The sequence below is a fragment of the Euphorbia lathyris genome, chromosome 3, assembly GCF_963576675.1.
Source record: "Euphorbia lathyris chromosome 3, ddEupLath1.1, whole genome shotgun sequence".
Classification (NCBI taxonomy): domain Eukaryota; kingdom Viridiplantae; phylum Streptophyta; class Magnoliopsida; order Malpighiales; family Euphorbiaceae; genus Euphorbia; species Euphorbia lathyris.
Window position 1 is genome coordinate 31,517,871 of NC_088912.1, and position 72,089 is coordinate 31,589,959.

A 72,089-nucleotide genomic window follows, 5' to 3' on the forward strand; every position below is an offset into this window, starting at 1 on the left:
CGACTAACGAAGTAGATCGTCACTTTCCAGGCTCGTTCTCTTCGCAAAGCTTAGCGAAACCATCGATTGCGAAGTGAATTCATGAAAAAAACGCAGAAAAAAAACAGATACTTACATTTTTCGCCCCTTTCAGCCCCAAAAGCGACAATAACAATATGATAACATGGGAAGAACGAAGGAAATAACGTAGAAAAACCATTTCTTTGATGGTAACAAGAAGAAAGAAACTAAGCAACGAACAGGAAGATGAAAAACCATGGCTTCGTTTTCTAGGGTTGGGAAGTTGCAGAATCAAGAGATGAAGAGAGGAAAAAGAGAAATTCATTGTGATTTTGACTAAATGATGCAGATTTCGTGCAATTTAAAGGAAGAAATGAAGATCAAAAGTCTTGAAATCATTAATGCAGGAGCAACTTTTCGCATAACCAATGAGATAGTGGGAGGGGCGATTCGCGAGTGGTGGAAGTGGAAAGGTTAGGGGTATTATGGGAAAGTCACACAAAATCAGTCTAGATATGTAGTAGGATTAGTAAATGGGTTAAATATGTAAATGGGCCTCCCATTTGACCCAGTTTTATAATTTTCCCTAAAATTAATTATAAAATTTTATTTACATAATTAAAATCAATGAAAAACATGAAAAATGTGAAAAGCACGAAAAATGTGAAAATCGAATCGAAATCATAAAATTAGATTAACCAAAATCAATAAATTAACATATAGTTTTTCGCTTTTTCATTTTTTTTTACATTTTTCTCGATTCTTTTATTTCCATTTTCAATATTTTTCAACGTTTTTCTATTTTCTCCTTTTTCTGGTTTTTCGTTTTTTTCCGGTTTTTCATTTTTTTTATCTTTTTTCTCGTTTTCAATTTTCATGTTTTTCTACTTTTTGCGTTTTTGACAAGAATGAGAGGTATGATTGAGATGTGAGATTTGAGCAATGAGATGTTAGACGACAATATAATGAAAATTCAAGTCATTTTTCTATGTAATGGGGATTACAATTTGTTCAACAAAATTTAACTTAATGTTTTTTCATTGCATTACAATATAATTATAACATGCAACCAAATATGGTAATGAACCTTCACTGTAACGATCATTCCATTACGAATGTTATTACATCTTACCAAATGGGATCTAAGTACAAGAAAGAAATAAATAATTAAGAATTGCAAACACGCTTGGATTGGAACCGTAGTAAATACTAAAAATAATGTCATTCTACGTAAATTTTCCAATAAATATTTAAATTTTAAAATTAGTAGGTGGGGTTAAATTACTAAATCACTCAATTACTTTGGTGTGAATCGTAATTTTGAAGAAAATTATTATGGAGCGGTGGTCTATCTCGCAACAGTAGAGCCCATTAATGGCCCAGCGTAAGAAAAGATTAATCCAATAATTTCTGTTATCTTCATCTTAATAATTTCTCTCTATCTTTACAATAAAGTGATACCATAAGTCAAGACAATGAAAGGAAAATTTCACCTTCTGTTTTACTTTTAAACAACAAGATTAAGGTTATTAGTACTTCGGGTATCATGTAATTATCGAGTTATATGATCTATATAATTATATAAGATATAAATGAAAAAGAAGAATTGATGTCAATCGTGTTATGTCAGTATAAGTAACAGAAATTATGACCTACTGTTTCTACCCGGACCAATTCTACAATGCCAAATATCAACAAAAACGAGAAGAAAAATCATTCCATAACCATGTTTTTGCCTCATCCCAAGCATTACACTTCATATTCATCATAATTCCCAATGTGAACCACGTTAATGTTTGGTTAAAGTTCATTTAAGACACAACACTTCGCATCTTCTTAACCCGAAATAGCTGGGGAGAGAAAAAGATTTTTTTTAGGATATTTCTGGGAACAGATCCAATGAAGACAGGATAGAGTTATCAAAACCTGGTCGATCAAAACACCGGATAAAATAAAAAAATCAAGGATTCAAAATTCAACCAGAATTTAACAAATAATATATAAAAAAAATGATAGTTTTATTTTCATTTATCCTCCTAACATAGTAAAATATTTACAACGTCCGTATAATTTGTACTACTAATAATATTGTTTAATACCAATTTATAATATCCCAAAATATCAAATTAACCAATTCAACATGATGAATTGAAATGTCTATAATTATAAGTTCATAATATAAAAACATCACATCCAAAAATTAGTAGTATAATTATCATATTACTAACAGTAATGTCCTTTAATATCAATTTATAATTTTTTCTAAAAATAATAATGATTTAGGCTTAAAAATCAAACCCCTGTCCAGGTTTACTGGTCACCGGTTGAACCACCCGGGTGGACGAGTTTTTAACTGGTTCTGGACAACGTAATCTTTTATGATTTTTCAGACCGGTGTATGTAGCGGGTTCAGTTGAACCAGTTGGCTGTGCCGGGTCTAACAACATTGCATACTACACATTCAGTATGTCCAAAATTTCTTCAAAAATTAATAAACAAATAGCATGCAAATGAAATCTACTTTCTTCCCCTATTGAGCCTCTGCAGGTGATAATTAATGCTTCCCCAAGGCTTTCTGTTCTTGCCACTCTGCACAGCAGTGATCAAAATCTTTAGCAAATGTTTTAAATTGCATCCATTGTTAGGGAATTAGATAATGCTCAACCAAACATTACCTGAGCATCCATACAGGTATTCAGAAGGTCCTTATACCGAACACATTTCTCATCGTTTTGCTGGCTCAGAGACAGGCAATTCAGAAACGATATCATTTCCTTCATGCAAGGTTTTGAGAGAGACCCGAATTTCTTCGGGTTGATGTACAGAGTGCCAGCTTTTCGGCCCATTCTGTGGCAAATTAAACAACACATATCCAACCAAGAAAGTCATATTCAAAACACCTTTGAAGTATAAGTTGTTTAATTAATCACTTCTGATTATGAGAAATTGATAAAACAATAATACTTAAACTAGATTTTACAAAGTAGATTTGTAATTACATATTTATAGTATTTAATTCAAATTTGAGTTCAAAGAAAGTGATAGTGCAGAGTCAGAAATCCGATCAAAATCAGTTGACATATTATATATATATATGAAACTCATGGATAAATTGCAAATCATTCAACCGGAGTGACTGAAAAATTCAAACCAGTTAAGAGAGCCTAATACCACTGCTTAAGTTTTTCTTCAAACATTTAAACAGAATAGGTGGTAGAATCAATCGTCTTTGAGAACTACACTAAGGACCTGTTGGTTCAGCTACTCATTTTCCTCCCGAAATAGCATTGAGCAGTTGTTTCTCAATTCTAACTTAATTCTTCTATTCTATTGTTTGGAGTGAAGAAACAAAAAGAAAGTACAAAAAAGAGAACTCAACATGCACTAAAACTCAAAGACATTCAATCTGCAAAAACAGTTGAACTTCTAAAGCGACTCTCTCGAGTCTCTTGGCCTTTTCTGCTATGATTTACTCAGTTGAACTTCTAAAGCAACTCTCTCGAGGAGTCTCTTGGCCTTATCTGCTATCATTTACTCAACTAAGAAAATGAAAAACATGTAAGGGAAAAACTATTGCTCGGTTTGGGAATGAGAACTCCCAATAGACAATGACATCAAGAGCAGTAGGCCCTTATACTACATCAGAAAGGGTGAAGAATGTGTTAATTTCAAGTTGCTGTCTCTCTACCTCATATTTGTATTACAATCATACAAAAATAAAGTATAAACATCTCAATAACTAGGGATTAGAACTATAAATATGTATATAATTTAACCAGAAAACTCGAACACTGAATTGATAGCACAAACACATAAATCTCCATTTTTCATACGATTCGCACTTTCTAGCTTTGAGTTAATTCGTGAATCCAGTGACGGAACCAGGACCCTAGATGACCAGGGGTTCAAACATATCAGCAAAAAAAATTCAAAACGTCAAAAGAAATTCGAAATTAAATAACTATTATTACATGTCTATTTTTTATAACTGAATCCTAAGTCTGTACAATTTTTGATAACGTTATGAAAATGGGATTAGACAGGAATGTGCTGAAACTAAGATTGGAAATTGGCATTCAACTCAAGAGGAATAAGTGGTGGTCAAAAGAGGAGACTTAGTATTGGCATTGAAATGTTAACAGAACCTCATTAAGCTTTTATCAAACATTGAAATCATGAAACAACATTCTTATCCGGCATTTCATCGAAAACCATCCTAGCATTCAATCCCAATTCATAAGTAGACATACAATGATACAACCAGACCCTTCAATCAACATACAACCAGACCTTTCACAAGCAGTCATCAAACTAGAAATTGCAAATCCACTAATCCCCAAATTCATCATCTCATTAAGGAACACAATTGATTCCTTATATAAACCTGCACGCGCACGAACAAATGTGATTCCAACTTTCCAAGAAGACTCATTTCTTTCAGACATTTTATCAAACACAAAATGAGCAAGCAAGACCCAAACTTTTGAGTACATATTATCAACCCCCAAAAACACTAAACCCCCAAAATTTATGAACCCCAACATTCAAAAAAACAAATTTATGAACACAATTTATGTTAACAGAACCTCATTGAGCTTTTATCAAAAAAACAAAACAACAATTAGGGGGTGGCGGCGACTGACCGGTGGTGAAAACTGGCTTCTCCTCTCGTGCGTTTGCGCCGGCGGTGGAGAATGATTCTGCCTCTGCTGCGTGCGAACTGATGCTCGACGTCGACAATGTGAATTAGGGATTAGTTTAGTTGTTAGGTGCTGTGCTGTCAAACGAACACTAATACAAATCTTCCGCCCTGCTTATCATTAATTCTGATTTTCATTTATATCAAAACGACCTCGTTTTGCTCATTAAGCAAAACGACCTCGTTTTGATATAAAAAAAATTTTCCCCCGGCTGCTGGGGCTCGAGCCCACCCAACCCCAACGCCCACTGGTTCCGCCCCTGCGTGAATCAATACGCTACCAAAACAAAACTCTCCTACAGTAAAGCGAAGCACCCCTATTTCCGACTTAATCCAATAGCAAATCCATCAAAACCTGGATGCAAAATTCAATTCGAACTAATAACCAAAACCCAAACAGTAAATTTCGAAAAACAAAATTGGAGGAAAACTTACTGAATCGACGACTTCAATCGCAGAAAAATGGACTTTTTATGGCTGGAAAATCAAAAACTTCAATGGCAGAGATATTGACGAATTATGGCTGGAAACTGAGAAATTAAATCTTATTGATCTTCCCTGTGATTTTGTTCCTTCTAGAGCTTCATTTCTACTCATATTAATAATGAAAAAGCCCATCAATCTACTACTTAATAAGATCTAGTGCTTCTATTAAAGCTAGGCCCATGGACCTAATAAAGTTAGGAAATTTACAGAAAAAATTAATTTTAAAATAATAATTTGAATTATGTAAAATATATAGTTTACCTATAAATTGGAATGTAAAAGTATATTTTATTTGTGATAGGTAGAAAATATATTTACCGACATATTGAAAATTAGATTTTGTAGTATGGGAAATAAACAGTGGCGGTCAAAGGGGCATTTGCCCCCCCACCCCCACACACTCATTCCTAAAAATAAAAAAAATAAAAAAAATTAGTCCAAAAGTAAAGGTTAAGGTGCAAAAATACCCCTAACGTTTTGAGTCATGAGCAATTTTATCTCTAACGTCTAAAATGGTATAATTTTATCTCTAATGTTGGAAGCCAAAAGCAGTTTTACCCCTAATGTTGATAAATTGGGTCAATTTGAGAAATAATTCATCAAACTGTCTTCTCGGTCATGAATCTTTTGATCTACACTTCACAAATGCGTTATTTTATCAGTAACAAAACACAAACATATGTTGGGATGTGAAAAAATATTAAAAATGGCTTAATACATCATTTGCTCCCTGAACTTGTCCAAAATGGTTGATTGGCCCCCTAAACTTTCAAAGTGTCTCGATAGCTCCCTGAACTTACATAAAATGTTCAGTTAGCTCCCTGAACTTGCGTAAAATGTAATCAATTGATCACTCAATTGCAAAAAAGTAAGTTAAATACGGAAAATGTATTGCACGCGTCTTAAAAAAAGTAAAACAATTAAGATCGGGGTATTGTGGTTGTAATATTAGAGAATACAAGGTTTGTAGCTGAGCAAGTAATAACTTCATTTTTACTCTATTTTTAAATTATGTAATAACATTCTAAGACACGTGGAATACATCTTCCTCATTTAACTTACTTTTTTGCAACCGAGTGATCAATTGATTACGTTTTACGCAAGTTCAGAGGGCTAACTAAACATTTTATGCAAGTTCAGGGAGCTATCGAGACACTTTGAAAGTTCAGGGGGCCAATCAACTATTTCGGACAAGTTTAGGGAGCAAATGATGTATTAAGCCATTAAAAATATACTGTCTTTTGTACGAATGAGACAAAAAGAAATTCAAAAAATTCACTGAATTTATAAATATTAATCTCCAATTTTATTATTAAATTACAAAAAACATTATATCATTTTTTTAGAACAAATTGATATGCAATTGGTGCAAAATAAAGAAAAAAAATGGTTGTATTTTATAATAATGTCTGAAATTGATCCAATTTATCAACGTTGTGTGTAAAATTGCTTTTGGCTACAAACATTAGAGGTAAAATTGCACCACTTTAGACGTTAGAGGTATTTTTGCTCTTAGCTACAAACATTAGTCTAAAAAAAGTTTACATAGAGTTTTTGCCCACACAACCCCCGTCCCCCTCCCTCAAATCCTGGATCCGCCACTGGAAATAAAGTAGAATTCTAGTCATGCATGTTTTCTTTTCAATTTTTTTTTATCTACAGAGTTTAACTAGATTCATCATACATGTATATAATAAAGATAAAAGATCTCTTTATTAAATCCACATGAATTTAAAAGATATATATATATATATATATATATATATATATATATATATATATATATCCAAACTCTAAAAATAGTAGTTGCTACAAGTGGTCGGAGAAGACAAACCCGTAGATCGATGATGGCCTTGTTGACGGTGACTAGCCCAAACCCATACCGGTCATTAAGTGTTTTTTATTAGCCTTGTGAGAATTGATTAGTTGAGAGTTGAAGTCGATGACGATTTACTAATTTTCTTTCTTTGTTCATGGTCATTAATTATTTTATTTTGAATTAAAAAATTAATGAAATATATATACTAATTAAAAATAATCGAGCTTTGTAGGCTTTTTTAGTTGAATTTATGAAAGTTTAGGCTTCGCTTGTTAATGTATCATGTCGATCCCAAGCTCGAGTCGAGCACCATCAAATTGAATTTTGCCCGAGCTTTGCCCGGACTGAGCTCAAATAGTTTGTGAGCTACTCTGTCTCATTAACATCCTATTGTGGTCTATTAGTTTATCTCTATATTTTTTTTATGGTTTTTTTTTGTGTGTGTTTTCATTTTGTTTGGAATAATAAAAAATCTTATTGGAATTTTTTAGTTTGATTTATATTTATTATCCATATTTTTTCATCTGTACATTTCCCAATTCAGCACGAGTAGAAGTGATGTATCTACTCATGGTTAGTGCAACATAGATTATTAGATTTACGTGATTTCAATAGGAACAATTTAGATATATTTTTCTGAAATGATTTCAATAATGAAATTTGGATTAAAGATGTTTGTCTGCTGTTTTGAATTTATATGAAGTATTGGAATTCCATTCAATATGTGATTCATAATTATTTGGTTTTAGTTTTTTTATCGTTTTTATTGCTCTTTGTATACCGTTTTCTTCTCTTTATGGATTTTATATCCCTTAATCTAGATTTGTCTAAGATTTTATTTTATTTTATTATTTTTATCGTTATTCTACTATATATTTTTTCCTTTAATAGAATGATATATGTTTTTCTTAAAAAAAATATCGAGAAAAATTACTTTGATAAAATGATATTTACTTTTATTAAAAAAAATGTCAGACAGAACAATTGGATTCAATCAATTCATTTAATTGAATTTTTTCATTAATTCAGGATCAATCGTTCTTGGATCACTTAAAAGATGACACGTCAATGATAATACTAACATGTCACTATCTGAATGGCCCAATATTAGTTTTATCATATACTATTATATAAATTAATAGGTAACATTTCTTCCTAACTCTTCAAGAAAAAGAAAAAAAAATGTGAGCTCTCCTTAAATTGTAGTGTATATAAGAAGAGTTGCTTGCCCAAATGGAATAGGTAAAGTTTGCATCTTTCCTTTTCATATAGTAGAAAACAGCTAATTAATTAGATTAGACTAATTAAGTATATATTAACCTAATTCCAGCTGTTAGGGTGACAAATTAATCAGCCATTTGACATCTATAATTAATAGTCCTGGTGAGATTCCATTGTCAGTCATTCAATTAACAATCTGGCTTCTTCTTTCTTTCTCTTATTAATTAGTGTCACCTTATACTCATTTTTTACATTGATTCTCTCTGCAATTTTATTATTATTATTGTTCTTCATTAAATAAACTGACCCATGTTAAATGTAACTGTGAATTTCCTTGTGTTTTTCATAATATCTTATACAAACCTCTACCCCTTTTTTTTTTTACGCTGTTACAGTCCATTTGTTTCTATTTTTCGGAACTGCTTTTTACCTTTCAAGTTTAAACAGGAGACAAAAAGCGTTTGATGAAATAAACTAATATTTGCTGCCTATCCGTAACAGCAAATAGCAAACAGCTAACCGCAACAGCAAACAAGAGCAACTGAAACAAAAGGGTCCTTAGATCCATTTGGTTACATGTTTATTGTTGGAAAAACTGCTTTTCCAAAAAGTATGTATTTCCTACTTTTGTAAAACGCTATTTTTTTGATATAAAAGCAAACATTAGTTGTCTAACCAAACACATAATACAGTGAAAAAACAAACAGAAAGTGAAAAGTAGTAGGTACCACACATCCCTTTATATATATATATATATATATAGGCAAAACATTTAGGTGATGAGTCTCGTCATCCAACAATTGACTCCTTAATTATTCATTAATCCAAGGATTTCCTCCTTACATTGATTGCATTCCCTCTTCTACAACATCCCTAGTTATTTAAGAATTGTATAATGATAAAAATAAAAAAAGGATAAAGTATAAAAAATTAAAAATATCAAAAACAATTTTAATGCTAATGGTATAATTTAGGTTCTAAAGTTGATAATCTAGACTAATTTTGGACATTATTAGAAAAAGACAAATATAAAACGTGAAAATTGTATAAAAGTTGTCAGGAATATTGATATGGATGTCAATAATCAAATGAATTTGGTCATTTATCGCCAGATATAGATTTATTAAATCTAAACCATAAAATGTTTTGAATCTCCACCTTAGGATTCTAAAAAGCTTAGATCTAATAGTGAATGACCAAATACTACGCGGTCATTGATGTCCATGTGATCAAAACCGATTGTGTTGTACACCATGTATATAATTTATATCCAAAGAATTACGAAATTCTATCTCACCCATTAGAATTAGAAGTAGTTTTATACGTAAAAACAAAATTCAAAAGTAATCATCGCTTAGATAACAACCCGAAACCGAGTAATTTGATATTTGTGGTATAAATTAAAGGAATTCTAGCACCCGATTAAAAGACAGAAAACAATTTAATCAAACAAAATCCTCTTGCCAAGATCAAACACATGGATAAAGTTAGGAATTAAAATTCACCTTTCACCGCAGAAGGAGAGTCATTCCCTCTGTACGAGATTAAGAATCATAATTGTTGATTCCTCTACACCACACATCAGAGACGTATACTAGAACAACCTCGTGTGCTAGTACTCCAAATCGAGAACACGGACAAATGATGAATGGAACCCGATGGAGAAAGGGAGGCTCGGTTAGAGAGGGTAGGCGGTGAGAAAATCTTTTGTCAGGTTTGGAAAATCAATAATGAATCAACTAATCTTTAAGTTCCTTTAACCTGTTAGGTTTAGGTTAAAGGAAATATATATGAAGTTAAAAAATACGTCACCTTCGTAGAGCTTTCGATAGCCCCTAGTGTCCTAATAGATTATCTTCCCCTTCCTATTACGAATGGGTGAAGGGACATTAATTCAAATCAGATCCAACATCACATTACAATTCTACTAGTGGAATACTAGAATAAAAGCATACAATCAGCTTCCTCTTCTTCGGTCAGTTCCGGCTCAGGCCTCCATGTGTCCGGATTATAAGGATCTTCATTCTAGATAGTTTGAAAGGAGAACTGTTGAGTATAAATTCCATTTCGAATTACGTGGCTACCTTTCAGTCAAAATCACTTTGGCATAAAATCTTTGACATTTACATCATGCCTGTCAAAAATGCCCTTCAGTAGGTGTTCATCTGCCAATAACTCATGTCATATGTAGCTTTTTTTGTTGGTTTCCAGCACGACCAAAACAAAACGTCGATCAAATTAATTTCCAGATCTTCGAAGATCCTTACAAATCTTAACAACGATAAGAAATTCTACCCAAACGTTCGGAGAAATCTAGAAGGGACAAAGATAACACATTGATAATCCCGCCTGAGAAGGGAAACCTTAGCCCATATTTCAGCAGTTGGGTAAATAACCATAGATACCTTGGACGACCATCAAATGCCTTGTAGCCTTGTCAGTGGGGCGGGTTGGGGATGGGGCAAGCTATTCCATCCATCCCCATCCTCATTTATAATGGGGATGCCCCATCTCCGACCCATTAAGATAAATAAGGAACATTTTTATCCATTCCCGCCTTAATATGTAATAGATATCCCTATAAAGGTACCCGCCCCATTTTATTATTTTTCAAAATTGATACTTAGGATATTCGATTTGCTAATTATAATAGCTAGACATCAATTATAAAGAAAACTCAAAAAATAAAAATAAAAATATATATTTTATATAAATATTCATATTTTTTCTATCATTTCATATAAAATTTAAAGAGAAAATTACTTATATTTAAAGTTTAGTTTATAGTAAATGCTATAAAATATGTTATATAATGTTAATATTATATATTCATGAGTAATGTCTATAGATATCCCAAACAGTAATGGGTTAGGGCTCTTTATAGGGGTGTGGATAGATATTAACGTCTCTGATCCATCCCCGAGAATGGGAATCATTTTCTTCCCTTTCACCGACCCTGTGAAAATGGGTATTGAGGATTCTCCGATTCTAATAGGGTGGGATCCAATAGATATGGATATTACACACCCCATTGACAAGCCTAACGTTATTTGTTCCTCAGTCGGGTTACTAGCTTCCATCTTATCTAGCTCCGAATTTGAAGCCACAATGCTTATCAGCTCTTTTGCGGTTAAGGTCGAAGGTTGGTTATAAACCTGCATATTTTTCTACTTGAAAAAGTAGTCTTCCCGTGTCTTTCGATTTTTCAGCATCCCTGGTAGACTTTGATTTTCCGAAGAGTCATAATTGTGTTTTGAATATTCACAAAAAGGGTTGAATCTTCGAGGTTTTCAAGGGAAGGAGATTTCTTAGCGTTCTTCCATACAACAAAGAAAATAAAGGGAGAGAAAAGAGAAAAGCAAAAAATTATTGAGTTCTAAAGAAACTTGCAGAAAGCTTGAAGGATGCGAAAAAAAACAGGAAAATCCTCAGAAAGTTAGTCTCCTCTTTTAATAGAGTTCTGAAAGAAGATGATGAGGTCGACACAATAAAAATGAGGTTTTATACATTATTTCAAAATAACCCAAAGATCGAAACGACAGTAGAAATGCACTCATTAATGACACTGATTAAAGAGAAATAACACGTTGAAAGGAAATCTTATCAAGAATTCAGAACGCTAGCCACAAATGCAGAAAGAATGATGTCGTGTTTCAGCTTGACACGATCTTTTAGCAATTAATACCATTATCTCATGTCTCCATCTACTTCTCTCCTAAGACAAGAGGAATAAAGACATGTTAGCACAAACTTTTAGTCACAAGGAAATTCTCGACATATAGTTCACCTGTAGGATAACTTCAGTTTGGCAAAGGTCGAAGTCCCAACTAAGGAATTCAACATTCGGTCATCCGTTACAACGAAGCTCTAAAGCACTTCAGTCTGGAACTTTAAGTGAAAGGATATTTGGTATCACACAATTAATCATATAATATGTGGCCCATTAAAATACCCTCCTCCTCAACAGTAATTGTTGAAGCCACGTGGACCAGTCAAAACAAACCTCAAGGTCATATATATTCATATCAGAGTCCGGTGTCTTGATTTGCGGAATTACAGTTGCATCTGTTACAACTGTTTTAGATTCACACCAGACTCTCAACATTGACTGACCGCCACGTGGATCTCAGCTCTTATTTAGAGCCCACAACATAATTATTCTATAAATAAAAAGTACACGGTACATTAAAAAATAATCAATTCAATTCTCTTGCTCACCTAAGCTACGTATTATTCAATATCATTTTCTTTGTTGTCTTAAGAATCAGAATGGGTCGTCGGTTCCTAATCTCTTCTTAATCTTTATTCAATCTTATTTTAAGCATTCGAAGCATCCAAGTGAACTCAACACGGATTACATTTCCTTATTATGGGTAAATTACAAAACTAGGTTAAATGGGAGGCTCATTTACATATTTAACCCATTTACTCAACATACTACATATCTAGACTGTTTTTGTATGACTTTCCCATAATACCCTCAATATTTACGTGCGTCTGTCTCCATCCCGTCTGACTTCGCAGATTTGACCATATGCGAAGCTAATGTTTGGTTTACTTGATGAATTTAATTAGCATATGCGAAGCCTGTATGTGTTTTGAAGCTAATTCGCGAAGTGGTATATAACAAAAAATGCCAAACAACAACGGATTCTAACATTAAAATCATAACATTATCAAAATTTACAACAAGATTGCCACAATAACAACATTAAAATCATAACGTTATCAAAATTTACAACAAGAATGCCACAATAAACTCATAACAAATCATTTCAAAGTCAACGTGACGAATCTGGATGGAAGTTTCTCTCTCTACAGGAAGTTCATACCTTTTGGGATGATAAATGGAAGTCTAGACTTTTTGGGATGGACGTGTCCCATGGTGCACACCAAGATTGACACAATCTTTCCTAAACAATCATTTCAAAGTGAATGTGCCAATCTTGAGGGAAATTTCTCCCTATACATGAAGGAAAGTCATCTCCCCTGCAGCCCAATACTCCGCCTTCCAAAAAGGGATGTTATGTAATCAACCACCATCAGGAAAAATTAATCGTGTTAGGCAGGGAAAAAGACGATTTTGGCTTCGCGAAATGAGGACTAGTGAAGCATGCGAATGTAAATGTGCAAGGAAAATGATGATTTTACTTCGCGAATCGATGTTTTCTTGAAGTTTGCGAGGTCTGAAACGTGACGATCTACGTCGCATATCGATGCTTTCGCGAAGTCTGCGAGTGAAATCATGAACTTTTCTACTCGCCGACTTCGGGAACTAATCGATTCGCGAAGTAGATCCACACGTTTTAGGCTCTTTCTCTTCGCAGATCTTCGCGAAATCATCGACTACGCGAAGTGATTTCATGGAAAAACGCAGAAGAAACATCAGATACTTACATTTTTCGCGTCTTTCACCCTTAAAAGCGACAATAACAATATGATAAACTGGGAAAACGATGGAAATAACGCAGAATAACCATTTCTTTGATGGTAACAAGAAGAAAGAAACCAAGTAACGAGAAGGAACATGAAGATGAAGAACCATGGCTTCGTTTTCTAGGATTAGGAAGTTGCAAAATCAAGAGATGAAGAGAGGAAAACGAGAAATACATTTTGATTTGGAGAAATGATGCAGATTTCGTGCAATTTAAAGGAAGATAGGAAGATCAAAAGTCTTGGAATCATTAATGGAGGAGCCAACAACCGTTTCGCGCACCCAATGAGAAGAGGGGAGAGAACGTTTGCGTAAGGGGGAAGTGGAAAGGTTATGAGTATTATGGGAAAGTCACACAAAATGAGTTTAGATATATAGTAGGTTGAGTAAATGAGTTAAATATGTAAATGAGCCTCTGATTCACTTTTGTATTTACCCTTTTCTTTTCTTTTATGTTTCTTAATCAAGTTTGGGCCTAGTTGCTTGAAGTTATGCTTCCATAATGCCAACCTAGTTAAATGCTTGGTCGGTTCTCTTTCTTCTAGCTTCCCCATCTTTCATTAATATATATAAAACTAAACAATTTATAATAACCTTAATAATAAAATTGTGGAAGAAAATAGAGTAATTAATCTTTGTTTCCCTTTTATTAGAGAATGCTTTTGATTATATATGGAATAAAATAAATTATACAGCAATGTAATAATTAACATGCTAATGTGGTTATCTTATATAGCAGTGCCAGTCTACCATCATATATTTTGTTTCTTCTTATTTTTTTTTTTCAAAATGAATGTATTTAATAAGTCTCTACCGGGCAATCAATGTTAAGTACAGATTGCAAAAAAAACGAAACAACATCAAAAAAATATGGGACAAGAATAAGAACGAGAGGACTTTGCTAAAGAGTGAGCCACCATGTTCGCTTGTCGCCTTGCAAAACAAACAGAATAATTGTTGTTAAGAAGAAGAGAATGACAACATGACACCAACGAACCAAACTCCGATACATCGTTAGTTTTGAAATTAATAGCATCGACCACAGATTTCGCACCGGACTCAAAAATCACCTGGCTAAATCCCTCCTTCCTTTTTTTTTTTTTTTGAAATGACCTTCCTATTTCTAAAAACAAAAGAATTAACAATTATATGTTTTTTTTTTCTAATTTCCAATATACTTTTTTCATGGATCGATATATTTGCATATCCAAATGAAGGAATATGGACAAGAACTAAAGGAATAATTGTTCCAAGAATAATTGCTGCCTTGAAGATATTTCCAATTGCAAGATGTTCCTTTCTTTTTTTTCTTGCATTACTTATTCTTATCCTTATAGTTTTCATTCAATTATTTGAAAAAATTAAAAAAAAAAAAGTTACTTAAATTTATTTCAGATCATAACACAAATTCATACAAAGGGTCTTTCAAATTCCAACTAATTATAAAATAAATAAATAAATAGTTGGCCTCTAATTAATTATGTTCCACATATTATATCATGGACAAATCCCAAATCAATAAGATTTGGTATCATTTTCCACTCTAGTGGTTAAGGATTACTTCTAAAATTACACAAATTAAAAAATAAATTAAAATTTCAAATGCCTACCATTTAAAGAAAAATATACAATCTGAAATAAATAGAATTCATCCAACGGTGCAAAAATATCTCTAACGTTTACATTTAGAAGCAATCTTATCCCCTAATGTTTAAAATGGTACGATTTTACCCCTAACGTTGGCAGCCAAGAGCAATTTAACCTCTAAAGTTGGCAAGTTTGGTCAATTTCAGACATTATTATACATCACACACATTTTTTTCGTTATTCTACACTAATTGCATATCCGTTGTTTCCAATAAAAATTCATATTTTTTTCAGATTTAATAATTGAATTAGAGATTAATATTTTTAAATTCGGTGAAATATTTGAATTTTTTTGTCCAACTTGTACAAAATACAACTTTTTTTTGAAATTTGTTCCACGTCCAATCATATATTTATGATATGTTAGTAATTAGTATAAAAAAGAACACATATATGAAGTGTAGATGACAAGATTCATGATCGAGAAGACAGTTTGATAAATTATTTTTAAATTGACCCAACTTATCAACATTAAGGATAAAATTATACTATCTTAAATTTTAGGGATAAAATTGCTCCTGACGGTAAACGTGAGAAGTATTTTTCAGCTTAGAAAATAATGAAGAAAATTTGAACCGAACCTAGAAGTAATATAGGGTGGGTTCAAATGGAATTGGGACCCAGAGAGGACCACAAATGCCAAAATGGGTTTTGTTTCACATGGAGGCATGTTAAGGAGTAGGCATATAATACCAATATATCTACAACCAAACTATAACATTTCTTTACCAATTACCAATTCAATTTTCTAAATGTTGGACCATCACTATCTTTCCTTTTTTATTTTTTTCCTAACAAAATTCAAACTTTTAAAATATATATTAAGGACTAGAAGAGATTATTTATTTATTTATTTTGCCTTAATATATACTTGATCTAAAAATACCGTGTGGCTCACTAAACCTACAAAGTGTCTCATTAGTTCATTGAACTTATTTAAATTAGCATAATTAATATCATAAGTGTACATGATAAAGATAACAAAAAGATTTTCATAAATTAAAACGTATATTTTTTCAAGCAAGTCCAGGGAGACAATAGAATTATAAATAAGTTCAAATGAGGCTGTTGGGCTTGGTCCATTTATAATTTATGAAATTGGCCCATTCATGTGTCTTTAAGTTTTTTCAAGTGAAAAACATCCCACATTGCTTTCAAAGCACTTGGTGGAGATGTTTATAAGGAAGGTCCTCACATGCTTGGGGTGTGCCCCAAGGGGTACCCACTTTTGTGAAAGGGTGAGGACATATCTCTTTGGTTGACCACCACACACGCGCGCCGTCCGTCCGGCCGGGCCGGGTGTGGTGTAAAATGATTAATTTTTTATTAAATTATTTACATTTTGATTCAGTCTTTGTGAACGTTATTCACAACGTCTACTTTGCTCTGAACGTGTCTTCACCAACCCAGTCTTCCTGATTTTCCTCCTCCACCTTCTCCATGAAATCAGAGCTCTCAACAACTCTTTTTTCTTGTATAAATAGGTGATCAGAGACTGCCTTCAAAGACAATTCACTTTTCATTCATTCTTTATTTTTTCGAAAACTGAGCAAGTTAAACAGAGAGTGTATACAGAACGATTTACGGTGCAATACGAAAATCGTATTTAAGAGGGCTGTTTTATCCTGGAGGCGACCGGAGTTCATACTGTTTGCTAAATTCCGGCAGTTCCGCGAACGTCTTAAAGAAAGCGACATTGTCCGCGACTCTGCCCATTTAATTTTGTTCGGTCTGTTCCTATTTTCTGAGCTCGAGCAACAAAATTTTTAAGACGATTCAATTACTGTTGATGGCTACCGAACAATCAAATGGGATTGCTGAGATTAACAAACCATTCCGGTTTGAAGGAGCTCATTTCCGAAGATGGAGACAGAAGATGTTGTTCTACCTCACAACAAAGAAGGTAGCTTCTGTTCTGACTTCAGAAAAACCAATTGTTCCTGAAGATGGTGACGAGGCAGATGTTCGTGTTGTTGTTCGTGCTGCTGAGAGATGGACAGAAAATGATTTTCTGTGCAAAAATTATATACTCAATGGACTGACTGACGATCTGTATGATTACTACACTGCTAAAGAAAAATCAGCAAAAGAAATTTGGGAAGCTCTGCAGAGGAAGTATGACACTGAGGAGGCCGGATCGAAAAAATACGCTGTAAGTCGCTACCTCAAATTCCAGATGACTGATGACAAGTCAGTGGAAATTCAATCTCATGAATTACAGAAGATAGCACATGAAATTATTTCAGAAGGTATGCCTTTAAACGATCAATTTCAAGTTGCTGTCATAATTGACAAATTGCCTCCTTCGTGGAAAGATTTTAAAAATATTTTGAGGCACAAAACAAAAGAATTTTTGATGGAAAGTTTGATTACTCGCCTCCGAATTGAGGAGGAAGCTCGAAAACAAGATTTAAAAGAGGAAGTGCTTATTGTTTCTAATAGCACTAAAAGGTCCACTGCGGTTCTGAAACCCACTCAAAAGAATTTTACGAATCAGAACCGCAAACCAATCCAAAATCGCAACACCCGAGTTAATTTGAATTGGAACCTTCAAAGGAACCAAAATAGGCCACATCAACTACCACCTAGAAATGATGCTGCTTTCCTATGCTTTAATTGTGGGAAACCAGGTCATATGGCACGTAAGTGCAGGAACAGGCCAAACACTACTCCTAGTGTTAACCTGACTGAAGAGCAACATAACTTTGTTGCTATGATTTCTGAGATCAACCTCATAGGTGGATCAGATGGGTGGTGGGTAGACACTGGTGCTTCTCGCCATGTTTGCTATGATAGAAGTATGTTCAAAACATACAGTGCTGTGACCGAAGATAAGAAAGTGTTATTGGGTGATTCCCATACCACTATTGTTGCTGGAATTGGTAGTGTGGAATTGAACTTCACATCTGGAAAAACCTTAACTTTGAAGGATGTGATGCATACTCCAGAAATGAGAAAAAATTTGGTTTCGGGCTATCTACTCAATAAGGCTGGTTTTACTCAGACTATAGGAGCAGATTTATTTACTTTAACTAAGAACAATGTATTTGTAGGAAAAGATTATGCTACTGAAGGCATGTTTAAGTTGAATGTTGAGATTAATAAAGTGAATGCTTCTGTTTACTCCTTGTGTACTTTTAATGTTTGGCATGCTCGTTTTTGTCATGTTAATAAGCGAATCATTAAAAATATGAGTAACTTAGGATTAATTCCAAAATTGAATCTGAATGAATTTCTTAAATGTGATTATTGTAGTCAGGCAAAAATCACAAAAACACCTCATAAATCTGTTGTTAGGGATTCTGAACCTCTAGATTTAATTCATTCAGATATATGTGAATTAGATGGGAAGTTGACTAGAAATGACAAACGGTACTTTATAACCTTTATAGATGATTGTTCTGGCTTTACTTTTGTTTATCTTATGAAAAATAAAAGTGAAGCGTTTGACATGTTTAAGTTGTTCATAGTTGAAATAGAAAATCAATACAATAGGAAAGTCAAGAGACTTCGTAGCGATAGAGGCACAGAATATGGTTCTAGCCTGTTTATTGATTTCTATAAAACACATGGTATTATACATGAAACCACAGCACCTTATTCACCAGAAATGAACGGAAAGGCCGAAAGGAAAAATAGGACACTTACCGAATCTGTAGTAGCTATTATGCTTAGTTCAGGTGCCGCCTCACATTGGTGGGGAGAAATCCTTTTGATTGTTTGCTATGTGCTAAATAGGGTCCCTAAATCCAGAAGCAAAATCTCTCCTTATGAGATCTTGAAAAATAAAACGCCTAGTCTATCATATTTTAGAACTTGGGGTTGTTTGGCTTATGTTAGGATTCCTGACCCTAAGAGAGTCAAACTTGCTAGTAGGGCTTATGAATGTGTGTTTATTGGATATGCTGTGAATAGCAAAGCATATAGGTTCTATGATTTAAATGCAAAAGTCATATTGGAGTCGAACGATGCTGACTTTTATGAAGATAGATTTCCTTTTAAGTTGAGAAATAGTGGGGGTGCATCATCTAGTAGCATACCTGCTACTAGACCTATAGTACAAAAAGAGATTGAGGAATCTGAACCTAGGAGAAGTAAGAGACCTAGAGTATCTAAAGACTTTGGTTCTGACTTTTACGCTTTCACAGTAGAAGAGGATCCACTTACTATACAAGAAGCCTTAACCTCATTAGATGCTGATTATGGCAAGAAGCCATTAATGATGAAATGGACTCACTTGAGTCAAACCAAACTTGGCACTTAGTAGACTTACCACCAGGTTGTAAACCAATAGGTTGTAAATGGATCCTTAAGAAGAAACTGAAACCTGATGGTTCAGTAGATAAGTTTAAGGCTCGCCTTGTAGCTAAAGGCTTTAGACAAAGAGAAAATGTTGATTTCTTTGATACTTATTCACCTGTCACTAGGATTACGTCCATACATGTTTTGATTGCTATTGCTTCTGTGCACAATCTAGTAGTGCACCAAATGGATGTTAAAACTGCGTTTTTGAATGGTGAACTAGAAGAAGAGGTTTATATGGATCAACCTGAGGGCTTTGTAGTCTTTGGTCAAGCCCATAAGGTATGTAAGTTAGATAAGTCTTTATATGGGCTAAAACAAGCACCTAAGCAATGGCATGCAAAATTTGACAACTTGATTATTTCAAATGGCTATAAGGTGAATGAAAGTGATAAGTGTATCTACTATAAATATGAAAATGGTCTTTGCACCATTATATGCCTATATGTCGATGACTTGCTTATTTTTGGATCTAATATTCATGTTGTAAATGCTGTTAAGTCAATGTTGTGTGAGAACTTTGACATGAAAGATCTAGGAGAAGCGAACGTCATTCTTGGCATAAAGATAACTAGGTCTGAAACTAGAATTTCTTTAGATCAATCTCACTATGTTGAGAAGATACTAAAGAAATATAACTACTTTGACTGTAAACCTGCATGTACACCTTATGACCCTAGTATAAAACTTTTTAAGAACACTGGAGACAGTGTAAGACAATCAGAGTATGCTAGCATAATTGGCAGTCTTCGTTATGCCACTGATTGTACTAGACCCGACATCGCGTATGTCGTAGGATTGCTATGCAGATTTACTAGTAGACCTAGTGTGGAGCATTGGAATGCTATAGAAAGGGTCATGAGATACCTTAAAAGAACCATGAAACTTGGATTACATTATCAAAGGTTTCCAGCAGTCTTTGAAGGATATAGTGATGCTGACTGGAATGCCTTATCAGATGATTCCAATGCTACTAGTGGCTATATTTTCAATATAGCTGGTGGTGCTGTTTCATGGAAGTCTAAGAAACAGACTATTCTAGCTCAATCAACCATGGAATCAGAACTGATTGCACTAGCTGTGGCTAGTGAAGAAGCAGGTTGATTGAGAAGTCTGTTAGCTGAGATTCCCCTATGGGAAAAACCGATTCCAACTGTATTGATCCACTGCGATAGTACCGCGGCTATTGCTAAGATTCAGAATCGTTATTACAACGATAAGAAACGACAGATACGTTGTAAGCACAGCACTATGAGAGAGCTACTCACTAAAGGAGCTGTTAGAGTGGATCAAATACGCTCAGAAGAGAATTTAGCCGATCCTTTGACGAAAGGATTAGCTAGAGAGAAAGTCCATAATACGGCAAAGAGTATGGGACTTATGCCCCTACAGTGATGAGTTACACACAATGGTAACCCAACCTATAGACTGGAGATCCCAAGAAATAGGTTCAAAGGGTAATAACAAGTTGTGTTGTAATATGAGTCAGATCATGCAATTAGAAGCATGAATATCCTGAAGCGATTTGAGGTTGAGATAATAGAAACTCTTAATGAAGTCTATACTCCATTTGGAGTGAAGTACATAGCTACAGGAGTACTTTTGATAGACTCACCTATATGAATGTGGAAGTGAGGCCGCTTCCTATGAGTTTAGGGCAAAACTCTAGAGCATTCATTAAACCGGGATAGACGTGCAAGGCCATAAACGCACGGGCTACTAGAACTACACTCTGAAAAGGTTATGGCGTGATATACGTCAGAGATAGAGTTCAAGACTACGAGTCACTCTAGTAAAATCTGAACTATACTCACTACGCAAAGGTTCAAATTGAAAGATACATCTGCTTATGTCTGACCTTATGTAACTGCTCAGTAAAACGATTTCAAAAATTCTAGTGGGGGATTGTTGGGCTTGGCCCATTTATAATTTATGAAATTGGTCCATGCATGTGTCTTTAAGTTTTTTCAAGTGAAAAACATCCCACATTGCTTTCAAAGCACTTGGTGGAGATGTTTATAAGGAAGGTCCTCACATGCTTGGGGTGTGCCCCAAGGGGTACCCACTTTTGTGAAAGGGTGAGGACCTATCTCTTTGGTTGACCACCACACACGCGCGCACCGTCCGTCCGACCGAACCGGGCCGGGTTGGTGTGGTGTAAAATGATTAATTTTTTATTAAAAAATTATTATTATTAATAATATTATTTATTATTATTTTTAATTTCGGAAATAATTTTTTATTTAATTATTTACATTTTGATTCAGTCTTTGTGAACGTTATTCACAACATCTACTTTGCTCTGAACGTGTCTTCACCAACCCAGTCTTCCTGATTTTCCTCCTCCACCTTCTCCATGAAATCAGAGCTCTCAACAACTCTTTTTTCTTGTATAAATAGGTGATCAGAGACTGCCTTCAAAGACAATTCACTTTTCATTCATTCTTTATCTTTTCGAAAACTGAGCAAGTTAAACAGAGAGTGTATACAGAACGATTTTCGTATGGTGCAATACGAAAATCGTATTTAAGAGGGCTGTTTTATCCTGGAGGCGACCGGAGTTCATACTGTTTGCTAAATTTCGGCAGTTCCGCGAATGTCTTAAAGAAAGCGACATTGTCCGCGACTCTGCCCATTTAATTTTGTTCGGTCTGTTCCTATTTTCTGGGCTCGAGCAACAACAGAGGCACATAAGTCACTTTAAATAGATTTAAGTAGTCAATAAATTATTCTAAACAAATTTAATGGATTAACGAGACGCTCTATAAATTTAAAAGACTAACTGATTTTTTAGCCAAATATAAGCTATGGGGGGGGGGGGGGGGGGGGGGGGAATAAGAATTGGTATGTTTTGGAATGATGTCCAAATTTTTTAGATAAAATAATATAATTTCACATTTTCAGAGAAGTTCAGATTTAACGCTAACGTATAAAATAATATAATTTCACATTTTCAAATAAGATCAAGTTTATCCTTCCCTAATAGAAAATTGAACATACTTGACTGTTATTTGTTTCTCCCACAGAACATTCTAAACAAATTTGTCAACAAACTAAACCAGTTTCTTTCATTTTAGTAGGTTCTTTATAACTATGTTATTACATAATAAACATTTTAGACAACTTTTGGTGTGATTAATTTGTATTTGACAGATTTAATTGACATTGTGTCAAGTTATTTGTAATTGTATTAGTAATAAAATAAATATTTCAGATGTAATTGATATTTAAAAATATCCAATATAACGGTTAAATAACGAGTCAAATAATAATAAATTAGTATGTTCAATTTTTTTTGTTAGGTACCCTTAAGGTGTTGTTTGAAAATTCTACTAATAAAATTGTATTATTTCACAGTAGGGATAAATTTGCACTTTCTTAAAAATAATGGGACAAATTTGAAATTAAGCCCTACAAATTTTGAATTGTATCGTGGGGGCAACTTTCTGTGGAATTACGTGAAATAACAATGACATATGTTGTTGTTTAGGTAAAAGGTTGAAAGGGGCACTTAAAAACCGCTTCACCCTCTTCTCTACTCTCTCATTTTTCTTCTCTAAATTAATTAATTCGTATAAAATGGGTTACGTTCCATTTTTCATATAATTAAAGGTTAAGGTACAAAAATATCCTTAATGTTTTGGATCAAGAGCAATTTTATCCTTAACGTCTAAAATGGTGCAATTTTACTCCTAACGTTAAAATCCAAGAGCAATTTTACCTTTAACGTTGATAAATTGGATCAATTTCAGACACTATTATAAAATATAGATATTTTTGTTCCTTATTCTGCACCAATTGCATATCAATTCGTTTTTTAGAAAAAAAGATTTCATGTTTTTTATAATTTAATAATAGAATTTGAGATTAATATTTATAAGTTCGGTGATTTTTCAATTTTTTTTGTCTAATTTGTACAAAAAAAAAACAGTATGTTTTTTTTGTTTTTTTTATATTTTTCTTACATCCCAACATATGTTTGTGATTTGTTACTGATAAAATGACGTACGTATGAAGTGTATATGACAATATTCATGACCGAGAAGACAGTTTGATGAATTATTTCTCAAATTGACCCAATTTATCAACGTTAGGGTAAAATTGCTCTGGCTTCCAACGTTAGGGGTAAAATTGCACCATTTTAGACGTTAGGGGTAAAATTACTCCTGGCCCAAAACGTTAGGTGTATTTTTGCACCTTCCTATAATTAATTTGTTGATAAACTTAAATTGATTATATTCGAATTAATTTGTTAAGATTTATCAACTTGGTAAATTGATATATGAATTGATACCTTTGAATTAAGAGTCTGTTTGTTTTATTTACTGTCTGCTGTTACGGTTTGCTGTTTGATATTGGAAAAAGCTGCATTTCCAAAAAACAGAGATTCTCTACTTTTATAAAAGATTACTTTTCAGGTGTAACATGATGTTTGATGTAAAATAAAAACAGGAGGTCACTTACCAAACACCTAAAACTCTACCTTTTGAAGTGAAAAGACAAACATGATCATGAAAATGAACAACCAAACTCCTCCTAAATTAATATTAGAAATACTAGAAATCAGTTTGACTCTTATTATTATTAGGGATAAGATACTTAGGTCTATGGTTGTTGGAAAGTATCAATTTAGGCTCAATGTATAAAATAGCACTAATATAGATTTAAACGTTCAAAAAAGAGTACCAATTTAGACATCGATAACGGAACGAGACACATTATTAATATTACTTCGTTAAGTTCTATCAATTGTACATGGAATGAGAAACCAGAACTTAACGGTGTAATAGGAATAACGTCTCCAATCCGTTACCAATACCTAAATTGATACTTTTTTTTAAATGTTAAGTCTATATTGGTGCTATTCTGTACGTAAAGCCTAAATTGATACTTTCCCAAAAACTATAGATTTATTTTGGTACCTTATCCCTTATTATTATTAAGCAAGTTTGCTATACTCACACAAAAATTTCTATAGTGAATCAGATGCAATGAATATGTGTTAGAGATTGTGCGCACGGCCAATAAAAAGGAGAATGATACCATTTTATTAGAAAATGATTTGTAACGACCTGTTCCGAATAGGTGGCACCAAGGTAAAAGACTTAAGAAATGAGCGGCCCTAAAGGATTATCGCTTGCGGCATGAACAAACTGAATCTCACATAAAAAAAATGGACAGAAAGTGACTAAGATTTATTAGTAAGGGATGTATTCGATATATGCAAACGCGTTTTAAAGCTTGAGGCCCGATATGTTGGATTTGAGCCAAAATTGACAATGTCTCCATGATATCGGGCCAGGTTATTACAATTAGTACTAGAACCGACTCTCCACATACGATGTGCGGTTACTAAGCTGGTAGACCTGTAACATTCCAGTTCGAAAGGGATAGTGCCGGGATAGAAAGCATAAGCAAGAACCGACCTTAAAAATAACAATATAGGCAGGGATAGGATAGGAAAAGGAGAGAATGAAAGTTATCCAAATTTACATGTTCAATTTCATAAAGTAAAAGCAAAAGACTCAAACAAAAGCTTCTGCTACCCTCCTATTTTCAACCCCCTTATTTTTCAATTTATATATAATCTCCCCGAGATTTATGCAATTTAGTATTTTCAAAAAAGCATTAGCTGGACACCATTTTATTCATTTTTACACCTCCCAACATTCAATATTTCACATTAGACAGACATCATCATATTCTTCTTGTCTTCTCTGCTTCTATTAATAATCTTCTATTACTAGTACTCCATTTTTACAAAAGATATTACTCAATTAAGTAATTTCACTCAAACCACATGAAATAATAAAAATTATAAAAATGGAGTTAGATTAAATGGCTAGAAATAAACATATTAATAATATCCCCCCACAAGTTCCCCACTTGACATAACTAAACATTTTCACATTAATTATGGCAGAGAAAATTCAAAAAAAAAAATGTCAGTTTGCTTTGGAATTCTCAAACAGATATGTCTATCTTTCACCATGAAATAAATTACATTTCTAATTTTGGAATTAAAAATTAAAAAATTAAAAATTAGGCTTCTTCTCAAATGGTCTGAAAGTTGTTGGAGAAGAAGCTAATGGAAGTACCTGAGAAGAAGTTGCAGGTGCAGGGACTTGATTGAAAATACTATTTTCTTTACTTTTACCTACAATAAACCCCAAAAATGACCCTTCTGTTTCTGCTGTTACCATTCTTCTCTTACTTTCACTAACTTTCACTGAATTTTCATCAATGCAATTTCTTAACTCCCTTCTCTCAGATTCTTCCATCAATTTTCTAAAAAGCTTCTCCTCTGCATCCCTTAAGAACTTGAATTTTGGGGGTGGGGAAGATCTGATCCTGTTCATCTCAGATTCCATTACTGCTGTTGTTGATGATGATGATGATGATGATTCAAAGAGAGGATTGTTGAATCCATGGTGATGATGATAAGAACCCAATGGAGAATCAACAGCTAACATAAGATCACTTAAACTTGTAGTTCTAGACCCTTTTCTAGTAGATTTCCCATCTTCAGATTCCAAATCTTCCTTTGTTTCTTCTTTGATTGTGAAGAGAAATCTTGGAGGACCTGAAAGATTGTGAAGCCTCATGAGCTCTGATTCAATACTTTCATCTCCATTAAAAGCTTTTATAAGCAAATCTTTGCTTCCCCCTAATTCTAAATCTTGTTCTTCAAATTGGGTTTCTTGACTATTGGGTTTTTTCCAGCAAATAAGATGAAACAATTCCTTGGCATACTTGGTGCTAAACTCTTCTTCTTGTTGTTGTTGTTGAAGTTGTACTCTTTTTTTCTTCCACCAAAGCAAGTAGTAAAGCTCAGCAACAAGTGCTAGAACAAGACAACCAAAAACTAAACTCAACCCAATTCCTAATCCACTAAAAGATGACATCTTTACATGAAAAATGACATACCCAGTTGAGAAAATCAGCAAAATAAGAAAACCCAGTTGAGGAATCTTACATTCTGGAAGTAAGGGCCACAGATAATATTTGTGCCTAAAATGCACGCTAGGCTAGGAGATAGATAGGAAAGAGTGAAGGGAAAGCACACAGAGAGAGGGAGAGAGAAACTTGGGATGAAAATGAAAGCGTGAAAAATGAGAGAGAGAGAAGAAGAAGATGTAGTAGAGGTTTTAATTTGGTTTGTTATTACAAAATAACAAGACATAATACATATGCAGTCCTCGGATTGTCTAAAAGCTGCAATTGATCTCCTAAATTTTAGAATGTTAAGGCTCTGTCTGGCAAATAACTGTTAACGGATAGCTAATTATATTAATTGTTAGTTTATTACATTAGCTGTTAACTAATTACCTTTTTTATTAGTTGATTTGACTAGCTGATTGTAAACTTATTTGATAAAACTTAACTGATTGTATTGTTAATAGTTGTTTTTATAAAATGATAAATAAGAATATAATAAAGTCTTTATTTGGAATTAGAGTGTAGTAAATAGAAGTAAAAATATCCTTTAAAAAAGATGAAGCAATGAGCTAATTGAAAAAATTTTAAACTCAGTTTTTATAAAAATTAGTTTTTTCAATCCAATAAACTCTTTCAAATCTCTCTCTACCAAACACCACTATTAGAGGTTTGTTTAAAGTGGCCCAAACCTCTAATTTTGTCCCAAAAGCTCTTTTTCAAACAGGGTCTAAGACTAATTCTCTCAATTTGCTTATTTCGAATAAATACATGTGATTGGAATACGTTGTCACGTAGTATTTGAGGAGTTATTTGTTTGAAATAAGCAAATTGAAGGGATAATTATAATGTTTCAAGATTCAGGGACCTATTTGCAGTTTTTGGACAATTGGGAGGACCTGAGGATGTATTAGGCCAAATAATAAAGGAAAAAAAGGGGTATGGTATGGGCAAATATTGTACAATGTAAAAATGTAAAGTGTGCGACCAAATTTGGTTGGAAAGGCAGCTCACATGAGTTTGCAAAACCGTGTGTCCCATTTAATCATATGATATGGAGTATATGTTATGAGGAATATTTTATAAATAATACTACTATAAAACTGTGGGTATGGTATATTAAATTAAGGCAATAAGTATCTACACTTGGATTTATGATTTTTTTATAAATAATACTACTATGGGTAAATTAAATTAAGTTAATAAGAATCTATACTTGGATTAAATTTCTGGTTTTTTTTTATAATTTCAATACATTGGTTGTATTTGGAGAAAAGTTTTAGATGTAAAATTAGAGATTTTGACCGGATTAGTTATATTCATGGCCTTTAAGTACAGGAATACAATAATAATTTACAAAATTTAATTTGATAATATTAAAATCATTTAACTCTATATTTGATTTTTTCCTACGTAAAGAATTATAATCTAATTGAAACTCTTTTATAAATGTAGGTAGACACAAAAGCTCATATGACCCCCACCCCTTGGAATGAAAGGCACTAATCAATTTTTGGAAGCAGGTTCTTAAGACAGCATCAAACATTACTAAGCAAAATAAGTGGTTCAAAAAATTGTCAATTTGTAATCATAATTATTAAATAATTAATTATCTATTCTAAATTAAATCATATTAATATTTTAACACTTATCTTGTTTAATTATTGGATAAAACTAACTCACATTAAAAAAATTATTAGATATTTGTTAAAGTTATTAGAGGATAAAGTATAAAATATGTTATAATGATTGTCAGTTTAGGATCAAATTTATTTTCAATATTATAATTATATAATTAAAGGCCTAATGTTGATAAGTAAATTCAATTTCGGATATTATCAAAAAATACATATGCGTTTTATATATTAGTTGGTTTTGGAAGAAAATATTTTTACATTTTTTTTTGTTATTCTATAATAGATCGGAATGGAATACTTTTAACCTCGATGACATATTTGAATTCTAAAGAAAAAAATTATCCAACACATAAAGAATAATACTGGTTTGAAATACAAATTTTAATTTTTTGGTCTCAAATCTAAGTTCGCTTGTTACTTTTTCACGTTTATAATATTTTATGTTCAACGGTCGTAATGGTCGATCAACCATTGTAGATCAAAGACCTTAAATATGTATATGTTTGTATATCAACTTGTTTTAGTCATCAAGGGTGTAAATAAGGCTACGGTTACTTGGTGTGCATATATGTATGTAACTATTGGTTTTAATATATGAGAGAAAATTGGTAAGAGAGCTATTTAGGGTTTAAACACCGAATAACCATTACTATAGAAACTAACACCTCCTCTCCTACTATATGTCCTCTTCATTGACCAATTCTCATCCCAATGGACGAAGCAGTTTTGGATTGAACAATAATCATTTCCAATCTTAGATTACATATAGTCTCTCACATAGCTTATCCACGAAGCTAACTCTAACCAATTTTACAATATGGCGCACATAAGTCACACAGGTGCTTAAATGATGTAGGCTTTTTAATAATGTTGATGATATTATTCCTCCCTCCGTTGATAGCGATGGTTTTGCTCTCTAAGAGAAGCAAGATCATCATGTCTTTCCTGAATCTTTTTTTGATAATATGTTATCTCAACTTATTGGTTCTGTTAATGTCAAAGAAGCTTAAAAGAAATTATATGATGCCTTTCCGCAAGGTCTACATCCTTAGATGCGTAATATCCTTCATCAATTGCTTAATCTCAAGCGTCATTCAGACTCTACTTTTGTTTACATGTAAAAAGAAAAGTCTTTATTTGATCAATTGATAGTTCTTCAAAACCCAATGAGTCAGAAAGATTTTGTTGATTATGTTATGGTCGATCTAGGACTGTCTTGCCGTTTATGAGGGCTTTGGAAGCTTGGTTAGTATTTATAACCTTTGATGATTTATTTGGTTTTTTGTTGAGTGAAGAGATACAATTAGCTAGAGATGCAAACTCTGATTCTGTTATATCACGTCAGCCAATTTTGTGGCTCGTGAAGCTGGTTCCTTCAAAGGTCGTGGATGGGGTCGTTAATTTAGGGGAGGTCAAGGAGCTAGCTATTCAAATCAGCAACAACATTTTCCTATAGTACATTAGGAATGGAAACATGGGTCGTATTTTGCCTCTCATGATCTTTCGATTGTTATCTATTACAATTGCAAATGGATCAGTCAATTTCTAAAAAGATCCTCTTAAACTTTTCTAAAAGAGCAACGTTTGAATCTAAGGCCTTTTACAAATCTTGCCTCTCCCTCTCAGAATCATACTCAATAGTAGATCATGCATACCAAAGCTACTCATCGCTTTACCTCGACTTGAAAAAGCTTCATCTTCATTCCAAATATCAAGGTCCTGAACAAATTACAATCGGTAATAGTTCTAAACTTCCTAACTCATCTGTTGGTTCCTCTACTTGTCATCTCAATGGTAAAACTCTCAAGTGTAATGATGTTGTGTTTATTCTTTCTGCTATTCAGAATTTTATCTCAGTTCGATCTCTAACCGTGTTTATTAAAATTTATGTTGGATTCTTTGTTGATTCTTTTGTACTTAAGGATATGGAAACGAATGTCATACTCCTCAAAGGATGGAGTAAGGATTATTGCGCAGTTGACAAATCCTTTTGGAGTTTCTTGATGGTGGCTGAGGAAGTCTTATTTAGGGCCTCAGCCCTCTAAGCTCGGGTCGCCTCCACTTTTAAAGTTGCTTCCTTTTCTGCAAGGTCATTGCGAACTCTCTGAAGGTCATCTTCCTTTTGGGCCAGCTCCTCGTGGTTCTTGAGGGCTTCCTCATTATTTTGGCTAGAAGCAACTCGGAAGCTCTGCTCCAGCGGGACGATTCGTTTTAGAGCTCCTTCCAACCTAATGGTAACCTCGGTGTGAGTAGACGAGGCCTGCTTAAAGAACAACCTGTAAGCTCTAAGCTGAAAGAAAAATAAGAATATGAAAATAAAATGAGAGTGTTGCAAAATCTTTTATAATTATACCAGTAAAGGACAATATTCTTATAACTCGACCGATAAATCAGATTTATAATTGGATTATGAGTCACTTGGCTCAACCAAATGACTCGAGTTGGTCGAATTGGAAGACGTAGTAAATAAATAATATATTTATTATATATATAGTTAATTTAAAATTAGAAAACCATTTATACATCATTTGAAAATTGGATTTTTTTTTCAACTATAATATAATCAATAAGTTCTATAAATTCGCCATCATAATGTTTCACAATTTCCATATCAATCTATTAGTATTGGAAAGTTTAAGTTTTTTTTATTATTCAGGTAGATTGAAAAACGTTAGTAAATTATGAAAATAACGAAACTTAAGGTCCAAAATTTTTTAAAAATGATAATTTTTATTTTCTTAATTAAGTTTTTATGGGTGATTGTTGCTTGGTGCGCTCAAGAAGCCCCATATTAGAAAAATAAGAAAAGAACACCAATTTTTCTAAAGATTAGTAATCATCCGTAAAAATTTAATTAGAAAAATAAGGAAATAAATCGCAACAATTCTTAAAAAATTTGAGATTCATGTTTCGATTAGAGCGCATAATTTCAGATTGATTCCAATTCTTATCAAATTATCAGCATGACCCATATTAGAAACCTAGTCCGTTTTCAATATGAACGGTCGGACCATCCGGTTCGATTCGAGTTTCACAACATTGGTAAAAGAGTCAAAAAGAATAAAATAATAAGAAGGGTGAGGACAAGAGCATGCGGGCAGTGAAAATGGATAAATGGACAATTGCACTGGCAACTGCCAAATCAACTTAGATAAAGCTTGCTTACCTCACTTCTTTTATTAAATTATTTACACTTTCAATTACGGTGATTATTTTTTTATTAAACAAATTTGATATCAATTTCTTTTTCTTTTTATTTGAAATTGAAATATCTGTCTTCTCTTTTAAACTTTGCAGCTGATAACTTTCTGACTAAAGTTGAAAATGGGAAATTCTTAATTTTGTACCTCTTAAAGAAACTACAATACTAATTTATTTATTTTATTGTCTGATTAATCCGCAGATGAATATCACTTACGCGTTTTTTAGCGTAATTTTATGACAAAAGATAAAGCTTTTTTCTTTTTTTGAGAATATAATTGACAAGGAAGGATCGCATGCCTTGTGACATAAGAATTGGAAGTAGTAGATGAAGAAAGAATTATTCCATGTGGCCACCATGCAGGACGTCTCCCGCATTTTAGAGATTCTAGACAATAAATACTAAATAGTAAAATAAATATAAAATAATGATCAAATTTAACTCTAATGTTTCAAGTGAAATATAGATTTAACAAGTAGAGACGTACCACTAACTTTATCACACAACCAACTAATTATTCTTTTCCAATAAATCCAAACAATACTTCACATATAAATTGTAAAACAGATCTCACGGAATATTGAAAGCAAAGTCAAATAATAAAACCCCAAATTTAGCTGTTAACATATCAACTAACATTAAATCTCCAATATAAAAAAATTTGATCGGTACAGATTGTTATGTAATTAACTCAATATGTTATATCATAAAAAAATATTTTTTTATTAAATCACGTCATAAAATTCAAATATTGAGCCCGCCCACATAAACCCACAAAAAATACATATATTATTTTTAAGGATAAGAAATGATTTGCAGTGGTCCATAAATATTCAGGCCTTCTTATAATTTGTTGTTCTACTATATTATAATTTTCATTTTAATTTTGTAAAAATACTCACCATAAAGGATTTGATCGATACAGGTTGTTATATAATTAACTCAATAGTATAAGTAAATTAGTTAAAATTAATTGTATCCTAAAATATATTGTAACAAGTAAATCAATATATATTAGTCATTTTAGATTGAATATATATTAACGTTTTGGTTTAAGCAAAAAATTAAGATTATTAAAAATTAATTATTAAAATTATATAATAAAAATAAAAATAAAAACATATATGAAAAATAATGAGAAAAGAACTTTATATAATAATAAGAAGAAACATATTCTTCTTCATATTGTTAAGAAAATCAAGAAATCGGGAATAATGAAGAAAATTAGGAACAAAAGAAAATGAGAATCAAAACATACGGATCCAAGATTCAAACTTATACCCTCACAAACACCACCACTACACTTTTAACATTTAGTCTAGCATTTCATTTTGTTATATATCCAAATCTACATACATTTTAACAATACCAGTCTTAATAATTATCAAATTTGAAACAAATTCCGATCGGAGGCCCTAGACTAGATCCGGCCCTGCCACCATGTTGGTGTTTAAACCCTAATTAATTTAATTTTGATACCATAAAATAGTTTAATATTGAAGAAAAGCTTAATAAATTATTTGCTCATGAACTTATCTAAAAAGCTTGGTTGGTTTTTTGGACTTTCAAAGTGTTGTAAATGCCCCTCTCAATTTATATAAAATATTCAGTTAGCTCCATAAACTTGCGTAAACTATAATCAATTAATCACTCAATTGTAAAAAGTAAGTTAAATGCCGAAAATATATTGCACGCGTCTTAAAAAAAGTAAAACGATCAAGGTCGGGGTATGCGGTTCTAATATTAGAGAAGACAAGTTTTATAGTTGAACAAAAAAGAACTTCATTTCTAATCTATTATGTGGATTATGTAATAACATTCTAATGCGCATGCAACACATCTTCTGTATGCACCTTACTTTTTTACAATCAAATTATTAATTTATTACATTTTATGCAAGTTCATAAGACTAAATGAATATTTTATCAGACCACTTTGAAAGTTCAAGACACCAATTAAGTTTTTTAAATAAGTTATGTATTAAGCCTAGAATAAATTCTCAATTTTTATTTTATAGACATAACATACACATACATAAGATAAAAATTACACATAGTTATTGAAGTTTGGTAATTATCTTAACATTACCATAATAGCACAATAAAGTTCTTAAAAGGCTTAATACATCATTTACCTCATGAACTTGTCCAAAAAGGTTGATTGGCCCCCTGAACTTTCAAAGTGTTTCGATAGCCACATGAACTTATATAAAATATTCAGTTAGCCCATTGAATTTGCGTAAAATGTAATCAATTGATCACTCGGTCGTAAAAAAGTAAGTTAAATGCGGAAGATGTATTCCACGAGTCTTCAAAAAAGTAAAACGACCAAAATCGGAGTATACGATTCTAATATTAGAGAAGACAAGTTGTATACTTGAGCAAGCAATAACTTCATTTTTAATCTATTTTTTTAATTATGTAATAACATTCTAAGATGCGTGGAATACATCTCCCGCATTTAACCTACTTTTTTACGACCGAGTTATCAATTGATTACATTTTACGCAAGTTTAAGGGGCTAACTGAATGTTTTATACAAATTCAGGTGGCTATCGAAACATTTTGAAAGTTCAGGGTGCCAATCAACCTTTTTGGACAAGTTCAGGGGCAAATGATGTATTAAGCCGTTCTTAAAATGTTACTCCGGATACAATAAAATTACAATGGTTGTTGTTTTAGTATCCACATGATGCGAAATTGATAACGTGGATGATGGTCAAAGGAGTCTAATGCCACATATATATATGATATATCCCATATGAGATGATTTTGCCACATGGCAGAGGGTTAAAAAAAATTAACCAAGGTTATAACAAATAACCTTAGTTACCCAATTAATTACATGAGATGGTAAAAACTTCAGTCACTCCAGCTATCCCTACTATCCCCTCCTATTTCACAGATATTGTAGCCTTTTATTCGAAATATCTCAGCTCAATAACCACAACCTGCATCGGGTATAATTTCTCTATCCAATTCCTCCAATATAAAAGCTTTAATAATCGATTTCTTCTACAACGCTACCATAAGATGTCAGATGAGATAAGTTCAAATAAGGGATAAATTGATGCACTCTTTTTCATATAAAAGTTGTTGGAAGAAAAAACGTCATATATAGATTAATTTGTATAATTAATCTGCCAATTGAAAGCAATTAAACACAGTTGTCGGGATTAGCACTCGTTTTGTTCTTCTTTCGATGAGTATCGTACTTAGGATTGGTATATGTCTTGTCTTGTACCAAGTTTTTTTTGGCTTGTCTCTCGATTTCTTCCTAAGAGCATGCAGTGGAAGAGTTAATTGGGTGAATCTGATACAAAAATCTGTATCATTGCATTGTGGGTGATTGAATTAAATGAGGGGAGAGAGGAATTGTATCACAATTGTGATACAATCGTTTACTATTTGGAGAAAAAGGGAGTTTGTATCTTAGTCTCCATTCTGCGGCTGAGATTGCGCCTCAGCTGGCGCGTGCGTTACACGCGCCCTTGAAGCGCGTCTCAGCCGCAAAAGTGGACTGAGTGCTGCACTTTTTTTTTTGTTTTTTTTTTAAAAAAAAATCAGAAAAAGCAGGGTTGGAGTATTTAATTTCAAAATTTTATCAAAACCTGTTTTGGTCCTACAAAATTAAAAAATTATTTCAATTTTTTACCTTTTAAACAACGGCTACAACACATAAAATAATATATGTACATACAACGGCTATAAACAGTAATAATTTGATTTTCAAGCCTATTTATTGTTAAAATTTCATATAAATACCCAACTCCCAACTCATTATATTTTGCATAATCCCAAATATTTAGATAGGAGTTGACAGTTTACAATAGAGCGACATATACCGTGCTAAGTGATGATCTAGTTAAGCATATATGACGACGTCATGGAACGAGAGATCTCAACCAAAGACCTAGCGGTTCAGTTGCTTAATATGTTGCTTGTTCTTATGTAATTGTTTTTTTATCGTCCCTTTTTTATCGTTTTTAAATCTTGTATTTTATTCCGGTTCGTATTCTCGTGTTTTATTTGAATAAAATATTATCTTTTGTGATATTTTTTATTTTTGCAATTAATTATATTTTTTAATTAACTATTTCGGTTCAAAATAATTATAGATATAATTGATATTTATTTTTTTAACCAATATATATATATATTAATGGAATTATTTAGATTGAGTGATGAAATAATTAGATTAATTGTTTGGTGGAAAGAAATAATAATTTATTTGGAATGTGTAAGAGTTTTATGACAAGTGTGTCCTATGTAAAAAGTGATACAAATTGGTTTAATGGAGAGGTAGTTGAGTGTATTAGATTTTTTTTAAAAAAAGTGGGTTTTTTTGGATATGATACAAAATAATTGTATCACCCATTGTGGGTGGTCTAATGCTCTCATGGGACTGGGTTCTCTTCCTGGTGAAGTAACCTGTATTTGTTGGTTCTCTCAATGCAACTGTAGTTTGACTTCAATTATTTTTGTTTGGGAGTCTTGTAGGTTTTAGAAGGCCACGAGAAGTGCAACGTTAGAGTTAGTGACAAATGCTTGAGTAATATCTTTGTCTATTGACTGGTCATTGGGGTTTTGATGCCCCGCACTGTGATCATTATGAGATGAGGTCTCCTCTCTCTTGTCTGGTGTAGGAGCGAGCGTATTCTTCGAGCTCTCTTATCGAGGAGGGCGATCTTGGTGTCCTATGGTTGCTCGCAGTTTTGCTTTCATGTTATCGAGTTCTGGTTTGCTAGTCGGGTAGACTTGTAGTGGTCTGAAGGTCGCAAGATGGGATCCACCCTCACCATACCAAATGTTAGGCCTGGTCCGACTTTTCGTGGTTGAGTTCTTCTACAAAGGTTGACCTGCGTTGTGGTGGGCCCCGATGTAAACTTTGATACCAAAGTCAGTAGGAGGAAGGATATAAATGGAAAGTAAATGATGAGTTCGTAATAAGTAGAGAGAAAGAGTTACCCTTTTAAATAGATGGAAGTAGTTGGTAGAAGTACGATTTTACCCCTGAATTTAATTATGATATGAGGCGGTTTATACTTTAGACCTGCTTTTTTTTTTTTTATGAAAGCTTGCATTATTGATGGGCTTCTTTTGAGGCGAATTGGAAATGAGTCTGAAACACTTTATAATAGCTTTATGGTAAGCTACTAACTAGTATACAAGATGTAATTCTTTCCATAATTAATAAGATGAAGTTACAAACTTCACTTCTTTACAAAGATGAATTATAAATTAAAAATCAATTAAAATTAGTTTAAGTAATTAAGAGCTTTAAGTTGATTGTGCTTAGAGCTTTCGAGTTTGGGTACCATTGTTTATAAAAATACTTTAATTAGAAGTAGATATCTAAAAATAAAGCCGAGCAATCAAATAAATTATATATAAACAAAAAAAAATTAAAAACAAAATTGATAAATTATCTTAATCTACAAAAAAAAAAATTTCACCATTAAAAACCTGTGTCAAGCATAACAATCAAAATTTTACCATCTTCCAAGACTAAAAAAATGTGAAGAACTGGCAGAGCTCAACTTTTTTTTCTTTATTAAATGCTGTCACAAATTGACTAAAAAACAAGGAATTGTATAACAAAATTTCCATTACACGTTATTATCAGAAAATGACAAGTAATTGTGTATTTACATGCAATGCATTTCTTTTTACTTTTTACTGTTTTTATTTGTTTTGAGGTTTTACCCAATGGACAGAAATGGTGGCATGGTAAAGTTAAAGAAGGGATGGGGGGCAGGTAATGGGTGTGATTTCTGAATGATGGATGTGATTTGCCAAATGTTCTCTTCTTACCCATTCTCTAGATAACAAGAGTGCAGTTAATATATTATTAAGTCATTCATGTTAAATTTAATTTTATTAGAATATTAAAATGAAGATTTAAAACATTTTAAGTTTTATATTTAATAAGTTTAAATCTAATGGTGAATAACCAAATTCATTTGATCATTAAAATCTAAGTTAACACTGCTATTTAACAAAACCAAATCAATCATATACGCAACTCTCGGGTTTCCACTTCATCTACGTATATAATCTTAATATAAGAAATAGTAAAACTTTATTTTTTATATTTATATGTTAAACAATTTTATGGTAATAACTTATATCGAACAATTTTGGATCCATATAATAGAACTTATAAAACGAGGCTTTTAGGAACACTTAGCAGCTGATGTCAATTGTAAACACTTAGCAATTTGTTTTACGAATTGCTTGTCTCATCCCATTACCTCCAACGGGTATACTTGTTGATTCCATACCAGTCTCATTACCTGTCACGAGTAACTTTTTAGATCTCATATCTTTTTACACAGAGTTCGGATATTCTATTAGGGTCGGGTATCCACGAAACCTGTATCTATTGTCATTTGATCTGGAGTGTGTCATCACACTCTTGATCAAAACGATCCCTTTATAAGAGTGATTCCGCCTCAGTCACTTATTTATATCTTCATTTGCAGAGTGTTAATTACAAGATGTTCTTTTTCATCCCACGTTAAAGGGACTTCGTTTGGCATGAGTAGGAGCAAAAAGATTTTAAACCCAACTATTTGGATTGAGTTTTTTTTTTTTTTTTTTTGTAAACAGTCAAAAACACCTAGATCTAAAATTATTCCATATTAAAAACGTTAAAACAAAATTTTACAATGTATGCCTTGAGTAATTAAGGTGCTCAAGTCGTTTACACTAGATATCGAATTTGAATCTTAGCGTACCCAAAAAACTTTAATTAGGTAGAATTCACTTAAAGGGTGCTTAATGAATCGAGAAATCGAACAAACTAAATAAAAAAAAACGTGTACTCCATTATAATCCCAAAAGCTTAATATCTCCAATTTCCAGTCACCACCGGACCACCATCAATCTCCATCCACTGGCCTACCATTGCCTGGTGGAGCAATAGTTAATTTAGGATGATAAACACATGTTACAAGTTGGTAGAATGAACTTAAGGAAGTAATGCAGCACCGGAACAAGTAGGTGTGTAATGTTAAGATACTATCTTCACGGAAGACCTTTCTGAGTTTGGTGATATTGTTGTTCGTTGTTGGGAGCTGCTTCATCAAAACGACTCTTACTCAGTCAAATTTGTCCTATGCTCTTGCTCGGGCTTCCTGGATTGGGTCTTGTCCTTGGTTTTATCATTCTATTCCAAATTTTGTTTCGTCTGTAATGTTATATTCTTGCTTGATTGAGGTACATTAATGCAATCTCCTTTCAAATTTTTTTGTTAATGTACTATCTCAGTTGTATTGGAGTATAATCTATTAACAGATTGTAACAGTATTTTGATGTGAAGGATTGTTATTTTTTTTTTTTTTGTAGGAAAGGAAAAGAAAAACAAACAAATAAGAAAGATTGTTATTTATAATAGTCCAAGTCGTTACAATTAGAGACGTTACTAATACTAGCATTTTAGTGTACCAAGAATTGTTGGTCTTTTAGAACGCGCAATACGCTAAATCCGTTATAAAAACTCATTAATTGTATGTAACATGCAATATGTCACACCCATATAGTCAACAATTAACTACATAATTTTAATTTTTCAAAAAAACAAACATAATTTTAATTTGTTATAAATTAATGTCAACATGTTTATAACATAACATTTTTCACAAATAAGAACCAAAGACAAAACTTAGCAATATTGATTTTATTAATTAAACGAACAAAACTTTACAATGATAAGAATTGAAAGAAGAGCATAATATTAATTTTACTAAACCTTGATTAGACAAACCAAACTTTCAAATATAGTTCTATATATAATTAATTAATCAATTTTTATATCCACAATCTAGAACTCTTTTTTGAGATATGAAGTCTTCAAACATTTTGCATCTTATCTTTAAACTCGTTATTATCAACTTTGTAGGTTTTGATGTTACCACCAGGGGCGGGAGGATACATGGAGGGGTTCGGGCTCTTCCGTCCGCCGGAACCACCATGATCAAGAGTAGTTTTGTCTCTCATGTCTTCATAAAATTTGAGGTTGTATAGTGGTTCCGGTCTCCTGTAACCAAGAAATTTAGATTGGATGCTGAATTAGCACCTCCAAAATTGGGACAGATTTTGTTAGCTTCTTTAAAACCAAAATTCTAATTTTTTTGCCTGTTATTTTTGGCATTAAGCCCTCCTTAAATCCAAATTTATAAAAAATTTTGGCCTATTAGAGTCTCTAAATCCGATTTTTTTCTATTAGACACATTTTTTTTCATTTTAAAAATCTTAAACACAATGTAGCTTAATTTTGAGAAGTTTTATATTAGTACTTAAATATTGATTATTGACTACTCAGATTATAACACGTATATATACGGAAAAAATATCAATAAATTTGATTTAGCAGTTTTTTTTTATACACCACATGTAAAATCAGCCCCCTCAACCAAACAATGTTGTATTCGCCGTCGCTCCGTAGCATACAAACAGAAGCAATACAGTGAAATTAAACATAACTCACAAGCACAATCAGTGAGTTTGCAAAGTAAACTGACCATTATCACCATTCTTAAACTTCAATCTGCAAAGTAAACTTTAAGACAGTGGGGTAAACTATATATACGGTGTAACGTTAGTGTTATAATTAGCAAAGTACCAAAAGTTTATAAATAGTTACTGTTAGATTGCTCAAATTTTCATTAAATTACTTTATTGGTTCAAACTTTTGCTAATTGGTTTAAATAAAATCCTTACTAAATTGTTAATTGGTTCAAATAAAATAATTTGCTTCTTAAATTGTTCAATTGATATATTTTTGCTAATTGGTTCAAATTAAACCCTTGCAAAATTGCTAATTAGTTCAAATCAAATCATTTGCTTGTTAAATTACTCAATTGGTACACTTTTGTTAATTGATTCAAATCAAACCCTTGCTAAATTGCTAATTGGTTCAAATCAAATCATTTACTTTACTTGTTAAATTGCAAAATCAATTTAGCATAAATTGCAAAATTACTGTAGCACCAACAAGTTTCTACAATTTGCAAAATTGCAACCAAACCAACAACAAACACTAAACAAATTACAATTGAAGATAAATTAAGAGACTAGTAGCAGCAAAAAAATCAATTAACAGAAGATTAACATCACAATAAGATAAATCAGTCCGGGATAGCAATTTGAAGGGTTACAATTTGAGTAGATATCAATTCAAGGCAAAGATGGAACGGACCGAGAGGGAGACAACAGAGACGGATACCAGATGGGAGAGAGAAGAGCAGCAGGCAGAATCAATAGGATTTGAAACAAAGCAACACGTTTGAGGTGAGATTTGAAGAGAGAATTAGGGATTTGAAGAGAGCAACACTATTTTAGGGATTTTAGGAGATGGGATAGACTATTTGAGAAGATGAGATTTGAGGATTTAATTGAGGACTGAAAGGTCTTTTTGTTTGTTTTTCAATTAGACAAAACACGTCGTTTCACTTAAGTGGAACGTCGTCATTTTATCTAATTGAAAGACAGAAAAAAAAAGTTATATCAAGAGATAATAAATGATATAAGAACTCAATTAAATAATGGATTATTTACATAGAACTCACAAACATTCTATTTAAATCAAATTACAAAATTTTATCCACAAAAAATCAAAGATGATAATTTTATTTTGAAAATGTCATTTAATCAACGAATCCCTAAGGATAAATAAATACATGTACTTCATCTTTCTCAAATACAAAAAAAAAAAATTGCAATATGTATTTTATAATAGAAAACGACAAAAGTTAAAGTTTACAGAGGGACCACATACTTTGTTAAATCTATTATTTGATATAACTACTAACCTGTTAAAGTTCCAAAAAGCGATCAAACTCAAGTTAGTGTCTAATTTTCTTTCTCAGATTTCTCTTGATTTCATCGTTTGTTTAGTAGAAAACCGTATGCCTTTTGCGTTTGGGAGGAGGAGGAAGGGTGGCTCGAATCCGATTCAAGAAGAAAATCGATTTACTGAAAGTGAGAATTAGGGTTAGATTAATGAATAACTATCGCATAAATTTTGAGATCAATTATTTAATGTGCATCGTTTGATAATGAATCCACATGGCATAAATAAATCCACTTCAGCATGCTTATTCATCACTAATGGCGCGTGGAGCACAGTTTGGACGGAGCTGTTACAAAAGGGTCAAATCCATAAGAAAGATAAAGATCAAGGGTTCAGTATGGAAAAATAAATGATCAGGGCCTGATCCTTAAAAAGAAAAAGTTCAGGGGCTTAAACATGTGTTTTGTCATTTTATTTAGTGACTATTAGATCTCAGACATTGTAACTTCAACTTTTCTCTTTGAATATTTGACTTGTCTCGTCCTAACATTGTCCATCCTTGTTATTTTCAACTTTTTTCTTCCTATTTTAGTTAATTTCATCTCTCCAATTTCTCAAATAACCTTTATATTATATAAATGTGAAACATCAAAATAAAAAAAATCTAATACTAATTTCAAATTTAGAAATGAAGATCCGTAGATTTTAATACGTTTTTGTGGATCATTGATGTTCATCATGGAATGCCACATGTTCAAAATGGTAGTAAATAAAATCCTGCTCTACAAATTATATATGTCCACCTATTAATTCGGGGACTAAAGTATATTAAGTCATGTTTAGAAAGTGAATTTGTACTAATCTTTTACCAATTAATATACTAAAAAAATATAATCTGCTAAAAGTATAGGGATATTTTGTATATTCAGTATGTAAATTAAAAAAAAATAATAGAATTCAATTTACAAAAAAAAGTGAAAATATAAAATATATAACTTTTAACAAATGGTTATTATTAATAGTAATATTATTAACTTTATAAAAAAAAATAATAATAATAATAATAGTATTATTAACATGTAAATTTGATAAAGTAGTAGGATATAATTATATTTGAGTTTAAATTGTGTAAATTCCTGAACTTTTAAATTTTATTTGTATATTTTGTATATTCAATATGATAAATTAAAAAATATATATAAGGCAAATGATATATACAACCCTTAGGGTTGTATATAAGCATTAATTTTCCATATATTTTTAATAAAATAAAATAAAATCTTAATTCTAAAGCATTTATTTGTATTGGAAATACAAATAGTTTACTAGTTTCTATGAGTATTTAATAATTTAATTTTTAAATATTAATAAATTTTATTATAAGATTATTTTGAAAAACTAAATTAACACTAAATATAGTAATTTGTGGGGTTTTATTTACAGCCCTTAGGGCTATAAATATCAGGACCCTAAAATTTAATATACAAAAAAGAATGAAAAATATACAATAAATAATTTTTAATCTAAATAGTTATTAATAATATACAAAAAAAAAAAGAATGAAAAATGTAAAATATGTAATTTTTAATCTAAATAGTTATTTGATTAAAAAAAATCTAAATAGTTATTAATAATAATAATACTATTAACATGTAAATTATTGAAATAGTTGAAATAGTAGGGTATGTATTTATACTAAAATTACGTAACTTACTGAACTTTAAATTTTATTTATGCATATTTTAAGTTCAAATCATGGTTGTAAGAACAAAAGCAAACCGTTCGGTTCAACCAGTAATAATTCTGAACAGAGATAGTTCAAATTTTTTAATTTTTAAAAATCATCTAAAACCGCTCAAACCAACCGCTTGAACTGAAAATTTGATCTTTTTAGATTTCAAGCATGTTTATTTATAAAATAATATAAATATAAATTTAATTATAGTCGTAAGAACCAAACCGAACTGTCCAGTTCACCAGTTCTTTTTGATACCAAATTAGCGGGTCAAATATCAGAAAGAAGAAAATAATTTGAAAAGCTCTATAAATTATAGATTCCACTAAGATTAGACACTTAAAATACTAAAACTCCATATGATGTTTATATTCATTTCTTGCTGCAAAGACATGCTTTAGCCATTGTTTCTAATGCAAATTATATCAACCGAATAGAAAATATTACATGCTAAGATAAAGTCTTCTGAAAACAAATTATATTATTTCACATCATTAATCATCTTCATATAGTCTAGAAATTCCAAGTCCTTCACTACCTGCACTCAAATGCCAAAAATCACAATTCAGGTTGTCTGTACCATAATCGTTTATATTATCTCATATGACTTATGATAGTACATGATGTAAACACAATAAAAATGATAATAGTATTAATCGGGTTATCTCTATATTTCGTAATATCGTATCAAAAATGCCATCTAGAAATGTCTTATAAAAATAAGACTTGCAAATGAATGCAACAGTATACCTCTCAAAAGCTCCATTCCTCGATCTCAAAAGCTCCAACCCTCGATCTCACGTTCACTTACTTCAAACTTCCAACAAATAAGATAAAAGGTCAAGGTCAATTTTCATGGCATAAAATCGGAAATTATATTCATTTTCTATAGCTAATATATATATAATGAAACAAATTTATTATTTAATGGAGAATTCTTAGCTATAACATTATATATAAGAAATAGAAAGAGTTGTATAAAAATTTCATATATACCTTCAAATCCTTTAGTTTGTAAAGGACTGTTTGAAGATGATCTTCCATTATTTTGATCTTTTCAAGGCTCTCAACATTATAAGGATTCTTCCAATCCCTACCAAAAGTAAATTAATACATATTAATACAGAATGTTTCTTTTTCTTTTTATGGGGTTTTTTTTTTTTTTTTGTAAGAGGATAGGTTCGGATCCACAACCTCCCACCTCTTATTTCAGAGCTGTACCGAGCTATATTCCTTAGATACTACAAAGTGTTTCTAATGCATTAAAAGCGGAGAGACACAAACTATGATATTTCGATCAAAGCGAGTAATATTTAAATAATATAAGACCAGACTATTATTATAATGTAACAGTAATAAAACATAAAGCAAACCTCAGAAGTTCTATCTTCTCAGCTAGTTTCTTTTTCAGCTCGTTCAGCTGTTGCGTCTGCACCTGTTTAAATTGGACACATTTTAAGTATTTAATTAATTTTATAATACAAAATTAAAGGACTACAAAGATTTCTCAATTTGAAAAGAACATATATATACATACTAAGTTGTTCGCGTCTGCAAAAAAAAAAAAAAAAAAAAAAATTACAAAAAACATATGGATAATACAAAATGCATGGTTAGGAATTAGAAAAGTTCTGCATATCTATATCTATATCTATATATATATACCTATCAATTGTATGGTTTTCTAGATCACCACCATCTAAGTCCAGCTTTGCATACGCCTTCTTAAGCGACTTTCAAATATAAAGGTTATATTAACATATTAAATATAAATCTAAAAATGAAAATATAATTACTTTTCATTTAAGTAAATGCATACCTTCATAGTGTATGTCTTCCTGAAAATTTTAATAAGAATAACTTAGCAATTGAATGGGATATTGGCTGAATATTAATCATTGTAACTAAAAATATAAATATTATGTAGAAATTGGTGATTTGTTTTTCAACAGAACTATTTATGCTGAAGTGATCAGTTCCATTAAATTTTAAAATTCATAATTATTTGATGATGGAAGACATTATAACAATAATAATTGAAAAGTAAATAGAAAAAATAACAATTATCTTTTTGCTTTGTTTAAAACTATAATTGTTTAATATTTATATAATAACATAAAAGAGAGATAAGTCGCACCTTCGTTCTCGGTCTTCCAAAGACAATTTGCAAAGCTTGTCTAAGATAGCACTTAAATCTCTGAAACATTAAATTCAATAAATTAAGTTATATATTATACAAAAATCACATATTCTAATTTACCATATCACACATAAACATTTATATATTTAACCTCTTGAGCCAGTTTTATATGCTTGTGAAACTCAATTAATGGAAGGATAAATAATTTATTAATTCATGTATTGTTACCTAACACAATATTTAATCTTCTCTTTAACTTTTTTTGTTCTTTTCAAACAGTTTAGTCTTTTTATCCATTGGTGAAATCTCAACCATCAATTTTAGATAGATCAGGGGTGATCTAACCAAATAATAGGTAAGGGGATGAAAATAAGCATTTCGGAGAGATCAGGGGGCAAATGTTACTAAATAATAAGTCAGGGGCCAAAAACCAAAATTTTGGAAAGATCAGGGGGCAAATATAATGAGATGGCTAAATAATAAGGAAAAAAAAGGATTACTTGTCATGGCCAACATAATGAGATGGCTTTCCCGTAGGAGAGAACATGACAACAGCTACATCAACATCACAGAGGATAGCAAGTTCTTTGGCCTTCTTCAAGAGTCCAACTTTCCTCTTTGAATATTTGATTTGTCTTGCCTTCACACTGTCCAATCTTGTTATTTGCAACTTCTTTCTTCCCATTTCACCTTTCTAATTTCTGAAACTGAAACTGAAAATGCATAAGTTAGGAAAACCATGGTATTATATACATGTGAAACTTCAGAAGAACTAATTTCAAATTTAGTAATTAAAATCTGTAGATTTTGGTGCAGTTCTTCTGGACCATTGATCTTCATCATGCAATGCCACATGTTCAAATTGGCAGACAATAGAATCCACTGCTCTAATTACCTTGGCTAAAATGTATCAACTCATCTTTGGAAAGTGAATTTGTCCTAATCTGATACCAATTATATATAATCTGCTAAAGTAACAAAACAAAAGAAAACATAATCTGTACATCAAAAAAAAAAAAAACAACATAATCTGCTAATGCAATGCCACATGTTCAAATTGGCAGATAATAAAATCCTGTGCCAATGCCTATTAATTAGCATGACTAAAGTGTATTAAGTCATGTTTGGAAAGTGAAATTGTCCTAATCGGTTACCAATTAATATACTAATCTGCTTAAGTAACACAACATAAAATAAAAACATAATCTGCTAAAAAAATTAGGGATATTTTTTATATTCAATATGATAAATTAAAAAAATAAATTCAATTTACAAAAAAAAATATATATAAAATATATCATTTTTAATCTAAATAGTTATTATTAATAATAATACTATTAACATGTAAATAAAAAAAAAATAGTAGGGTATATATTTTATACTTGTAAGTTCAAATCACGGTTGTAAGAACCAAACCGAAACCGTCCGGTTCAACCTAGTTCGACCGAAACGGTTTCAGACTAGAGGTGGTTCCAATTTTTAATCTTTAAAAACCGGCTAGAACCGCTCAAACTGACCGATTTAACAGTGAACCGGTTGACCTACTGAGCAATTTGGTCCATTTAGATTTCAGACATGTTTACTTGAAAAAATGTAAATTTATGGTTATAAGAACCAAACCGGACTGTCCGGTTCAACATAGTTACATAGTTCAAACGGAACCGGTCACAATTCCAAACTGAAGGTTGTTCGAATTCTTAATCTTTTAAAAACTGCCCAGAACCGCTCAAACTGGCCGATTTAACCGTGAACCGTTGACCCAAAGTCGGTCAAGCGGTTTTGTCTGGTTAGATTTCAAGCATATTTAGTTAAAAAAAATTACGTTTTAACAGAGGTAGGATTCAAACCTCTATTAACCAAACAATTTAAATTTTGAACAAACTATATACAACTTAACTGTTGATAAAAACAATAAATCAAACAGCAGCCTAGGCTTAAGCCATATTGGCTTGTAGCGAGGGATCCCGTGTTCGAATCCCCCTATTAACAAAAAAATTGTTTTTTTTTTATTAAATGCTGATGAAAAAGTACCCAATCAGACGGCACAACTGAGACCACTTCATTAAACCGGTCATTTGAGCGGTTCTGACCGGTTTTCAGAGATCATCAGTGGAAAAAAATGTATTTGAGAAACGCGACCCAAATGATTACTTTCTGTCGGATTTTTCTGTACTGTTAAATTATTTACAATACAAAAGAAAAAGGATTGAATGGAGTACTATACCCGAGCCTTAAAGTTTGGAGAATTTTTATCAATTTCTGATAATATGGCATCCATTTTTTGCTTAAAATCCGCTACAATCGTTTTCCTTGTCAGAAGGTCTCTTATAATCAAGAAAAGGTCTGTTCAGTTAGCTCAAATCAAAATATGGGCCTGGAGTCGAGTCAATAGTTGTTCTATCAGTTCCTCCTGTAAGCCAGCAAAAACGATGTCAGTAGCAATTTGATAAACAGCAGTTCAATCTTAAAATTATGATTAAAATGTATTAACCCGAAAACTTCATATATGACATTATTACAGATATATTTGGCCAAGTAACCAACAATTTATTTCTCTTTTTTGTGAGCTTTGGAATTTCTAACATGTAATCCAATTATTTGATCGTCTAGAAGGGCTCCGTGTTCCTACCTCACTAATCACCTCCTTGCTGTGCCCTTTCAAGTTCTGAACTCTTACCAAGAAGATCCTTGCCTGTGAAAATAGATGAATAGAGCAGGTATATACAAGAATAGAACGCAAATGAATAATTCCCAGACCTTGGGAATAGTGGTTTTACAACCTTCAAAATTCTTTCTAATGCAAGATATTATATCAGAGTAAGTTCAAAACTGGCAGAGGATCAGGTCTGTATAAATATGGCATCAATTTATTACTTTGTCAAAAATATATTAAGCTAATTACATCAACGAAATCTAATTACAAGTTTATCATACCTTTCCTTTAGTGTATACAAAACTACCATCCACTGCCTTGAATTTAAGATACTTAGTAACATCAGTATGGATGAGAACTCGAACCATGTTTCCGTTGGCAATGATGAACTGCGAAAAAAAAGAGCAAATATAAAGCATTATTAATATTAAGTGAGTCAAAATTCAAAAAGATAGAAATTGTGATATGTACTCAAATGACACATACCTTAGGTATCATGTCAACGTTATACTCCTTAAACCGAGGACTTCTGGAGGTTTTTCATCTCCCCTAATGCGCATCCAAAGCTACAATTATCAACAACTTCAAAAAGAGGATCAGATTGATACAAAATACAGTCATAATAAATTAACAAATTCTATATCCTGACAATGAGAGAATATACCTGATTAAGATTAAGAGAGGTTGATTCACCTCCATAGTAGTCCTTTCGGTCCATATGCAACACCTATTTTCAGAGCAAGATTCAGTAAAATGTTGAATAAATATGTGCCTATTATGAAAATTCAGGAGCAAAGCTTCTAGAGACCAAGATCATTCATATCAAACCTCTCTATATCATATGGAAACCGGATCATGAAGTGTAGATTTGAGACAAAAATATATAATCTCTTCTTATAATTAATTCAATTACTGTGGAGTAGGAGATGGACACAAAAATATTAATATCGGAATCTTCGAAGTGATTTCCACTCTCCAGCACTCAAATAACTGCAATGTGGTACTATGAACAAGCAAGACCTATTAAACTCAATCTTAGCAATTACTAGCAACGTTCAAAAGTCAAAAGTTTAATTTATTGATTTCTATCACTTTATATTAATACTTATCATATGTATATACTATAACTTATTTCATGTATTCTCAATAAATACAGTAACTAGTGAATGGTTTTAATTAATTTGCAGGTTTTGAAAGACTATCAACACTTACCAATTTGGAGATTCTTTATTTACGGTTTAACAACTTCAACCACAACAGTATCTCACAATCTTTGACTGCTCTTCCGTCTTTGAAGTATTTATATCTGGAGGGATATATTCTGAATGGAACAATTAATAAGTGATTAATCAATGTTCTTTTTAATTTGCAGGTTTTGAAATGCTATCAACACTTGATTTAACTTACAACAACTTCAACAATAGTATCTTACAATTTTTTACTGCTCTTCCGTCTTTGAAATGCTATCAACACTTGATTTAACTTACAACAACTTCAACAATAGTATCTTACAATTTTTGACTCCTCTTCCGTCTTTGAAATCTTTTTTCCTGCATGGAATAATTAATATTTGAGGTGAATTCCTTAAACCTTGAAAACCAAAAAATTCCATCCACACTTTTTAATTATAAAGTTTTGACTCTGATATAATATCTTGTCATCTCTCATGTGTGTTATTGATTTACAACTGTATTAAAATTATTTTACATAATCTCTTACTCTGATTTACAAAGGAATTATGTTCCTCAAAGTAAGTTCAAAACTAGCAGAGAATCATGTTTTTAATGAAATTCTGATAAAAGAGCTAATTAAGGAAAAGAATTAAAATTGGAAACAGGCTGAGAAGGAAAAGCTAACATTCAAATGCAGCAGGTCTTCTCTGGTTTCATTGTTGATATCACCATTAGCATTCTGTAACAACAATACAAGTTTATGAAACAGAAACCCCAATTAATAAATATAGAAATGAAGAACTATTAAGCAAGAATCACCAACCGAACCTCTGAGCGAATAAAAACCACAATAACTTCTACTTTAAACAAAATTAACCACTTCCACTGACATTCATAAACACGTAAGTACATCCAAATTAACCATATGGAAACTAATATACTACAAGTTAAGCTAACATGTTTCTCAATCGTCAAATGACCATACAACTGGTCAGTAAAACAATAATAAAAGGTTTTGCAACAGCAAATTCTTCCGAACTAAAGAGAATCCATCCAACTGAAAGAAAAGAAAACATTCAAGTATGGAAACAAAAACATATTTAAGCTATGTAGAGATAAAGTTTTAAGCTATCTATAGATGAAGTTGAAAATTAATGGATAGAGGCATTGTAAACTTTAATTTGGATTATCCATAGGGAAAAACAACATCACAACTTTCCAAAACATATTTATTTGAAATATACTAATCTATTTTACAACTCAATTGGCCTAATTCCCAAAGATTTGGTTATTCGGAGTTTGATTTTGATGTTGCTGTTACAGATCTTTTCCACTTCATATTGTCATATTTATGGAAGTCAGTTTACACAAGTAGGTAGATGCAAAGAAATTAGGGAATCAACATAATATAGATGAGTACATTTAACTGAAAATTTCATTTAAATTAAAATCACCTGATCATCGGCAACCAGCTGTGGAGATAAGAGGCAACTGATGGTAGAGAAAGACGGCAATGCTGGTCGGCTGGGCAGATGGAGAGTTGCGGCACTATATTTGATTTGGCTGCTTCCACAAATAAAAACAGCTAAACAAGAAGGAAGTGAAGCTGCAACCTCCAATGACTGCAGTCCAGGTGCACAACTGTCGTCTAAGCTGCTGAAGAGTCGAAGCTGATCGACTCCTCTTGTCAAATTAGTTTCCCAATCTGAATTAAGAGACATGATTGATGGTCGTCGCATTCTAGTAGAAGCAATCTCCATTACTCAACAGGGATTCCTTGCTCTCACCTCATTGAATACCTCACTAGGCAAAAGATTATCCCTCAGTTTCCCAGTAACTATAAACAGTAGATTCTGTACATTTATAGACTCACAGTTATCTGGAGAAAGAAAATGAAATAATAATAATATAAACAAAAGAATTGCAAATATTAGAGGATGTACCAGTTAACGAGTAATGAATTTTACAGAAACTGAAATTTTGTAGTCTATATGACAACAATTATCACCAAAATATGTCAATTAAACAACACAAGTCAAGTTGAAATTTAGTAGATTGTAATACAACAAGATAATATACTAAGGACACTAGAAATAACAATGGACTGAGTTGTCCGGATCACATCAACAATTTCATATAGTGACCTAATATATTTAAGATGTAAAAAATCGCTAATAAACAGAGCAGACTCACATTAAGGAAAACAACTCATTAATAAACAAATTAGTCTGAAATCTGATAGAAAATTAGAACAAAATATTTTAAACCTTGCTTAAAATTAATTGACATGCAGCTCTCTAAACTGATTCATCAGTACCTAGTAGTGATGCATATGAAAATTAAGCATATGAGTCACATGTAAAACCTTCATAACAATAACAAATCTATAGACTAACGATTGCCTACATGTTGCATGAAGTTTCAACTTACAAAAGAGCCAATAACTGAATAGACCAAGAACAATAATAAGGCATAAAGAGGATCTATAGCATTGCACATGTCTCGTGTTCATAATTTCAATTAATTAATAAAAGCAACCTTTTAATCCAAATACAGAATAAAAAAGGAAGATACTAACAAGCAAGGAAAATGATAATGAATCATAAGAACAAAACTGACCTTAAACAGGGAGTTGAGAGAATGGTAAACTGGAGAAACGAAGAGATAGAAGAGCGTTAGGGAAATAGAAACCAATATCAGCAGCAAGAAGAAGACACATGCCTGGTGAAGGACAAGGAGAAGTGGCGTAGAAGATTAAGCGAAAGACAAAACTAACCCTCCATAAAGCGACGACGTTTTGATGTGCGGGGGGTTAAGTACGCAAATGCCCATTGGAGGTGTTCTTGTAGCGGTTGAATTTGAGGACAAAATGCAATTTGAAATTGTTGACAACTGAAAATCTAGTAATAACTTTAGGAAACAGTATAATATTTCAAAATTAAAGAAGCTGTAATACAATATAAAAAGTAATATCTTATTTATATGCATTCATTATTATGCAAAACTAGTCGAAAACCCGTGCGATGCACGAGGTATGAAACTTTTATATAATTTAGATAAATAAATAAATTGACATATTTACTTTTAAATAATTTTATATCATGCTATGAAAAAATTTTATATTATGTATATTTTAAATTAATATATATTTTTTAATGATAATTCAAATTAAATTAATTTTAAAAATAATTGACTACTTTTTTATAGAATTTTAACTAAAGATGAATGATTTATTTATTTTTACAAAATTCAATGATTTATACTTTTTAGGAATTTTAATACATTTTCATATTCCAAATATTCTGTGAAACAATAATAATAAAATAGCAGATTAATTAAGAAATATATTAGAATATAATAAAAAAACCAAAAATTGAATTAAACTATAATTAAAATTAAATATTATATTTACGATACAAAAGAATTACAATATAGGTTAAACAAAAATTGAATTAAACTACAATTAAAATTAAATATTATATCTATGATACAAAAGAATTACAATCTATGTTAAAATGAAAGCAACATCAATATATTATTCTATAAACTATTACAATCAATACTTTTCTAATGTTGCATATGAAGAAACTTTATCAATTCAATATGTTACATATAAAAAAAATAAAATTCGTAAGAATTAGTCACAAATTCATCTTGATGATAATTATTTTGGTTGATGGAATTTCATTATCACCAAGTATTCGAATTCAATTATTCATTCTGCTACAATAACCCAATATATCTAATTGAATCAGTTTAAGAGATATCTCATCAAGACATTCGATCAATTTGTTCTTCATTTTTTCACTATATAGAATATCAGACATACTCGTAGATATCACTTATTTGACTTCATTAATATTTTCTAATAATTATATATTCTTGAATTTTGTAAGTAAGAAAAACAAACAAAAGAATTGAAAAAAAAAATGAAGGGACGAAAAAGTTAATTAGGAGAGAACCATCTTCCTCTCGGTTTTTTTTTTTAAATAAGAGAGAATGTCGAGACATAAGCGTATAAAGAGGAGAGTGAAAATATTTTTTGCCCATTAATTAAACATTTTATTTTTTCTTAATGAAGTATTAAGCCCATAAATTAATTTTAGTTAAATAGAATTAAATCGCAATTGTAACCACTCAGTACAAAAAAAAACGTTTTATAATTAATATGTGAAATTAATTATATTAATTAGAATCATTATGCTCAACATTTGAGAATTTGAAGAGATTCAAATAATAATATGTTCTTAATTAATATTTTTCAATAATTTGTCCTATGATCATATTTCATTTTCATCTGTTAAAAACTCTTGAAATACTAACAATTTTGTACGAACCATAATATAATAGTTAAAAATTATATAAGTCAATGTTGCAAAAGCAATTATATCAATATCCATAATTAATGTACATTTTTAGGATTTTGAGCATCAAAATTTATTTTTATTTACCTTGATTTTGAATTCGTATCTACCATAATCCACATTCTTCAAGAATAAACATTTTATCAAGCGTATTAGACGCTTACAGTCTCATTGTCTAGAAAATTGGGAAAAAATAACTTCTTGATAATAATAATAATAATAATATAACATAATTTATATTGAAATAAACTTCATTGTAAGTATAATATTCCAATATCTCTGTAATATTTTATTTAATATGTTTCAAACTTCAATGAACAACTATCGTGTGAAACTTTATATCTATTTGTACCAAAATACATAAAAATAAAAAATACAATCCATATCAATTAGCTAAACTCAAACTAAAAAAATGAGTGGATTTCAACATGTTCCGAATTAAAAAAATTAATCTAACTTCAATTAAAACTAAAAATTGAGTTCATAAAAAGCCGAAAATCTAAATTTTAGTTAGATTTAACAATCAAAACAATAACACCTAGGAACATATACTAAAAAAGAATGCAAATATACAAAATCTTTATTTTAGTCATTTTGAAAAATAAATAAATAAAAAAGAAAACATGGATAAAGTAGCGAGAGGTATGGAATCTGGATAACGACAGAAATGAAATTTCATCTCTGAAAGATGAAACTATAACAACAATTGTTTAATAAAAATAAAACAACAGCATAATTGAGAAAACCAAAAATTGAGTTCATATAAAGCCGAAAATCTAAATTTTAGTTAAGAGTTCATGTTTATTTTAGTCATTTTGAAAAAAAAAACAAATAAAAAAGAAAATATGGATAAGGTAGCGAGAGGTATGGAACCTGGGTAACGACAGAAATGAAATTTTATTTCTGAAAAATGAAACTACTATTGTTTAATAAAAAGAAAACAACAACACAATTGAGAACAAAAATAACTACAACATATGAAAAAAAATCGAATAATTACCTTGAGAAACATAAGAATTTCTTGTAATTTTTGACATTTTTGTGTTTTCGGTTTTAGTTGTTCATGCATCTTCTATTTCTGTCGGATTTCTTCAATTGAAGCTATCAGTTTGGAAAAAAAAAAGAAAAAAAAAAGAAAACAAGGATAAAATAGGGAGAGGATAGAACATGGGTAACAACAGAAATGAATCTGAAAGATGAAACTATAACAACTATTGTTTAATAAAAATAAAACAACAACATAATTGAGAACAAAATAACTACAACATATTAAAAAAATCGAATATTTACCTTCAGAAATATAATACTATCTATCGTGACCAATGAATATAATGGTGGAATATTATCTATCATGTTTTATATAGAAGTTTATTTGTGAGTTTTGGATTTCTTTTGCTTTGTGTTTTTTCATCTTTCCGTAACTCTTGCTTTCTTTTATTATTTTAATTAATAGGCTAGTAATTATTTAATATATTATAAATATAAATTTGTTATTTTTAATTAATTAAATATTTTTAATCTGATTTTTTACTACGTTGACAACTCATCAAAAATACCTCTAAAACGCTTCTTCTCATTTCTCTCTGCTTCCGTAATTATATATTTTTAATTAATTAAATATTTTTAATCTGATTTTTTACTACGTTGACAACTTATCAAAAAGACCTCTAAAACACTTCTTCTCATTTCTCTCTGCTTCCGTAATTATATATAGTATAGATAAGAAGCAAAGAATTGCCACGTGGGTTGTAAATGCCTTAAATAAGTGTAGCAAACTAGCAAATTAATAAGTGGGTTACTAAACCTAGCCACTAATTTATACTTCTAGCCCCGTGAATAAACCGAACTACCCTTTGCACTAAATTTGAAAAAACCCAAAACCTCTTAAGAACCCTATACGATTTTTGCTCAAATCCGGACAAATTAGTGAATCGAATCATGGATGGTGACATAAACCGTAAAGGAAAAGCTAAAGTGGTAAGATTTACAGCTTTATTTCGTTGATTTTTAGATCGAAATGAATCTGTGGGGGCTTTTATAAATTCGCCAGAATCGCAGTCGGGCGTATGAGAATCACGCCCGATCTGCGGTTCGGGCGTATGAGTATCACGCCCGACCAGTGGTGCGGGCGTGATAGTCACATGCCCGCACCAATGGTAGGGCGTGATACGCATACGCCCGAACCACAGGTCGGGCGTGATGCTCATACGCCCGCACCACTGATAGGGCGTGATGTTCATACGCCCGACCAGTGGTTCGAGCGTGATTCCCTTACGCCCACGTTGTTTTTTTATAAAAATTTATATTATTTAAAATTTTAGTAATTTAGTGTAATTTTATAATTTTAGTTTAATTTTAGTATAAATTTAGTATAGTATTAGCATGATTTTTACAATTTTATTAATTTAGGGTAATTTTATAAATTTAGTATAAATTTAGTATAAATTGAGTATAACTTTAGTATAATTTATTATAATTTTATAATTATAGTATAATTACAATTATTTACAATTGTATTATTTTAGTATAATTTTATAAATTTAGTATAATTTACATTATTTACAATTTTATTAATTTAATGTAATTTTTTTTTGTAGACGGAGCGGCCTACTAGGGGTGGGAAATCCATCCTGTCATCTGCTCGTCGTCTAGATATGGACGACGAGGATGATACACCACGACATACGAGATTGCGTGGTATTGATATTTCCGGTCGTAGGCGGAGAGTGGCTGCGACGGACCAGTTGAGGAGGGGATCGATTGTGGAGCAGCCCGATATTGATGGATCGGAGGGGGCGACCGATTTTGATGATAGAGAGCCTGATAGCGATTCTTTTCAGGACTACTTGGATGTGGCAGCCCGGGCAGTGCGACAGTCTGCAGTTGCACATGATCGCGAGGTTGAGGAGAGCGATGAGCAGTCGACCCCGGGGAGACAGCCGATCCAGCGCGTAGGAGGTCGTTTTGCGAGTACAGGTATTTTTTATAATTTTAGTATAATTTTAGTATATTAGTATATTTTAGTATATTAGTATATTTTAGTATATTTATAATTTTAGTATAACTTTAGTATAATTTAGGTATAATTTAGTATAATTTTAGTATATTTTAGTATTTTAGTATAATTTTAGTATAATTTAGTATAATTTTAGTATAATTTTAGTATTTTAGTATATTTTAGTATAATTTATTATTTTAGTATAATTTAGGTATAATTTAGTATATTTTAGTATAATTTAGGTATATTTTAGTATAATTTAGTATAATTTAGTATAATTTTAGTATATTTTAGTATATTTTAGTATAATTTAGTATAATTTTAGTATATTTTAGTATTTTAGTATAATTTAGTATATTTTAGTATAATTTATTATTTTAGTATAATTTTAGTATAATTTAGGTATATTTTAGTATAATTTTAGTATATTTTAGTATAATTTAGTATATTTTAGTATAATTTATTATAATTTTATAATTATAGTATAATTTAGTATAATTTAGTATAATGATGGTGTCCGAGTCTCCCCTACTGACGGGCTTCATGCCATGTGCATGATGATGTTTGGGGTGAGTCAGGCTGAGCTTCTGTTGCCGACCCGACATTTATGGGGTGGTGGAGGTGTATTTATTGGGGCTGTACAGGGGCTTCTCACCGAGGGTAGGGATGACGCTACTCGGGCCACAGCGTGGATGTGGCTTATGCTTGGATCCACTCTGTTTGTTGACAAGAGTGGAGATAGGATTAGGCCGGCCCATCTTGCTGAGGTTTACAGCGGTGTCAGCGGGGCAGCTGGACTATCATGGGGGTCTGCTACACTAGCCATGTTGTACCGGCAGCTGGGGATAGCGAGCAGAGGACACTGTTCAGGTATATGCGGATGTTTGACCCTACTGCAGGCATGGATATACGAGTATTTTCCGGTGTTCCGGCCGCATAGAGGAGCTCACTTGATCCCAGCTGACCATGCTCGTGCACTGAGATGGGAGGTCGGGGTACCAGGCAAGACGACCGCCCGACTAGATACCATACGCGGGCAGCTGGACCGTATGACGGCAGCAGAGGTATTTTATAAAATTTTAGAATTAATGTAAGTATTACTTATAGTATATTATTATTTTTTATTGAGTATTATTTTTTTTCAAGTGACGTGGTTGCCTTATGGTCCTGTCCCCGATGATGATCGGCTTCGAGTGTCATACGCCGGTTGGATACGGTGTAGAGACATCGTCGAGCCGTATATGCCCGATCGAGCATTGCGACAAGTCAGATATACTCAGCCTATCCCAGCTGAGCGTTATTAGACCTGATAAAGCAGTACGACCATGGAGATCTATAGTGTATAAGCTCACGCATTCCTTAGTCACAGTTGAGGATACCTGACGGAGATTTCCATCGGCTCGGGGCATTGATTGGAGGAGATGCTGACCAGTTGGATACGATCCCACTGCCTGTGATCCTGCTTATATGGACTGGTATAGGCAATATTCGCATCCCCATCTCCTTCATGCACCACAGGCTGGACCGGTACAGCATGCTCGCGCCAACAACGAATATGTAAGTTTATTATTATTTAATATTATTATTTAGTATTAGTTTATATGTGTTTAATTTTTAATATTTATTTATTATTTTTTTACAGTGGGTTAGCTGGTTGTGGCGTGTCACCCAACTATCGGCTACCCACCGATCTGACGAGGATGTTCCACGCATTAAGAGGGAGATGGATGAGTTTATGGATGCGTGGCGTCGGGCGAGCTGAATTTTTGTTGTAGAAATTCATACATTTTAACACTTTTTGTTGTAGATATTATATTTACTCTTTTACGTTTATAAATTTTTATGTTTATTAATGTTTATTTTAATTTTTATGTTTTTAAATTTTATTTGTTAAGTACAATTCTGTAGTTACGGGTTTAACGGCCTATTTACGGGTTTAACGAACTATTTACGGGTTTATACGAGTATTTTTTTGCCAATCCGACACGCGGGCGTGTGGATATCACGCCTCACCGCGTGGTCGGACGTGATAGACACACGCCTCACCGCGTGGTCGGATGTGACAGCCAACTGCCCGACCTTGCGGTGAGGCGTGGGGCTATCACGCTCGACCACGCGGTGAGACGTGTGTCTATCACGTCCGACCACGCGGTGAGGCGTGATATCCACACGCCCGCGTGTCGGATTGGCAAAAAAAATAGAAATTCCCCTCCCCAAAACCCATGAAAGGGCATTTTCATCCTTTCATGGGGCTAGGGGTGGGAATTTGGGGCTGAGTTTAATAACACCCATTAATAATCTCTTCTACATTGGGAATGAGGGTTGGTCCGAGTGGTAAGGCATTAAACCTCTGCTTGATAGGTTTGAGGTTCGATTCCCCATTCTGTCAAAATTTAGCCTTCATTAGTGTTCATTACCATGTTTGGATTAGTCTATTGCTTTTTTTTTGAATGAACGCTGGGACTCGAAGGCAGTCCGGAAATCCCAACTAGGTTGGCACCTCCGGCTCAGCCAACAACCCAAAATTTATTAATAAAGGAAAAAAGAATGTAAGTTACAAGTAGCGAAGAGAAGGAAACAAAGAAAGCCAGGGAACTAAAACATAGAATTACATAAAGCGGACATGAGCAACATTGGCTATGTCATCAAACAGAAATGCCTGACAGAATTGCGGGGCAGAGTTCCACCAGAAGGTGTCAGTAGCTAGTTGTCCGTAGCTTGCTAGCCTGTCAGCAGCCTGATTACCCTCTCGGTATATATGAGTGGCTGTCCAGGTCATAGTCCCGAGTTTAGCGAGGCAGTCCATCCAATCCCTTTTGATTTTCCACGGAACCTCTTTCACTCTGTTTTTGAGAAGGTGAACCACATAACTAGAGTCCGATTCTATCCAGAGGCACATCCAATTTCTTTCCCACGTCTTCTTCACAGCATGAGTAATCGCCCTTAGTTCAGCCACATGCGCTTGCGCCTCCTGAATTGGAAAGGCAAAACTCCCAACAACGAAACCTCGACAGTTTCTGAAAACCCCCCTGCTCCCGCATTTCCCGCGCTATCAGCGGCTCCGTCGGTGTTCACTTTAGTCCATCCCCGCGGATTAGTCTATTGCTTTTATCGTAATGGAATCACAATTACAATATCCAATTTTTTTTACAAATTTATGTAATGCGGATTGCATAAAAAATAGGCATGAATTCTCATTACGACTAGCCCAGATATATATTTTTATTATTTATACTTATTATCCACAATTCTTATAAAACGGTGAAACATAAAATGAGAAAAACATGAAAAATGCGAATAACAGGGAAAATGTGAAAACGAAAAAACACGAAAAATAGAAAAAATGAGAAAAAGCATGAAACACGAAAAATGAAAAAATGAGGAAAAACGCGAAAGATGGGAAAAACGTGAAAATGCTGAAACAGAAAATGGAAAAGACGTGAAAAACTAAAAAAGTGAAAAAGGCAAACTAAAATGAAAAAATACGAAAACGGAAAAATGAAAAAACGAAAAAAAAAACTAACAAGTTTTTAACCATCATACATGGATGATGTTCCCATGCATATGAAAATTTGAGAATAATTGAAGTTTCTAACCACATTTGACGAAACAAACATATGAATTGTAATAATACTTACATTTCACCAATTTCTTTAAAATTTGTCAACCAAACATTATAATAGAATCATCTAGCTTTTAAAAGAGTTCATTTCCATGAAAAACAAAAACTTTGCTTAAAACACCAAAGTGAGGGTTGCGAAGTCTCTCATGTGAAAAGTGAGGGTTGCAGTGTTGGCCGGCCAGATTTCTTCTCAAAGATCTGTGTGTTCCTTTCAACCGCCATCTGTTAGTTTTCTGGTCGCTTGTCCCGGAGTCGGCCGGTTCGTTTTCTATTTTGTCTCAGATCGTTGGCTCCGATTTTCTTTCTTCTCCAATCTCTCCCATATGACGCTGGTTTCCATTTTCTACTCTAATTTAATTCTCTAAGTCGAGGTTCTGGGTCTCTGAAGGTCTTTCCATAGAGGATTCATTAAGTAATCTTTCTCTCTCTGATGATGAACATGATGCCCTTGATTTTTCTAGACCGTCTTCAAACCCGATTGCCAAAAAATCAGGATATCTCTCATTGGTCGTTTCCTCACGGATCGCAGGGTCAACATAGCGGCTATGAAAACCCGATTGTCGTCCCTTTGGGGGCCTAGTCGTGGAGTGGCAATTTTTGAGGCAGATCCTAATTGCTTTGTATTTGAATTTTTTCATGAAATTGATCGGGCTTGTGTGAGTGCTGGATGTCCCTGATCCTTCGATAATCACCTGCTTATCATGTCAAAATGGAAAAACGAACCTTCTCCTAAAAGTGTTCCTCTGTTTGAAGCAGCTTTCTGGATACATATTTATGATTTACCAGTGGGTTCAATATCTGAGGTGGTAGGCAAGTAGATTGGAAACTTCATTGGGAGGTATCAAGAGTACGATATGAATAACAGCTCGAGTTTTCACAGGCAATTTATGCGTATCAGGGTTCTTATTGATGTTCGGAAGCCCCTCAGGAGGTGTAAGAAGATCAGGAAAGGTCAGAATGATTGGTCTTTCATCACTTTCAAATACGAAAGGCTGACCATATTTTGCTATATTTACGGGTTACTGGGGCATACAGAAAGGTTTTATGAACAGTTGTTTACAGTGAAGCCTGAGGAGGTTAAACGAGAGTGAGGAGAGTGGCTGAAAGCCTCGGCTAGAAGAAGTGTGGAGGTTGCAGCATTGAAATGGTTGTGTGACCCAGGGGGGTCCTTCAATAGAAAAAGAGGCATGAAGTGGGGCTAGAGTTTTAACTCAGTCGAATCATTCACAAGGGGGCCTAGCCTTACAAAATCTGGAGGGGGTAAGGCCAATGTTAATAGCAGTCATATTCAACCATAAGCTGGTATTGTTGGTGGGGCAGGTGAGGATCCTAATAAGGAGAATGTGGCTGTTCTGAACTCGGTGGTGGATGAGTCCACAATGCTGATGGATAGTGAGGATGAAGGTCTTGAGTTGGCAGAGGATAGAAAGAGAAGGCGTGTTGTAAATAGAGATAAAATTACCTTGGGTTTAGCCCCTACTGTGGTCAGTACGCCAGTGAATAGTGCTAAGGTTATTCAGAATGTACTATTTCTATTACATCACCGGATTTAATGTCTTCATGAGTATCAGAAGCGGCGAGGCTTGAAGCTCAGGTCCACCGAGAGCCGTGAAATGCTTAAGCTGGAACTGCCGGGGTCTGGGGCAACCCTAGGGTAGTTCATTCTCTCGGGGATCTAATTAGGTCTAGTAAACTAGGGGTGGTTTTTCTTATGGAGACTCTTGTGTCAAAGGGATCCATTGATAGCTTGTGTCAGAAATTTAATTTTGCAAGATCCTTCTCAGTTAATTGTAAGGGTCATAGTGGAGGGTTGGCATTATGTTGGGAGGATACCAATTTGGTCTCTATATTTTCATATTCAGATCATCATATTGAAGCTCATATTCATGATATGGCTGAAGGGTACTGGAGGCTCATTGGGTTTTGTGGTTTTGCAGATAGGAGTCAGCATCGTTTCTCTTGGTAGTTACTAAATCAGCTTTGCTCTACGTCTATTCTACCTGTTGTGCTTGTTGGTGACTTTAACTGTATTCTGGCTCAAGACGAGAAGCTAAGGGGCCCTATCTATCCACAATCACTTATAGACAGATTTAAGGAAGCTATAGAGGTAAATGATTTGACAGATTTATTTCTCCAGTGAGGGCAGTTCACATGGGAAAAGAGTCGAGGGTCGGCTTTTTTGGTCTGGGAAAAATTAGATAGGGCATTAGCTTCTACTTCTTGGTGTTCTTATTTCTAAGGGTATCGGTTGTCAACCTTGGTGGTGGCTTATTCTGACCATGTTCCCATACTACTGGAGACGGAAGTGAAGGTGGCTACCTCAAACCCACGAAAATTCAAGTTTGAACAGGAATGGCTTCTTGAGTCAGGCTTCTTGGATTTTGTTCGTTTAGTATGGGTCAGGGATCGTCATCTCAACTTAACGGCTAAATTGGCTGCTTACACAAGCAGCATGGAACAGTGGGGGAAGGATTATAATGTACATTTCCAATGGTAAATAAAAGGAAACAAATAGGTGATTTTCAGTTTGGCTGATAAAGTTGATCCTAGTTCAGTTCATAATTTTTTTGAGGCTAAACGTCAACTGAATTCATTACTTGAGGCTAAGACAGTGCACTAGAGGCAAAGGGCTACAACCTTTTGGTTGCAGGAGGGGACTAGAATTCCAAATTTTTTCACGCATGTGTTAGAGCCAGAAAAGAACAAAATGTAATAAAGAGTCTACGGAATGAGGAAGGTATTTTGGTTGAAGAGTCTACACATTTAAGTAACCTCATCTTTGAGTATTTCTCCTCCATCTTTACTCCGCCAATATCCCCATCTTATGGGATTGTCGAAGTTGTGTCGCCTTTATTCATTAGTGATATGAACAATACTCTCACTACTCCCTTCACTTATGAAGAATTCAAGACGGTGCTATTTCAGATGCATCCTGATAAGTCCCCGAGGCCTGGTGGTTTGAGTCCAGGCGTTTTTCAAACCTTTTGGCCTGATATTAGTATGGATGTTTTTAAAGCATGTGTTGGGTATCTTAACCGAGTTGAATTCCCTGCTAACCTAAATGACACAATTATTGTTCTCATCCCTAAGGTTAGTAGGTCGGAGTACATCAAAGATATTAGACCAATCTCATTATGTAATGTGTTGTACAAACTTATCGCTAAGGTTTTGGCTAACAGACTTAAGGTGGTCTTACCTGAATTGATTAGCGAAAATCAGTTAGCTTTCGTGCCAGGTAGGTCTATAACGGACAATATCATGGTCGCCTTTGAGTCTATTCACCACATCAAGAGGAAAAATATAGGCTTACATGGGGAGGTAGCTTTCAAAATTGATATCAGTAAGGCCTATAATAGGGTGGATTGGGGCTTTTTACAGGCAGTTCTTGTTCAGATGGGTTTTCAGGAGATATGGGTAAAATGGATTATGTTATGTGTATCTACTGTGGAATATTCTATCGCTTTGAATGGTCGGTTTGAAGGTCCCATCAAGCATGGAGGGGGTTAAGACAATGTGACCCTCTCTCGCATTACTTGTTTATTATTTGTGCTGAAGTGTTGTCTAGATTGTTGTAGAAAGCAGAGTATGAGGGACAGATACACGGATGTTCGGTTGCAAGGGGTGCTCCGTCTGTTTCACATCTATTCTTTGTTAACGATAGCTTCCTGTTATTTAAAGCTAATCTAGGAGAATGTCAGAAAATTGCCAAAATTCTCAGTTTATATAAAGCTTCATCAGGGCAGGCGGTAAATCTATGTAAGTTGGGTGTTTATTTCAGTCCCAATGTACCTCAGGATTCAAAATTGTCGATGTGCAACATCCTCTAAGTCCATGAACCACTCGAAACTGGGTGTTATTTGGGCCTCTCATCTCTGATTGGGAGATCTAAACCCGCTATATTTGGTTTTCTTAAAGAAAGATTAAAAAAGAGGGTGAGTCAATGGAGTTTGCGGTTTTTGTCATCGGTGGGTAAGGAAATACTTCTGAAGACGGTTTCTCAGGCACTCCCCACCTTTTGCATGAGTGTTTTCTTGCTTCGTAAATCAACTTGTACTGATCTCCAAAAGATGGTGAATTCTTTCTGGTGGGGCACGAAAGCTGGGGGACAACATCGAATTCACTGGTTTGATTGCCAACGACTCAGTCATAGCAAAGAAGTTGGAGGCTTAGGTTTTCATGACTTGCAGAATTTCAATCTAGCACTTCTCAGAAAGCAAGGATGGAAGCTTATCCATGAACCCCATACAATGGTTAGTAAGATAATAAAAGCTAAATATTTTCCTTCAGGGACCTTTCTCAAATTCAAACTGGGCTCTAATCCTAGTTTCGTTTGGGGGAGTGTGTGGTGTTCGATTGGTGTGCTTAAGTTGGGGATCCGTTGGAGAATCGGTGATGGCAAGTCTGTGTCGGTATGGAGGGACCCTTGGCTGCAGGAGGAGGGCAGGTTCCGTGCGAATTTGGAGGCGGTGGAAGGCCATGAGGAAGCGGTGGTGGCTGATCTTTTCATCCCGGGGACCAGAATTTGGGACAGAGGAAAGCTAAGTAGACTATTCTGCCTACCAGTAGCTTCTCAAATTAACAGTTTACTAATTCCATTCAGACAGGTCAAGGATAGGCAGATATGGCACTATACGCGGACGGGGCTCTATTCAAGCAAATCCGGTTATAAAGCGCTATCTAGTGGTCATGTTGGTGATGGATTAGTGTCAAGGGGATGGAAGCACCTTTGGGATTTAGCCTTACCATCGAAGGTGAAATCCTTTCTCTAGAAGGTTGGATCATGAAAGGGGTCAAAAACCCCTATCTTTAGGTACAGTTTTTAGGACGGTTTAGTTTAGTTTTCCTTCAATAAACGAGCAATTCTCGTATTTTTATGCATGTGTGTGTGTTAATTGGATTTTGTATATATTTTATTTACTTTTGTAGTTTGAGGTCATTTTCTGATCGTTTTTGGGCAAATACTACCAAATTAGCATGTATGTTAACTTTCAATTATTTATTATTGCTAAATGATCCACCAAAAGTCGCACCAAATGGAGTTTTTACTCAAATCAAACGATTGGTGGGTCAATTTATCCTCTGAACTAATGTCGTTTGGAGTTTATGTGCGTGTGCAGGTCAAAACAGGAACAAGTTCGGGCAAAAATCGCGTCTCGGGGACCCCCGGCAGTCACTCGGAGCGTTTGGGAACTTATCGCTCGCTAAAACTAGCAATTTTAGGCCAACTCGGTGAGCTGGACCTCGGGAATCAGTCTTTTGACTGATTCCCAGCCCCATGATGCCACGACTCGACCCCAACTCTTCCACCTGCAACAGGAAAAAAATTCGATTAGATTTGGGACTCAAACCACAACTATAAATAGGACTTGGTTAATGTAAATTAGATATCTTTCATTATTTGTAAAACCCTAGCTTTCCCCCATGAAGAATCCTCTCCATCTCCTCAATCTCCTTCATCCTCCATTGAAGAACACTCAAGCTCCACTCCCCGAGGATTATTCAAGGTTCCATCCTTAAGTCCTAGGAAGACGCCTGAAGTGGTAGATAGGTTCCCTGAAAGGGATTTTCTTACTCTTTTATATCTTGTTACCTCTTGATACAGTCTATGAATCCTAGGCTCATTGTAACTTCGTGACAATTTCTCCATCTTTAATATTAATTCAAGTTTCTTGTTTGTTCAATTGTTTGTATGATTTAATCTTTGTCTCACGCTTTGCTTAATTGGTTTAACTCATTCATAAATCCAAATACATAGTTGGCACATATTGCGAGCTGAATCTGACCTAGTCAAAGCATGTAGGATTGATGACCCTGCGGAAGATTAAGCCCAAATTACTGAGCCTTAGAGCTAGTTTCAGCCTTACAATGGAATCATGCACTAGGAACCACAAAAGGATAAGTAGGGTTAATCGCCTTAGGCAAAAGCGACTTAGATTAGGTTATCAATTGATTAGCAAATTAGGTTGAATTCAATATTATCACATCATACCACATCCCTTCGGGTAATTACATTATTGAAAGATCACCTAGGAGTAGAATAACTTAGCTATGAGTAGATTAATATAGAAACGAAACCAAGCTTAAACCCCCCAAAGCCTAGATAACACTAGAACCCGAATAGCTCGATACTTGCAGGAGTAAATCCTGTGGATTCGATACCTAGACTTGTCCATATTATTACTTGATAACGATGGAGTACACTTATCCCTTAGTGAATCTATCAGAACTCTATCTGTAGGTGCATCAACATCTAACTCCGAAGTCTCTAATTGGGGATAAATATCCAAATGTATTTGGATATCCCGAGTCCACCATATAATATTTTCCTACAAATTATGAGAAAAAAAAATTACAATCTATGATATGTTTGTTATGGAAATCAAAAAATTATAAATATAACTTTACCTTCAGGTGGATGCGAAAAACAATATTTTGAATCAGATAAAGAATCTTTCCACACTATAACATCATGCGCATTTCCTTCCCATCCGACATTAATGAATTTAAAAATTCTATCAAATGAACAACAAGCCAATTCATTCCAACTTTTGTTTCCATGGTGATCTCGAAATGGCACACCTTCCTCATCACTAATAATTGCTTTTATATAAGTTCCACCTAGAGCCCCAATAGCATCCTAAGGTAGAACACGACAAATATAATGTAGAATATTACCTTAAAATATTAAACAATACAAATATAATGTAGAACATTACCTTAAAATAAGGCCAATAGCGTGAGCCTTCTACATAACAAGAATTCAATATGTAAGGCTGTCAAATAACATCAAACAAATAAATATGTAAAACTATCAAATAACATCAAACAAATATCCAACTAAAATAAAATACATAACACAAAGTTTCAACTAAAATGAAGTACATAACAATAAGTGTCAATCAAACTAAAAAGCACACAACAAAAAGTACCAATTCAAATAAAGTACACAACACAAAGCATAAATATCATCATTAGACCTGACAATTTTTGTGTTCGTGTCGTGTCAAATTTCAGGTTAGTGTCAAAAAGCCAGACACAAACACGACACGAAAATATTTTAGTGTCAAAATGTCGAACCTAAACACAACCTGCTATTGACACGGAAAAACACGACATGACACAGATTTTACTAAACACTTAGCCTAACACGACTTGACCTACTAAGACGAGTCGGTCTGTTAACACAAGCTGACATGTTTTCACAATCCAAAGGATTTTACACAACTCAAATAGCATAATCAGTATTTTTATTAATAAGATGCACTCAAAATTTTCCAAAAAACATACAAACAAATCAAAAACATAAATCAAACAAAAAAAACTGAAGAACTTATATGAACAAACCATTAAAACTTAGATCAATTTTTGAAGAACTTTTGTTAAAGAGTTGAATCAGTTCCTTTCCTTGTAGCGTCTGCAAAGAAGACAACACGATAAGCAAAAGCACCGATGGTTTCACTTTCAGAGAGATGGTGTTCTCCGATCGATGTGTGAGAGAGGAAGTAGAGATGGAATCAATGATCACCGACGGTGGATTTTTTGAGTCAGAAACGATGGTGAGAAGAGCAGAATCTGAGATTTGAGAGAGGAGAGGAAGAAGAGCAGCGTACAAAAAGGCAAGGGTAGGAGAAGAATAAAAAGAACGCTTATATACCACATGAATCTAACCCTAGATAATTGAAGGGATAAAATTGTAAAAATATTTTCAAGTCAGTTTCGTGTTAAGCGTGTTGACACGAACACAACCCAAAAATTATCTTGTCATTTTCGGGTCAACCCGAAAATGACACATTACCTATTAAGCTAAACGCTAACATTAAATTTTTGTATCGATTTCGTGTCGTGTGTTATTTTTCCAGGTCTAATCATCATCATAGAGGATAATCCATATCGTCATCCAGACCAAGGTCCTTTAAATAAATCCATCTCTGATTATCATTTCGGAGTGCTAAGAAACTGTTAGCATATTTCTCCTTATTCAAGTACCTAATAGCAGTCACAAAGTACTGATCACCTCGTATCTCAAAGACTCCCATTGATGAAAGAGTATCACTAATCCTTCGAGCCTTTGAAGTGCTACTAGATGAACCAACGCCAACTACTAGACAATAACTCGATAACAGTATCAAAACTAGTTTGCCTTCTTTTAAATTCAGGAGAAGTTATAGTCTCTTCACTTTTTCGTTTGGAGGAGGTGGCGAGATACTTTTCGCATGGCAGACTTTAGAGGGGAGATACTTTCGGTGGTAGATGATGGAAATACTACATAATTATATTCATTCTTATCTGTTTCACTATCTTCGGAACCTTCTTCATCATCAATGGTCAAATCCTTCACGTTTTTTTTTTGTTAAATATGAATCAGTTTTTGCCATCATGGGTGCAAAGTTACCACCAACACCATGAGCAGTTTGACCACCAAAGACTCTACGTAGCAAATCAACATTCACCAACTCCTTCTTAGCCAATGTTAACTCATGCTTGCTATTATTCTGCAATAAACAAATTTCATATTTCAAAATATATACTTAATATTATAATTCAATTTAATTAAATCATATAAGAAAAATAAAGGTTCATACCTGCAAGTAAGCATGTCATCGCTTCAGGGATTTTTCTTGAACATCCACAGAACTCTTTGTAGCGTCGTAAGCTATGTCGGTCAGACGTTGCAATTCCTCCCAAGTTTTGAACTTTTCTTTCAAGTCAGTAAAATGATCATACCTTTATCTAGGTAGAATATCCTCTCCTGATTCTGAATTAAAAAGTTTGACAATAGTTAGCCAACTATACTTGATATTTCCTTCTTTGCCAAAATATTAAGCAACTTTATTGTTTTTACATCATCCCACTATATTCTAACCATTATCTTTATCCTAAAACAAAAACATTAAACAAGCAAAATATACCACAATATACCATAAATACCAAATATACCGTAATATACCATAATATACCAACCAATACCATAATATACCAAAATATACCATAACATACAAAAAAATACCATAATATACCAAATATACCATAATTTTTCCAAAAATACCATAATATATCATATATGTCAAAAAAATACCAAAAATATCATAATATACCAAAACATACCAAATATACTATAATATACCAAAAAATACCAAAAATACCATAATATACTAAATATACAATAATTTTCCCAAAAATACCATAATATACCAAAAAATACCAAATACACCATAACATACCATAATATACCATAATATACTAAAAAAAATACCATAATATACCAAATATATCATAATTTTCCCAAAATATACCAAAACAAATAACACAATATACCAAAAAATATCAAAAATATCATAATATATCTATTATATCATAATATACCATAACATACCAAATATACCAAAAATACTAAAATATACCAAATATACCAAATATTTACCTCAATATACCAAAATACATAATATACAAAATATTTACCAAAATATATATAAAAAAATATAGCGAAATATATAGCATAATATACAAGATATACCAAAATATATATAAACAATATATAAAAAAATATTTACCAAAATATATAATATTTACTAAAATATACAATATACAAAATATTTTGCATAATATATAAAATATTTAGCATAATATACAAAATATACCAAACAGTACCAAATATATACAAAATAATTACCTCATTCGTCGGTGAAAGAGAGATGGCGGTCACTGGAGTCGACGGTCAAGGACGGATCTATAGTGGGGGCACTTGCCCTTACTGAGATTTAGGAATGCATTGTCACGTCCATGTCCAAATTTCTAAAATTTATACCTTGATAGTACTATATATTATAATTGTTAGGTGGGTGATTTTTATTTGGTGCTGTATGAAAAGTTTGGAGTTAATTTGATGGATTTATGTATAAATTAAAAGTTAGGATAATTTTTAAAAGATTATATAAAGATGGAGGATCAAAATGGATTTTTTACAGATTTGGATATATATTCCAAATGATCTGCGAGAGATGATCATCATCATCCTAGTTTTATTTTTTTCTTTTTCTTACCTTCCTCGCCTCTTCGTCTTCTTCGTCGTTCCTGAACCGTTTTTCCACCGTTTCTTTGATTTACGGAGATTCGACCGTTGTTAGACGAGGTGCTGCGGCCTAATCTCCCGGGCGGACCGGGGGGTGGACAACCTCATGGCGACGTAAGCGGTGATTAGCACCGAAAGCAACCAATCGTGGAATCAAGCTGCTCGGCAGGACCGGAGCTCGGAGATATGGAAGAGTCGCCACCCACGAATGGGAAAATGAACACCGATCCTTTGCGGGAGACCGGTGTGGGTTCGGAAAACTTAGGTACGAGCCGAGAAGGCTAGCTCCTTTCCGGAGAAAGGCTACTAGGCACCCCGACATCGCCCGGTTATGAACCACCGGCCTCCTACTCAGCATGTTAGGCGATAACGGACTAATCGTATACTTCTTTAAGTTTAAAATTCATTTGAAACCCTTTTCTTTCTTTTTTCAGAAACCGTTTTGAGCATATATTATTGGAAAGCCATACTAGTAAAGAATCACCCATTTATGTTATACATACAAAGGGGAGGGGGAGAAAGAAGTGATTTATTTACAACTTCATTTACATGTCACGCTATGTGTTTATTCTACACTAACTTATTTTCCCCAAAACGAGTTTATTTACATGGTTCGCATCTTAATCATCGTTGGAACGATTTAGGTGCGTTTTAAAATCCCGTTTGATGAAGTTTTACCCGAATCGCCGTTGGAACGACTCAAGTGTTTGAAAACGTTAGGATAAAAACCTTTTAATGAGAAAACGTGGTTAAACATACAAGTCAATTTCATGTTGTACAAATCCTTTAAGAAAATGATTCTAAAACTCTATTATTCACAAAGAAAACGATTTTAATTATAATGTTCGCTTAATCCGCCGTTGGAACGGACTAAGGTTTTAAGACGTGGTGTTTTGAGAAATGATTTGAAATGTTAACAAAAACAACTCTATTTACTTACATTAGGAAACTCTAAAAATTCATTAGTTTAAATAATTATATTGAAAGCTCTCTTTTTGTGATTTATTTTCCTCTCTTATTTAATGGACTCTCTACCTATTATACTTGCAATAATAAACTCATTTAAACCAAGACTCATACTCAAATAAAGCCCATTTGAAACATGGACCTATGAATGGTCCAAAGGAATAAAGAAAGTAATTCTAGCATATATATATATACATTTAAATCAAAAAATAGAAGAAGAAAATAAAAGTTTATACAAAAGAAACTATATGTATATAAAAATAGTAGGTACAATATATCTATACTTTAAAAATGTGAAAATAGTAAGTAAATCCTATAACTAAGAAAATAATATTCATCCAAAAATAATGTCCTTCAATAACCACTAAAATAATCCAAATATCCCAAAACTACATATATACATATCTATTATAGTTTTAAATATCAAAAATAACATATACTAATATATATTAATTATTTCCCAAAATACCAAAGTAAATAATCTTCAAAATAGAATCTAATAGAGCCCAAATGAATAAAAAGAAAGACATATATATACATATACTTATATTGTAAAATAGAATAATAATAATAAAAAAGCATACAAATATTCTAAAATAATTACATATACTAAAGGTCTAAAATAATTTGAAAAACATATATTACATAACTATACATATATATATTAAGGATTAAAAGCTTAAAAGTTAAGAAAAAGGGACTGAAATGGCATCTTTTACGTTTTGGCAGATTTACCGATGGAAAATCCGTCGGTAAACAGCATTTAGTGACAGAAATGACAAATTATAGTAGCACTTCAATATTCTCCAGATTTATTCGAAAGCTTTAAATTAAATCTAATTCAATCGTTTTGGATTTCCGAACTACCAAAAATGGATCATAGTCGAAAACGGAAGTTCCTAAACGACGTTTTTTATTTCAAATCATTATTTGGAAATTTCTTTTAAATTAAAAACTTGTAATTACAACGTTTTCGATACCCGAACTACCTTTTTATCGGATCACGGTTCGTATTGGGATACCAAAACGAGGTTTTTTATTTTAAAACAAAACCGAATTTTATTCAACACGAAATGGAAATCAAATAAATACGCTAATTAAATAAAATGTGACAACATAAATAAATAACTAAACAAATAAAAACTATAACATAAAAATAAATAGGAGAAGAAGATAAATAAAATAAAATAAA

At 32.7% G+C, this 72,089-nt stretch overlaps 3 protein-coding genes across 12 annotated transcripts; all 3 read right to left on the reverse strand.

Annotated features, from left to right (window-relative positions):
- Positions 1 to 2,088: 2,088 nt before the first annotated feature.
- LOC136221633 (uncharacterized) lies at positions 2,089 to 5,287 on the reverse strand. The gene is made up of 4 exons (XM_066009033.1): positions 5,135 to 5,287; positions 4,644 to 5,054; positions 2,676 to 2,847; positions 2,089 to 2,589 (listed from the first exon to the last, which is right to left on the reverse strand). The coding sequence occupies exons 3-4, from the start codon at positions 2,844 to 2,846 to the stop codon at positions 2,518 to 2,520; spliced, it is 243 nt and encodes an 80-aa protein (XP_065865105.1). The 5' UTR covers position 2,847; positions 4,644 to 5,054; positions 5,135 to 5,287; the 3' UTR covers positions 2,089 to 2,517.
- A 20,213-nt stretch (positions 5,288 to 25,500) lies between these two features.
- On the reverse strand, positions 25,501 to 26,746 carry LOC136221621 (uncharacterized). Its single transcript, XM_066009013.1, has one exon. The coding sequence runs from the start codon at positions 26,511 to 26,513 to the stop codon at positions 25,644 to 25,646; it is 870 nt and encodes a 289-aa protein (XP_065865085.1). The 5' UTR covers positions 26,514 to 26,746; the 3' UTR covers positions 25,501 to 25,643.
- Positions 26,747 to 43,247: 16,501 nt separating this feature from the next.
- LOC136223616 (agamous-like MADS-box protein AGL65) lies at positions 43,248 to 51,613 on the reverse strand. Of its 10 annotated transcripts, XR_010686037.1 has the most exons (18): positions 51,498 to 51,586; positions 50,333 to 50,757; positions 49,564 to 49,617; positions 49,139 to 49,256; positions 48,919 to 49,027; positions 48,371 to 48,433; positions 48,193 to 48,288; positions 47,988 to 48,095; positions 47,683 to 47,745; positions 47,278 to 47,463; positions 45,554 to 45,766; positions 45,051 to 45,110; positions 44,733 to 44,751; positions 44,579 to 44,646; positions 44,451 to 44,464; positions 44,287 to 44,348; positions 43,910 to 44,006; positions 43,689 to 43,730 (listed from the first exon to the last, which is right to left on the reverse strand). XR_010686037.1 is itself a non-coding variant. In XM_066011722.1 (17 exons), the coding sequence occupies exons 11-16, from the start codon at positions 45,736 to 45,738 to the stop codon at positions 43,689 to 43,691; spliced, it is 465 nt and encodes a 154-aa protein (XP_065867794.1). In that variant the 5' UTR covers positions 45,739 to 45,766; positions 47,278 to 47,463; positions 47,683 to 47,745; positions 47,988 to 48,095; positions 48,193 to 48,288; positions 48,371 to 48,433; positions 48,919 to 49,027; positions 49,139 to 49,256; positions 49,564 to 49,617; positions 50,333 to 50,681; positions 51,498 to 51,613; the 3' UTR covers positions 43,248 to 43,451; positions 43,664 to 43,688. The 10 variants fall into 10 exon arrangements, 7 of the variants coding, with proteins under 7 accessions (XP_065867794.1, XP_065867792.1, XP_065867796.1 ...); XM_066011722.1 differs by lacking the exons at positions 44,451 to 44,464; positions 44,579 to 44,646 and adding an exon at positions 43,248 to 43,451 and having other exon boundaries at positions 43,664 to 43,730; positions 50,333 to 50,681; positions 51,498 to 51,613; XM_066011720.1 differs by lacking the exons at positions 44,451 to 44,464; positions 44,579 to 44,646 and adding an exon at positions 43,248 to 43,451 and having other exon boundaries at positions 43,664 to 43,730; positions 50,333 to 50,731; positions 51,498 to 51,589.
- Between the last annotated feature and the right edge of the window lie 20,476 nt (positions 51,614 to 72,089).

What these genes read in the sequence shown, in the direction of transcription:
- LOC136221633 (XM_066009033.1), bottom strand. Translation starts at nt 2,846, where the DNA reads ATGGGCCGAAAAGCTGGCACTCTGTACATCAACCCGAAGAAATTCGGG. An exon ending in ATACCTGTATGGATGCTCAG is followed by an intron (nt 2,590 to 2,675) that starts GTAATGTTTGGT and finishes ACTGCTGTGCAG; the next exon opens with AGTGGCAAGAACAGAAAGCC.
- LOC136221621 (XM_066009013.1), bottom strand. Translation starts at nt 26,513, where the DNA reads ATGTCATCTTTTAGTGGATTAGGAATTGGGTTGAGTTTAGTTTTTGGT.
- LOC136223616 (XM_066011722.1), bottom strand. Translation starts at nt 45,738, where the DNA reads ATGGGAAGAAAGAAGTTGCAAATAACAAGATTGGACAGTGTGAAGGCA. An exon ending in GAGAAGATAGAACTTCTGAG is followed by an intron (nt 44,007 to 44,286) that starts GTTTGCTTTATG and finishes TACTTTTGGTAG; the next exon opens with GGATTGGAAGAATCCTTATA. An exon ending in ACAAACTAAAGGATTTGAAG is followed by an intron (nt 43,731 to 43,909) that starts GTATATATGAAA and finishes ATTTGTTGGAAG; the next exon opens with TTTGAAGTAAGTGAACGTGA.